The sequence below is a fragment of the Urocitellus parryii genome, chromosome 7 (genome assembly GCF_045843805.1).
Source record: "Urocitellus parryii isolate mUroPar1 chromosome 7, mUroPar1.hap1, whole genome shotgun sequence".
In the NCBI taxonomy this organism is placed as follows: domain Eukaryota; kingdom Metazoa; phylum Chordata; class Mammalia; order Rodentia; family Sciuridae; genus Urocitellus; species Urocitellus parryii.
This window is the reverse complement of record NC_135537.1, coordinates 181,001,119-181,068,325: the sequence shown is the minus strand read 5'-3', so window position 1 is coordinate 181,068,325 and position 67,207 is coordinate 181,001,119. Positions and strand designations below refer to the sequence as shown.

Genomic DNA, 67,207 nt, shown 5'->3' with positions numbered 1-67,207 from the left:
GCGTGAGTAGCGTGGCCCAGGGGTGCATGCGTGTGTGTGCGTGTGCCCCACTGTGGAGAGTGATGGTGTGAGCTCCGCACCGTCTCCGTGTGTCTCTGTGGGCCCAGGTGAACTCCAAGTGTGTGCAGGCAGCAGGTGTCTCTGTTGCTTGGTCCCACCTGAGTCTCAGGGGTGGCACTGCGTGCGGCAGGGCCTGGGGACCTGGGGGAGCTTGCAAGGTGCCCTCTGACCCATGGAGGCAGACACGCGCGGGTGTGGGCCCCTGTGCAGAGGCAGGACCTGTGGTGACAGCAGACCCCAGCGCTGTCTGTCCCCTGCCCTGGTTCATTTCCGGGACTCCTGGGCTATTCCCTGGTCACACCCACCATGTCCACGCAGGCTGAGGAACAAGGGGCCCTTGGGCAGCTTCGTCCCGCCCTCCTCTACCTGCTGGTCTTTCCTGAGCAACACCCTTGGCACCCGCAGGTCAGGTCTCGGCCCCCACCCCCACCTCCACAGAGAGCCCACTCTGCTCCCTGTGCCGGGCAGCTGTGGCGCCTGACTGTGTGGGGCCTTCAGACTCGCCGTGAGCATGTGAGAGCACACAGCAGGCGCTCAAGCAGTGTACACCCCACACGGTCCTTTCCTCTTGCCATCTGTACACGTGCCTGGGTCAGCTGGGCTCCGAGTGAGGACGGCCAGGCGTCTCGGCAGCCTGCAGACACAGGCGCGGGCCCCCCAGAGGATGCAGGCTGGGTGCTGGATAGGGACTTCCACTGCCCCCTCTCCAAGCCAGCCCCGCTGGGCCACCACTGGCTCCTGTGTGCCTACTCTCCCTGGGTGTCCCAGGAGAAGTGCTTATCCACAAGTGTCCCGTGGGCCACCCAGGGCCACTGCTGTAGGTGTATGGAGACTTCCACAAAGTGTCTACCTCAGACGCCGTGGTGCCCATCGCAGGAGCCCTGGAGAGGCCCTGTGGCCATCAGTGACGTGGCACAGCTAGTCCAGGACCCACAGTGGTCACATCAACGGTGCCCTGCCCGGGCGGGACTCCTGCTCAGTCCTGGGGTGTTGTATTCATCTGCTTCATTCCTCCTGCTCACCGCCATGGCTGGACATGCTTCCCAGGGCCCTCTTCTCCCCCCTTCTGGGCTGCTTGAGCTGGGCCTCTGGTTGGGGACACTTGGGTGTGGCTAAAAGCCATGACTGTGAGCTGGGAAGAGCTCTGCTGGCCTGGGCAGTGAGGGAGCACAAGGACGGGGAGGAGCCGTGTGCAGAGCCCGGGACCAGCCTGCCTGGGCCCTCGGGTCTTTCCACTCTCTCGTCCCCACTGCAGCCCGTGAGGTGGGCGCATGGTTATCTGGTTTTACAGGAGAGGAAACAGGTGTGGAGGGCACGGGTCCATGGACTGGTCTGCCACAGGCAGGACAGGCAGCTCCAACGTCAGGAATTCATTCCCCCGCGGTCCTGGAGGCGGGGAGCAGGTGTGGGTCGAGCGGGTTCCTCCTAGGCCTCCCTCCTTGGCTTGCAGACAGGCATCTCTTCCCTGGGTCATCACGTGGTTGTCCGTCTGAGTCCGCATCCTGAACGCCCTTCTCATAAGAGCACCGGTCAGACTAGACCGAGGCCACCCTAGTGACCTCAGTGTGCCCCAGTAGCCTCGGTGATGGGTCCATCTCCAAGCACAACTGCATCCCGAGGTGCGGCAGATTTGGGGCACAGCCGACCACGTGGCGGAGGCCGCACTCCTGCCGTCCAGCCCATCTGAGCCTGGACCGGCCTCTCCAGGCGTAGGAGTTTCACTAGAGCACCTCTGTCGGCTGCCTGGTCGCCGTGCTGCAGTGTGCCGCCCTGGGCAGAAGGCAGCTGCCTCCGCCTCCAGGGCCGTGGGAGTGGACGGTGGGCCCGGGCCTCCTCCGTGTCTGCCTCCTGTGTGGTGGTCTTCCACAGAGCCTCTCCTGGGCCGGCCCCTCTCAGCCTCCCTCACCCACCCAGTCCTCAAGCCACTGCACCAAACCCCTCAGGGATGACGTGGCCAGTTCTCGCTCTCAGAGTGGCCCAGGTGGGGCCAGAGCCCTCGGTGCCCACCCAGAAGCCCTGATGCGCTTCCTCGGGGAGGAGCGTCACAGTTAGGTTCATGGGAGAGGTGGGTGGAGGCTGGGCAGCACAGTGGCCTCTCAGAGCCTGGAAAAGGGGCAGGCGTGTGGCAGAGGGCATGGGTGGCCGTGGCAGAGCTCAGCCAGAAGGCTGTCAGCCAGGAGTGGGTCAGTGCGCACGCTGCAGGGGCCAGCTGCAGACTGGACAGTGCCCAGGTGCTGATGGTGCTGGGGCACGCAAGCCTGGGGAGGACACGGAAAGTGAGGACAGATGGGGGCAAGGGGCAGAGGAGAGCCTGAGACCCAGGCTGGAGGAGTGGGGGAGCAGAGGAGGCGTCCGTGCGCCATGCGGGGTCTCTCAGGTACCTGGGACACTCCAAGGGGCACCTGCCCTGGGGTCCCTGCCCCCCTCCCTGGCCCACGCTGGCAGAGGGAGAGGAGGACCTCACCCTTGGCAGGGAGGCTGCAGGCCAGACAGTGTGGCTCTGTGGTTTACAGGGATGAAACTCATTCTCGCCCAGTGACCACAGCACAGGCTGCACCGCCAGCCAAGGGCACGGAGTCCCTGCTCCCTCCACCTGCCCCGTTTTCCCTCCGTCTCCTGTAGCAGGGCCAGCTCCGGCGGCAGAAGCCGTGATGGCTCCAGCAAGTCCACATGCCCCGCTGCCTAGCTCAGGGGCCGGCACCCCTGGCCCTCAGGGGGACAGCCTCCAGCCCAGCTCCTCCAGCCCACTGTGGTGTCAGACACAGCCCGTGTCTTGAGCCAGTCCAGGATCCAGCAAAACTTTCCTCAGCCCAGCAAGCCAGGGGTCGGGTTTTCCCCACGGACCCTCGTTGACCTACTCCAGGTGGAGCTGACCGTGGGGACCCGAGGCCTGCCCAGCTCTAGAGGGTGGAGTGTGCTGTGGACACCTGGGCACCAGCCCTCGCAGCACAGGGCGGCGCTCCCCCGCTCCCAGCAGCACCAGGTGGGGCTGCCAGGCCTTGGGGACACTGTGCTCCGGAGGGGAGTCCCAGCCAGGGGTGCTTCCTCTGCTGTGGGACCCAGAGAGGCTGCTCCAGAAAAGCCAGGGTGGAGGTCTCGCAGGAGGCTGGAAATTCCCCAGAGGACTCCCATCTGCTGCATCAGCACCTGGCCTTGGCCTGAAACCCGAGCCCTGTGGCCCTCAGAGAGGAGCGGGTGGGCAGGCGGGTGGGCAGGCGGAACCGCTCTGCCCCTCCACTGCGGAAGGCAGGACCCTCTGGGCAAGAGCGCCGGGCTGCGTCTGGCCTGGTCCCCTCGCCACCTACCAGCCCTCACAGCCCCCCGGGGCTGGCCACCCCGCTCAGCATGCCCACTCTGCTGAGAGCCCTCCCCACTCCCTCCGTCTTCCCCCGAGGTGCCCGGCCCGGCCGGCCCGCTGTCTCGTCGTCTCTGTGGCACACATCATCATTTCATAATACTCTGAAATATACATGAAGCTGGCTGAACGCAGACAAAACTGCACCATTTACGGCATGAATATTTCATATGCTGGCTTCGCTCACAGGCTTCGGTCGGAGAGAGTGCAGCCCGCTGCCCTGGCCCGCCCTGCCCACTGGCTTCCTGCCCGACAGAGGGCAGTGCCCGGCGCTGCTGCTGGGCTGGGGCTGCCTGAGGGAGCGGGAGGAGACGGGTGTTGAGAGGTGTGAGCAGTCTTCGGGGCACCCTCGAGGTCGGGGTGGGATGGCCTCTGAGCCGCTCCCTGGCAGCCACACCCCGACCCTGTGGGCTGGGAATTCAGTGGGTCCAAGGCAGAGAGCCCGGGTGGGCGGGGGCAAGGCCCGGCTGGCTGCTTTCCCATAATGCCTGAGAGTGGCTGCAACTGGCTGGGGGTCTCCAGGACAGAGCTCAGGGTGCCCTGACAGGGAGGCTGCCGTGTCACCTCGGCCTGCTGCCACCTGCCTGTCTAGCCCTTGGGATGTCAGGCCACTGAATGCCTCCTCAGACCATGAGGCAGGCCACGGCCACTGAGGGCTGAGTTCTGGAAGAGGAGGACCCTGGGGCCTGTAGGGGACAGGAAGGGCAGACCGGGAGGCACTGCCCACTGCACATGTGTGCCGGGTGCACCCAATGTGGGTGCCACTAAAGGGCTCTTGCATCTCAGAGGGCCTGATACTGGGCCACCGCACAGTGTGAAGCCCTCACTCCCAAGGGTGGCCCCTGCCCACAGCCTCCCCTGCCTCATCGAAGCAAGAATAGGTGGACGGGATGTGTGCCAGCAGTTAGGGGCCCAGGCCCTCGGCGCAGCCATCTGACCCCATCCCGGTCTCCCGGCATGTGGCAGCCAGGCCGAGGGGCTCACTTGGGAGAGGCACGGGCCTCTGCCCTGCAGCAGCTGAGGCCCACCTACGGGGCCAGATCCTGCACCCTTGAGGCAGGCACTCGGCTTCCTCCGTCCACTGTGCCTCCCGCCGGCTGGCCGTTGCCCACCCGCTCGCTTGTTGAGCACCCACTTCGTGCCAGGCATCCTGAAGCAGTGGAGGACAAGAGAGGCACACTGCCTGCCCTGGTGTGCGCTGTCACCCGGGGCACAGAGACCAGTAGACTAAGGAAATACGAGTGGGTCTCAGTGCTGTGGAAACAGGACCTTGAGATGGCAGTGAAGGATGAGCCCAAGTCCAGGCAGGGTGACTGAGAAGGACATCTCTGACTTAAGCCGAAGGACTGGACGGACCTGGGCAGAAAGACGGAGGGGAACAGCATTGCAGGCTCAAGGAATGGCATGCATGGGAAGGCCCTGAGGCAAATGAGCTTGGTGTGTTAAGGACTTGAAAGCAGCTGGTGGCCAGGCCAGGCCAGGCGAGCTGGATGGTGTAGAGAACAAGGCAAGGGCATGACCAGCAGGGCCTGGCAGTCCAGGAGCAAGAGGGTGCTTGTTCTTCAACAACTGAGGCTTTAGGACGAGAAGGCTCAAGCCATCTCCCTGGCTGCTATAGGAGCCAGGGCCAGGCCTATCACTGGAGGAGGAATTGACCCTGGGGCCCAGAGGCCAGCAGCCTGGGGTCAGGCTGGGCAGGGACATTGCAGGAGAGGGCTGGGCTGCCTCTGCAGGTGCAGAATGCCACCACCTGGTCCCAGCAGGTGAAGTGCATAGGTCGTGGCAGGGTGGGGAGGTGGGAACAGGTGCCCAGGGAGGCTGTGGGGTGGTGGGAGCTGGTTTTCCTCGTGTCTCCCCTGTGTGTGACGTCTGTGACCTGGAAGGACACCGAGAAGGACCAGGGCGGGGACTGGGCAGTGTGGTGCTCCCAGTGCTGTGTGCCCTGGGGCAAGGCCTTTGCCTTTCTCAGGCACATGACTCACAGGGGCCGTGGGCTCAGCTGCAGCTGTCCCTCTGAAGCCCCCAGCGGGCCCTGGGGCTTGGTGGTCTCATCCCGCCGCTGTCCCACCAGCTCGCAAACTGGGCTTGTCCTGGAGCCACCACCCAATGGAGAGAGCTTGGAAATTCCTTCAGTTAGGCCTGAAGGTCCTTCAACATGTTCCAGAAGGCCAGCTGCCCCTGGCCACACTCTGTGCACGCGTCTGTCAGAAATGGGCTCGGGGAAGTGGAGTGACCATGGCGTCCAGCCCTCTGCTCGCCCCCGTGCCCAACACCCACCTCGCCAGGGGCCTGGGGTGGACACCTGGGGAGGGACCACAGGGCGGGGCAGGGCCAGACCCAGCCGGCCAGGGCCAGCAGGAGAGTGAGCTGTTCATAGCCCGTCAGGGGCGAGGCGGGGACGGGCGGGAAGGTCTGGGTGACAGGCACTGTACGCTTCTGGGGGCAGGCAGGTGGGTGTGTGACAGTTGTGCTCCGACCCCAGACCCCAGAGGCCACCCGCCCCCTCTGCAGGAGCTGCAGGGCAGAAAGCCAAATCCCGCTCCGTGGGGAAGGGACCTGATGTCCAGAAGGGGTCTGCCTCATGCTGCGGGGACAGTGGGAGCCCCAGGTGGGCCCACTCTCCTCCCGCCCCGTGTCCGTCTGTCCTGCCCCCCCCATGATACAGATCCTGTCCTCTGCGGGGCCCCTGTTCTGCCCTGTGCGAGGCCAGCACACTTCCCCCATTCCCTGCCCATGGGTTCCCTCTGCTGCGTCAGGCCCTGTCCCTCATGTGTGGCCTGCAGACTGGTCAGCAGGGGACCCAGGGTCCTAATGGGGCATAAACTGGGTGGGTGGGGGTGCTCACAGAATGAGCACCTCGGTGCCCCTTTGGGGTGGTCCCCGGCCACGCTGGGAAGTGCACCCCGCCATGGCTCCCCCAAGAAGGCGCTCCCACCCCCGCTGTTGGGGTGGCCGCTCCTGCCGCTGCCTCAGCCCTGGCTGCTCTCACTGGCCAGCCGCGGGTGCAGCGGCAGTTGATTTATCTGGAAGGCCGCGTCCACATTTGCTGAGCCCAATCAGCCACTTCTTAGTGCCACTGGGACCGACTCTGACATGGCTTCCGTCCCCGCAGAGACGGAGCTCTCCGGGGCACTCCCACCGCCTGCCCCCTGCATGCTCCAGACCCTGGGCCCAGCGTGGCTCTCGTCCATCAGGTATCCATGGTGGCTGCCCTGAATCCAGTCCTCCCGTCGCTGTGGTTCTGCAGGGTGGTGCCGTTGGAGCCCCTCCCAACGGGCGCCTCATCTCTTTCCAGGCCCAAGTCCTGTCTGCACGGGCCTCTGTCCAGAGCCTTCCATCCTCTCTTGGAGGACACCCTTGCCCTCCTCTCATGTCCCCAGTCCCCTCCCAGCATGTGGCTGGGTGGCAGCTGGGATCAGGTTACTTGGGGCCAGGGCAGTGTAAGAATCAAGTATCATCCATACCAAGGGTCCAGGTGCCCAGCTGGGCAAGGGACCCGTATACACTGAATATGCCCACTGTGGCCTAGGTGACCCTGCCCTGGGGAGAGCCCTGCAGTCCTGGGGGCCACTCTGACTGCCCAGCACTGGGCAGTGTAAGGGCTACTGTTCTCCCCACTGCCAGATGGGAGCACTGATCCTGGGCTGAAATCACGCACCTGCTCTGGAGGTGGCCAGGTGGCCCCCAACCCAGTGACAGCCTTGATGGCCCTGGGCCTCCCACTCCCTGCCCAGTGCTTAGGCGAGCTGACCTGCCCACCTGGGGGACGGTTCAGGGATTGGATGCTATGAAGCCACCAGCCGGCTGCCCGCGTGGACTGGGGCTGGCCGTGGGGAGGGGTGCAGAGGACTTGAGCTGGGGCTGGCCATGCAGGGAGCCAGTGGAGACAGGGAGGCTGAACCACCTGTCCTCCACCCCTCGTCCTCCTCCTCTGGGCCTCCCTCCCTCCTGGGCCTCTCCACCCTGCCCCGGGCTACAGCCTGCACCCATGGTGCCCAGTTGTGGGGAGGCAGTAGCCTCCTCTGCCCCTTGGCGCTACATGCCCTGCCCTGGGCACCAGCCAGAGCCTCCAGACCTCATGCCTCGGAGGCAGGTGTGGCCACCACTCCACACTGGCCAGCAGCCAGCCAGCATGCCTCACCCAGGCAGCGGACTCTCCTCCTGACCACACAGGCCACCTGGCTGCCCCTCTCCCCAGGGACCCGTGCTCCCAAGACCCCTGCTTGACTCCCCCACTAAGCGCAGCCCACCCCATGCCCACCTGACACAGCTCGACTCCTAACATGGCACTGTCTACCCCTCCTGTCCCCACTCCCCAGGAGGAGGGGACCGCCACCCACCTTGTTCCTCTCACCCTCGGTGCACCCTGACAGATGGCTGCCATCCTCCCCGTTGACCAGGAGCCACAGACCCCAGGGTAGGGGCTGGGTCAGGGGTCAGGGTCCCGCAGGGTGGGAGAAGGCCGAGCAGGCTAGGGTGAGTTCAGGCCACGCTGCTCCGGGTGGGTGAGCCCTCCTGGCCTGAGGGGGGAATTTTCCACAGACACCCCCAAGGCACGCTTCCCAGCGCCTCACACGCCTCGCTGCCCAGAGCGCCTCCAGGTAGCCAGCCCAAGTCTCTCCTGCTGCAGCCCCAGGCCCAGACCCAGCACCCAGACCCTCCTCCCCAGGACAAGGAGAGCCTCCAGGACCAGGGAGGGTCTCAGCAGGGCATGGGCTGGGCCCGGGTCCCCTCCCTGCTCCTTCCTCCCCCTCCTCCCTCCCCCTCCCCCAGCCAAGCATCCCGGCTCTGCAGCTGCGCGGTGCCAGGGAGGGGTCATGAGACGCTGCCTCCCACGCTCTACTAATCCCCAGATGGATGCCCGCGCCTTCCCCAGCGTGTGCTAATTTGGAAACAGCATCCCCATGTAACCACAGCAGTCATAACACAGCCGCACGTCTCCCTGCAGTCACAGGGCTCTGTCCCCAGGGGCTGAGGAACCCCCGGCCCTGAAGGGGGTCTTAAGCTCTTAAGGGTGCCCTGTCCTTGCCAGAGGATGGGTGTCTGGATCCCACCAGTCCACGGCCGGCTCAGCCCGGGTTCACTGTTGGAGTTTCTGCAATGACTGCTTCCCTGGCCCAAGAAGAGCCTCAGACGTCCCTGCCAGCCCCGGGGCCTGCAGCTCAGGAGCTGTCCGCACACCCACAGGCTCCCAGGCCTTTCCCGTCATCTGGGGAACTGGCCTGCACTGGACCCCAGCCAGGCCGGCAGAGGCCTTCAGAGGCTGCCGGAAGCATGGGAGGGGTGGGCTTCCTCTCTGAGCCCTCAGTCCCCAAGGACTGTACCCCCAGGAGTCTGCTGGACTCTCCCTTCCAGATGGTAAGCCTCATGCTCAGCCTCGTGACCAGATCCCGTCCTTCACCCTGGGCCACCCTGCGGGGACTCTGATACCAGCCTGGTTTTTGGCCCAGGAAGCAGAAGCCCAGAGAGGTCCAGGAGCCTATTGGGGTGGGGGCTTCCAGCAGGCGGGACTGGGCAGGATCTGGACCTGGGCTGTGGGGTTTGTGGTGTCTGCCCTGCCTCCCCTGCCCCTCCCCTGGGCCCCCGCAGTGGGGAGGGGGCAGCATGAGCTCAGGGCCACCTCGACTTGCACCCACCCAAGATCAGGAGGGCTTGCGTGAGCCTGTGGGAGGGAGCTGGGGATCTGGAGGGGCCTGGCTGGGGAACAGGACTCCACCGAGTCCCTCTGGAAGCTTGGAAGGTGCCAGATGGTGCGTCCAGGGAGGTCAGCCAGCACCATCCGAGGCTAGAGTGCCCTCTGGGTGCCTGTCTCTAGGCCCGGCCCGGGTTCCCACTGGGGGGAGCAGGCCCGTCCACAGCCTGCAGGACTGAGGGAGGTGCGGGCAGGCCAGCCTCAGGAGTGCGTTCGCTGGCCACGTCACCCCCCGGTGGCCCAGGTCCCCAGCTGCACAGGCCTCACCTGCCCGGCACCTGCGGGCCCTCTGCGTCCACCCTGCTCCCAGCCTGCGGCGGAGGCTGCTTGGTATGGATGGTGCGGCATTTGGGGTAATGAAATATTCACAGGTCAGTGATTCCCTGAGAAATGATGGGATCAGTCAATTCCTTCTCGGGGAGTGATTTTCTCCCCTTCACAGCCTCTGTTTCATGTTGACAGCCATTAGCACGAGAGCTGGATCCCAGGCGCTCGTCAGGGCCTCCACGAGCAGCTGCCTTCTCACAGGCGGCCCTGGCCAGGCCTGGGCACATGGGGCACGGACACCTGTGAGTGGCAGGCCCAGACCCGGGCGCGTGGACAGCCGCCAATTGGCCCCGGTGCCCTGCCCTCCTGGGTTTGCCGGCCACCTGCTCGGGGCCTTGGGGAGGCCCCAGGAGCCTCTCCTGAAAGGTGCGTCCCACCCTCTTCGAGTGAGCTCTGCCAGGTCTCAGGGCAGAAGGGACGCCCCCCAGGCTCTCCTGGGCCGGGCACCGAGGAGGCTCTGAGGGTCAGCGGGTGGGCGGAGGCAGCCTCTCTGCCTCCACAGCCTCTCCCAGGCCTTGGGCTCCAGCCCCAGCTGACGTTCCCGCCTATTTATCGTCTTTGCACCTCGGTCCTGGGCTTCACAGGCGGGCGTGGGTTGTACGTGCACCCGAGGCACCTGCAGAGGGACACTGAGGTGACGGAAGGCCACATGCCACCCTTCCCTGCAGCCAGACTCCAGTACAGGTACAGCCAGCCACTTCCCATGACCACAGCATCCCGCTATCTCCAGGGGGAATGTAGACAGCACAGGAAGAGGCCGGCTTAGGGTTGTGTCCAGATGGAGCAGAGTGGGCTGGGGACCAGGAGCGGCCGGTCCCAGAGGCATGCACGTGGGTTTTGTGTCTCGGTAAGATCAGAAGCCAGGGGTCTGGCTCCTGTGCCCACAAACCTGACTGCTTTGCTACAGCTGAAGGGACCCCTGCCCAGCGGTTACCCACCCACCCCACCCCTGCCATCTACTGGCACGGCCTTTGTGGGGTCTCCCAGCATGCGGCCCACCTGGCCAGCAAGTGCAGGTGCAGACCTACTGTGGACAGCTTTCTTGGACACCAGGGCTGCTCTGGAGGCTGGGGATGCAGGCCACCTCCAGGTCGAGTGAGACTCGGGGACAGCCGTGGCCCATGGTCCTGCCCATGCGCTGTACCAGACACACTCCACACAAACCAGCCCCTCAGTACCCCCAGCTGGACACACGGCCTGTCGGCTGCCCTGCAAGCCCCTGGGAACTGACTGACTGTGTCTTCTAGCCCAGAGGGTTCCCAGTCAGGAGGAGTGGAGGCCAAGCCCCCAGCCCAAGTCCTGCAGTGCCTGTTGAGGCCCTGGCCGCTCCCCCTCCCCACTCACTTAGCAGGCCTGACGGGGCCTGGGGGACCACTCTCACTGAGTGGCTTGCCCGTGGCTAGCAGGGAGCAGACGCAGCGTGAACCACCCAGCCTCCATACAGGTCAACGTGTCCGCACGGTAGGGCCTGAGCCACAGCGGGTGCTCAGCTGGGTGATTGTGCCCCAGGGCACGGTATGGGTTGTCACAGCTGGAAGTCAAGGGTGCCACTGCACCCCCTGTTGCACCCAAGCCAGTCCCACCACAGAGAATGGCCCCGTACCCCAGCCTGTCCGCAGAGCCCCAGGGGAGGGCAGTGGGAGGGCAGAGCTTCCCGGAAGGTGGGCTGCCCGAGCCACGGGGCCCAGCAGGCTTCCAGGGACCAGGAGCATCCAAGAGAAGCTGGGGAGGTGCAGGCAGAGCCTCCTGAGCCACTGAGAGGACCTGGCCCAGGGCCTGGACCCACCAGGGATGCAGGGCTCCTGCAAGGCAGGGTGCAGGGCTGGGCAGGGTGCCCTCTCCAGCAGCCGCTGGGCCCTGCCGAGTTCAGAATCACCCGGGCCCTGGCTTTTCCCCAGACCCAGGACGTCAGTCCTTCTGGGGCAGGATCCAGGCACCTGGAGCTTTTGAATCTTCCCAGGAGACTTCAGTGTGGTCACACTTGAGAGCCATCGTCATGGAGGGGTCCCTGGGAGCCTGTTTGAATGCAGACACCCAGCCGGCCCAGGCAGCTGGATCAGAATCTCCTCCAGGGTCTGTGGGGCAGACCCTGTCCTGGGTGTGGGCTCCCGTGGGCTGCAGCAAGAGCCCACACCCAGGACAGGGTCTGCCCCACAGGTTGGGGCTCCAGGCCCCCGACAGCATCCTCCGCCCTGCTGTTCCCTGGGCTGTGGTGTTGATGGTGCTCACTGAGGGCGCCAGAGGCCGTTAGCGCAGGTCCTCGGCACCTGGCCTCAGCTGGGCGGGCACAGCTCCAGGAGATGCCGATGGCTCTGCTCCTCTGACCTGGGTCCTGGTGACAACTGGGAAGTGGGCGGACCGCGCTCGCCTGCCCAGACTCAGCGGTCCTGGAGCCAGCCGTAGGCTCCCAGGCTCCGCCTTCCAAAGACAGGTAGAAGGGACCCTGAGGCTCCAGGGCCTGGGAAGGCAGCTCCACCCGCCCACCCGCCCCGCCTTCCTGTAATAGCTGCCGTTTTAAAGAAAGGGCAGGGACAGAGGGGGCCATTCTCAGGCCGTCACGGGCCTGTCTTCAGGGCAGACCCTTCTCTACACACTGACCTGACTGGGCTGGGCCGGTCAACAGGCAGGGGAGGGTGGGCCGCAGCCTACTGCCGGCTCCGTGTCCCTCCGCCAGTGTCACCCCAGGGAGACCTCTGGGCCCCTGGCAGCCAGCACCTGGCCCACTCTGAGGTTGCTCCTCTGCAGGGTGAGACTGGAAGACCTGGTGCAGAGCCCCTGCTGAGTGGCCAGCGTCCCCTGGGGCCATCCTTGAGCTGTGGGTGGTGGACAGTTAATAGGGATGGTGGGCCAAGAGGAGCCCCTCGGGTCAGGGTCCTCACAGTAAAGGTGGGGTCTTCATAGGTTAGTGCTTCCTGCAGGAGGGGCTCCAGGGTGCTGTCCTCCTTCACTGGAAACAAGCCCAGCCCTCAGGTGCACAGTGGCATCCCAAGGAGAGTGTGTGGATGGGCACCCACCCTGGAGAGCCCCCCTGAGTGGTGTGGAGCCAGTGTTTGGGCTAAGAGAGTCCCCTGTGGCCAAGGTCCTGCCTGCATGGGGCCAGGGCTCTGCATGGGGGAGTGTGGCATTGAACCTGTGGAGAGCCCCCGCTATAGGGGGCCAGCCCAGGAGCTGGCGGCAGTGGACAGTGGAGAAAACAGACCAGACGTGGATGCCGCAAACTGCCCGGCCCCGGGCCGGCTGAGTCCCGCTCCTGCTGCCGAGCACTGCCTGCGGCACCCCTGCTGAGCGATCCCCTGCTGAGCTGTCAGTGCACACGGGCTTGCAATCTTGCAACCCGGTTGGGCACAAAAACACAAGCCAGTCAAACTGAGACAAAGTTTTATTTAGAGAGAGGCCGTGTGCGTCCCCTAACAGGTGGGTCCACCACGTGTGTGTTCTACTTGAGCCGGGCGGTTTCCCCTTCCCCCGGAACACCCTCCTACCATCCTTTCCCAACCAATGGGAACTCTCCCATTACAAGAGTGACATGAGTAACCTGAGTCCTGAAAATGGGCCCAGCTAGACAGCATGAGTCCAATTACCATATGAATGTGAATTGCTGGCTGGCAGTCAATAAAATCCAAAGGTGCCTGTATCAATATTTTTGCTGTGGCTCCTAACACGTGGAGGCCTGGGAGATGGGCAGAGTCACCCGAGACCGACATGTGATGTGTAGGATTGGCCTCTGGCCACAGCACAGGTGCCACACCACGCGCCCGCACCCTGAGTTACCCAGGAAGGGGCTTGGAGCTCCCAGGAGGCCTGTGCGGGCAGGAGGCCTGGTGAGCAGAGGGGGGGAGCCGCCCGCAGACACCCAGGGTGCCTCGCCCCCAGATGTGCTGTCGGGATGGCACAGGGACCCACAGGTGGGGGCCGGCCTCCAGGGGAGGTGCTCCCCTGAGGAGATGGAGCGTGAAGGGGTCCATGGCTGCCATCAGCCCAGGCCAGGACAGGCTGGACTCACTTCCTGGGGACGGGCTGCGGGTGCCAGGAGATGAGGCCAGCTCCTCTCCCCTCTGCAGCCCTGGCTCCAGGAGCCCCTCCCCAGGGGCCCTTCCCTCTCGTCTTCGAGTCCTGGAGCCTGGATCCTGGGACGCCAGGAGGGGCCACATGAGAGACGGCAGGGAGTGGGTAGCTCAGCAGGCCCACCCATCCAGCGACCCGGCCAGTGCATGCTGGGAAGCCAGCTGTCCGCCAGCCTGTCCCCTGCCCACCTGCGCACTGACTGGTGGTCTCAGCCATCTTGCCCCATAGCCCACCACTGACTTCTGTGGCAGCCTCAGGAGGCAGTGATCAGCCACCTGGTCAGTGCTGCTGGGGTCAGCGGGGTAGGGAGGGTCCTGCAGGAGCAGGGGCAGCTCAGATGGAAATTCCATTAGTGTTCAGCCGTGGGCAGCGGGGGCTGTTCAGAGAGTACATCCAATTAAAGATTGATTTCTCAGTTTTATCTCAACCATCATGAGCCACATTCAGACCCCGTCTGCCTCCCTGGACAGTGCCACGCTGGCCCACTGGCCAGCCCTGGGCCACCCAGCCAGCTCCCCGCCCTGGCAGGGATGATGTGGTGAGGGGCGGCGGCCCCTCCCTCACCGCGTTTGGGAATAATTACAAACGAGCCACACAGGGGGCTCTGTTAAATGAAAGTGTCACCGTGGTAAATCGTATTTTTATTTACTGCGAGGGTGCGTTTTCGGTGTAGCTCCCTTTAAAAGCTGCAGTGTTTAATTTCCCTTGATCCAGACGGTATTTCAAAACGTCACCCAGTGAGACGGGCTCCCACGTCACCCTCCCTCACCCACAGACTCCAAGGCTTCCGGAGGCGCCCGGCCGGGCCCCTCAGCGGGGCCCCTCAACCTGGCCCTGGCTCCCAGGGGCTCTGTGCCCCTCTCCCTCTCCCTGTGGGGTCTCTGAGCCGCCTGGGGTGTCTGGGCCGCGGGATCGTTACAAACATGCCCATTCCCAGCATGGCTCACAGTTTGGGTGCTGTGGGCCAGCCCTGGGCCCCTGCTCACCTGTGTCCACTCCTCCAGTCCTCGCACAGCCCAGGTGGACAGTTATGACCCTGCTTCACATGTGAGAAGACCACTCCGGGAGGTAAGGGTCTCACCGAGGGACCCCCGACTTCTCAGGACTCAGACTCAAGCCATCCTGACCCAGGCACAGAGGCTGTAGCTATTTGTGACAATTTGGACATCAGAATGTTCAACCCCATCCCAACCCCTTACCTGCTGATTTTCTGTGTGGCCTCAGGCCCTCTACTCACCCTCTCTGATCATTTGTAGAAAGAGGGCTCTAACCCTGGCTTCTCTGTGATATAACTTCTCATGATATAACTTCAGGATCAGATGCACAGGAGAGACCCCTCCCAGACCCCAGGTGGGTCCTCTGTCTTCTGCCCTTGCCGCTCCGTGGCCCCTCCTGTCCTTCTGGTAAGCCTGGGGGCTCTGGCAGGCCTCCAGCACCTGCACCTGTGTGTTCAAAACCACTGCGGCTCCTGGTTTTACCTGACCCTGGTTGCAGGAGTCAGAGACTCCTCCTTCCTGCTTACTAGAGCAGGGCTGGACGGAGGCCCCTCCCCAGGCCTGCAGGGGCCGCCTCTCTGGGGGCTCTCAGATGCACCCTCTGGCCTCAAGCCTGCACCTCTGTCTGGTGGAGGCGCCGTGAGCCCCTGTGTGTCCTATTTACCTGGCCCCTGCTGGACACACCCTCCAGGTACAGAGCTTTGTCCCCAGCGGGTCCTCGGGACAGGGTCGCCGCATTCAGTGCTCAGGACCCGCCCTGGGGAGCCAGCACCCACCGAGGCCCCTTCTCTAGCTTCGCCCCTCCTGTGCCCCTCAGCTTCTGGGGGAGGCACCCCCCAGGCCGGCCTTTCCTCCTCTGGCAGAGGCCCTCAGTGGCCTGCGAGGGGTGGGGGCGCAATGTGGGGTTGTGCACATCACCAGCCGAGAGCAGTGGCCAGCGGCTCTTCAAGGACTCGACCCCAATCGAGCTCTTTCCCAGAGACCTCCGTGTCTCATGGGCCTTTGGCAAAACTCCAGCTCCAGGCCAGAGCCGGGTGCGAGAGGCAGACTGGGCGCCGTGAGGCCCGGCTCTTGGTGGCAGTACTTCTAGGGCCTTTTCTAGGGACACCAGGTGGCAGTTCCCCGGGAAGTGTGTCCATGGGTAATTTTCTAGAACATTCCAGACGGGTGGAGCTCCGTGGCACACACTTTGGGAAGCGCCAGTCCAGGGGAAAGCTGGAGTGGACTGCGCCTCCCTCGCCGAGTCCGTGAGGGTGGGGCCGTAGCACAGTCCCTTCCCTTTCTTTGAGTCTGTTTCCCTGTCTGCAGAACTGAGGACGGTCGTCCTCCCTGAGCTACGGTGCACTCTGCAGCTCGGGCAGGCGACAGTGCAGCATGCAGTAGGAGCTCGGCACTTGTTGATTGTGTCGGATTCACACATGGCACCTGGAGACACAGGTGCCCGGCAGGCAGGTGGCCACCTGGCCTGAGGCGACCTGGAGCTGCCCTGGCAGGGCTCAGCGTGGCATTATTTGGGCTCAGAGAAGGAAAATAGCCTGGGCCCAGAGTCGGGCTCCGATCTTCCCCGTGAGCTGCCGGCGAGCGCCTTGGCCTCCGTGACCCTCCTGTACGGTGCAGCCGGAGCAGGTGCCTGTCAGGTATGCCGAGGAGTCTGTGACCACGCCGGGCCCAGGCTCTGTAAGGGACGTGTGGCCGAGGAGGCCCAGGTGGAGCAGCCTGGTGGGAGGTGGAGTGAGGGGTGAGGGCTGGGGGGCAGCAGGGCTGTGCTCAGAGGCTGGCCCCGCCACTTGCAGCTTGCCATGGACTGGGGATGGCGAGGCTCCCTGGCCCGATGAGTGTGTGGAGAGGGCAGGACGGCCTCTCGGAGACCCCGCTGCTCGCCTGGTGCCTATAGTGGGCACACCCACCTGCTGCCGTCTTCCCGGCCGACTTCTGCAGTCAGGGCCCATGTTGGCCTTGTGGGCTCCACTGCCGTCCCTGGTCCTAAAGAGTTGTCCTGTCCCGTCCACCCCCGCCGTCCAGCACAGTGTGTGCCCCCTGCCTCAGAGTTGCCCTCCCTGGCCTCACGGTTGTGAGGCCAGCCCCGTGGGGAGGGACCCCAGATCCTCGTCAGCCAGAGAAGATGAACGCTTTTAATCCAGGGAGCTCTTTGCCACCAACCAAGGAGTACGCCATCCCCCCAGACTGGAGCCCAGAGCTGCCCCTGAGGAGCAGCCCTGTGGACAACAGTGGGCCTGGCATATGGTCACCTGGTGTGTTGAATGTCCACAGTGAGCTCTGCTTCCACTGGGCGTCGGGGCTGCCCTGCCTAATTGGGTCATTTGTGTCCTCCAGGCTTGGGGTGGTGCTGTATATGGGTGTGGGGTGCCTGTCTGTCGGTGTGTGAGCTGCATGTGGGTGTGCAGTGGGGGTGAGCACACGAGGCAGGACTGAGCCTGTGCTCTGTGCCAATGCCAGGAGTGGGGGTGCACGTGACTGGACACGGGTGCGGTGTGGTGTATGTGTCTGTGTGCACTTGCATGAGCAGCGTGTGTGTGTGTGTGTGTGTGGATGCAGAGTGCAGGTGCACATGTCACCGGCACGTGGTGTGGCACGGTGTGCGTGTGCATGAGCTCCGGAGTGAGCGTGAGCACTGACAGCGGGCACTGTGTGTGTGGATGACATGGGCATGTGGGTGGTCACACCAGGAGTGAATGTGCGTCGTGTGAGCGCGTGCGATGTGCATGCACACGGGCAGTGCAGGGTGTGTCTGCTTGCATGGCCTGAGGGTGATGCATTGCACATGTGTGCTGGGTGCAAATGTGCCCGGGTGTTGCACACACACATGCTGCAAGCGAGTGTGCAGGTGCCCACACGTGTGCTCCATCAGGAGCAAGCCTTGCACACTAGCGAGAGCAGGCGCTGGGCATGTCCCTGTCCGGGTGAGTGTGAGCGTGCGTGTGACCCAGGCGGTGCACGTGTGGGGTGCCTGGGACCCAGCCCGCTGGTGTGTGCAAGCACGCATGTGCGCATGGCTTCTGGAGAAGAAAATGTTTAAAAATGGAGTTGTCAGCCCCGGGTTGACAGGCGCAATCGGCAAAGTGCAGCGTCGGCAGGATCGCGGCGGCTCCTCAATTACCCGGGAGGAAATGGCCCGCTTTGTGCTGAGGAGGCAGTGTGGCTGGAATGAAGCAAGTGGAGCAGACCCAAAACTTCATTAATTAAAGAAACTCATTAATGAGGGACATTTAATCAGCTGAAGATTGGATCCACACTCGCCTCTTCCCGAGCCAGGCGCCTGGCTGGAAAGAAGGGCGCCTCCCCCACGCCTCGCAGTAGCCAGGCATGGCCTTGCTGGGGGAGGGAGGGAGGGGCTGCCTGGCGGGCCCTCAGGGTGGGCGGGAAATGTGCAGGTGTGTGGGTGACAGGTGCCTGGCCAGGAGGCACGTCTGCAAAGGGTGTGAGGGGCACCCGGGTTGGCGGTTCCTCGGGGCCACCCGTCCCCGTCTGGGACAATCAGCAGTGTGTGCAGACACTCCTGGGTTGTCACAGTGCCAGGGCGGGGGCAGGGCTACTGGCATCTGGTGTGTGCATGAGGAATGCCCATGTGGGAGCCTGTGTGTGCGTCTGTGATAAAGGCACCCTGTGGCCCTTGTTCAGAACCCAGCTCAGGGCGCCTGTGGTGGGCTGAGCAAAAGGGCCTCCAAGGGGCACGAGAACTGGAGGCCCACAGACCTGGGCTGGCCAGGATCACAGGGTCAGAGGCGTGTGGTGAGTGTGCAGAGCCCCAGGCCGCACGGGTGTCCCTGAGTCCCTGGGAAGACCTTGTTTCTCCGTGTGTGTGTTAGTTTTCTCTCACTATGACAAAATGCCTGAGGTCAACATCTCAGAAGGAAGGAGGGTTTATTTTGGCTCGGTTCCAGAGGTTTGGCCGTGGCTGCTTGGTTCTATGGTGTTGGGCAGTGGCACGAGGCAGCAGGGGCCTGTGATGGAGCAAGCCCTTACCTCATTGTGGCAGGAAGCAGAGAGGGAGAGGGGCGGGTCCCAGCACCCCTCTGAGGGCCGCCCCCAACAACCTAACTTCCTCCCTCAGGCCCCACTTCCTGGAGCCTCCACGTCTCCGGCAGCACCACGGGCTGGGCCAGGCCCCTGGGGGACATTCCAGGCCTAAACCATAGCAGAGTGCAGAGAAGTGGCCACTCGGGTTTAAGGCTGTGAGCTGCAGCCCTGCCCAGCTGTCTCCTGGGAAATGTCCAACCTAGGAAGAGCTGGCTCCTGATTCACAGGGCTGCCACAGGTCTCTGGGACAGGCTGTGTGGGGACACAGACATGGGGTGGCAGCCACCACATCTGTGGGGGCCAGCTGACAGCGCCTTTCCCAGCCAGGCGTGGGGTTTCCCTGAGCCTGACTGTCCTCTGTCTCCCACCACCCAGGGCACTGAGCCCTGGAACAGAACACAGCGAGAGGGGCCCAAGGCCCACGTGCCTGGACAGGTCAGCAGCAGGGCAGGGAGGCCACCATCTCTGCCAGACAGTGGTCCGGCGTGGGCCCAGGGCATCTTCTTGACAGGGGCCCAGCCCCAGCCCACATCAGGCCCCAGTGTTCCAGCCATGGCCACTCCTGGCACCAGATGGACAGCCGGCATGGCCAACCCCTGGGCCCACCTCCCAGGCCCGCCTCCAGCGACCTCCCAGCCTGGGCATGGGCTGGCCCTCCTCCCACTGCAGGAGACCCTCCCTTCCTAGTAGGAGGGGCCTGGGGGAGGGCAGCCCTGCCGGGGGAGGGCTGGGGGAGGGAGGGTGGCAGTGTGTATGCTGCAGGGACCACCAGGTCCCAGCTGGGGAGAACCAGGTCCCAGTCGGGGCTCTGGGGAGGGTGGGCCTGCAGGTGTCCCTGGGGTGGGCCGCCCCTGGCTGTAGACCCTCTGGAAGGAAGGCCCAAGCCTCCACCTTGGGGCAAGAGGAAATGCTCCGCCCGCAGCAGCAGGGTCTTGGTTTTGACCCGGGGAACTGTGGCCCCACCAGCACGAGGCCAGGGCTGTGTGCCGTCTGCAGGCCGACAGCCCTGGGGGGGTCATGGTGCTGTCCCCTCTGGAGGCAGAGGACGGGCTCCACCTGGTAGGTTCCAGCCCAGGTGCTCCATCTCTAAAGCTTCCGCTTGGTCCTGGGAGGGCAGCGGGGACTCTGGGACATCAAGCCACTCAAGGTGGTGGGGACATGGGAGGACCAAGCCCTAGAAAGGGTGGCAGTTATGGCCAATGGCAGACCTGGACAGGGGAGGGACATAACATGGACCCTCCCCAACTCCCCCCCGCCGTGGGGACTGCTCCTGCTGTTGGGGAGGGGTCCTCTGTAAGTGTGGGGCTCGGGCCTCCCAGGAGCTTCTCCTGTGCCCAGACTGACCGCCTCCCTCCAAAAGAGAGCCCTGGACCTCATGGGGGCTGCTTGAGGCAGGGCGTCCCTGCTGGAGGAAAGGTGGCCTGAGACGGTGCCCACGTGGCCTGGTCCTTCCTGCCTTCTCATACTCTCCACCCTCTGCCTGTCCCTGCCCCAAGCTGGACACCCCTGTGCACCACCTCGGAGCCGGCTCAGTCTGCCCTGTGGCATTCAGGTACAAACGGGTCAAGGAACAGAGCCCGCAGCCCCCTGCCAGGGGCTTGGATCCTAGACCCGGTGGCACTACAAGGCAGTGGCCTCTCTTCCTCCTGTGGGCCTGCCCAGTGCCCCAAACCTCACAGCCTGCAGCATCAGACAGGCCACCTCGGTTATCCCCCGAGGAGGTGACTCAGAGTCCCTCCAGCATCAGGGACTTCAGGGACCTTCAAGCTCCGCCTGACCCTGGGGGTGCCAGGATTCCACTGCAGCCTCAGAAGCAGCCTGTGTTCCTCCCCTGGACCCCTCTTCGAGGCCCCCCCCCCTCTGGCACTGCTGATGGAAATGCTGTGCCCGCCATGCCCACAGTCACCTGGTGCTGCTGATCGAGTGTCCCCAGCCCAGGCCCTGGTCCTGTGCGCGAGCTCCTGCCCGCCCCGAAGTTGTCGGTCCACAGCACCAGTGGCCTCAGCTGGGCCTGGGGTCCCCAGGGTCCAGGCCCCGCCCCTGGGCATCTGTGACGTGCGAGCCTAGTTCTTGGGGGCCACAGGCTGTGTTGGCAGGTCAGGTTGTGGTTGGAGAGTCGTGGTTTTGACAGTGCGGGGGGTGGGACGCTGTTGGTCCTGGGGCTGCCCTCTGAGGAGAAGCAGCTGAGCCCACCACGTGACAGGACCTTCCTGTGTCCCAGCCCAGTGCTGAGAAGCCTGGATACTGCTGTGGAGATACTTGTGACAGGGCGTGAAGGTCCTCCCAGAGACACCCCGGGGCCACCAACTGCAGCAGGTCCCTGTGAGAAAAGGGACCTTCAGGGCTTTGTCCCGGAGCCCGACTCCAGCGGTGGCTGCTGGCGTGGGATGCGTTATGTAACCTTTGCTGCCAGGAAGTTTACCTTCCTGATCGCATTTTGCAATTCTCCTGTGAGGGTGTCTTCCCAGAGCTCACTGTCACCAGGAGGTGGCTGCGGGAAGCCTGAGGGCACCACGGAGGGAGAGGGAACGGTCTGGGCCTTTGGGGCGGCGGGGCGCAAACCGTGGGCTACACCAGGACCGGTCCTTTCTGCCCTGGTCACCCCACCCACCCGCCGTGTCCACCCGCTCGCCCACCTCATGTCCTGGGCACCGTGCTTAATATCCTGTTCCATTTGCTAAATGAAGAGCACGGGCCATTAATAATGCTGATATTGCTTAATGCGTGTGCCGTGGCAGCTGGGATGCCACTGTGGCTGGCAGAGGGCTCATCCTGGGGTACAGAATGAAAGAGGGGCCCAGGGGCCAAGTGGGTTCTCTGAGTGGGCCCCCTGGACAGCTGACCCTCAGCCTTGGGCTCACAAGGCCACCCTGAAGGGAGCTGTGGCCCAGATGACATTCTCCCTGACCCTCAGTAGACCAGGTGTCTGCTGGTCATCCCCCCAGACCCTCTGCGGGATGCCGTGTGTGCATGAGCCAGCTGCCCTATGGGTCAGGGTGGCACCTCGAAGGAGGAGGGAGAGGACAGAGTGGAGTTCACAGCTGGGGTGAGACGGCGTGGGGCAGCGGGAGCAGGAGGGAGGCCTGGGTCCCTGCGGGGGACCTGCAGAGCCTGGCCAGGGCATGGCACCGCAGCGGGGGTTTCACCGTGGTGTGGGGCCGCAGGCAGTTCTCAACAGCACGAGCAGACGCGGGACAGCATTGTCACGCCGAGCGGCTGGGGTGCCAGTGGCTGGCTGGTTGAGACTGGGCCTGGGGCTGGGCCCTCGTAGGGGACCCTGCCCTCTGGCTTCTCGTCCCTCTCCTCAAATGCTACTGCCACCTCTGGCTTCTCTCACAGACCTACCACTGGTGGCCCACAGGTGCCAGAACACTGACCACCCACAGGTGCCAGAACACTGACTCGCCGTCCCTGGCCTGGCACAGGGCGCGGCTTCCAGTGGCTGGTGGCAGAGGGCCCCGGGGGTGGGAGGCCTTTGGTTACCCATGCACTGGGGTCTGTGGACCCCCGAACCTGGGCTGCCCACCCTCCCAGCAGGGCTCAGGCCAGGTGTTGAGCCCGGAGCTTCCCTGGGCAGGGGGGCAGGCCCCATCACGAGAGCCACCATGGCCGGCACCTCACGTCCGCCGTGGTGAAGAGGGCGGTGCCCAGGCACTTCCTGGTGCTGGGGATCCTCCCTTCCGTGTTCCCAGACCCCTTCCTTCCCTCCTGTGGCACCTCTTTGCAAGCTTTATGTGCCCCCAGAGAGAAGGACAGTGAGCAGCCATGGTGCTGGCCCTGCCTGGGGAAGGGTGGACACAACCCTCACCCCCAGTTCTTCCCCCAACAGCTCTGACGTTCCTGGCCATCTCACCGGTCAGACCAGCAACGGGCACCGTGTCTGCTGACCAGGCCCCACCTGTCCCCAGAGAGGAGCTGACCCGTGCCTGGAACTGACTGCATGTGGTGCCTGCACATGTACAGAGCCTCAGATTCAGACCTGGGCTGAGCCCAAGGGACAGGCATGGAATAGGGTCACAGGTCACAGGGCCAGGGACTGGCCCAGCTCTCTTGCCACCCTCACTGACCCTGTCAGCCCCCTGTCTGCCTTCCCCAGGGACCCCACCCGTGTCCGTGTCTGTGCCAGCCCCAGTCCTAGCTGGCCCAGCCCAGGTCACATGGGTGTGGTCAGGTGGGACCTGCCGATGGCGTTCCATCAGCTTGGGTGACAGTGGGGGTGAACCCCATTCTCAGGAGGTGACAGCTCCTTGCTCGCTTCCCCAGCGGAATGGAGCGTGGGGGTGGAGGTGAGGCTGGTGGAAGACGGTTTATGGAACCCCGTTATTTATGACTGGTCTGCAGTGAGCTTAGAAGGAATTACTGCTTAATCGTGTGAAAATCCGCCAGCTCGCCTGGGGCTTTCCAGCTGAGAGCCGAGCCCAGCCTGAACAGGACGGGGCTGAGTCTGGGCTCAGGGCTGGGGGGCTGTGGACGGGTGGCAGGCTCCATTCCGGGTGTCTTTCGGTCACTAGAAGGGGGAGGTTCCTGGGGGTCTGTGGGTCCAGTTTGCACCTGGTCTTGTGCCTTGAACCCCTAGCTGCTGGTGAAGCAAGGACCCTTTCTCTGAATAACAGTCTTAAAAGCACAAGATAAAGGACCTGGGATGTGCAGGAAACCAGCAATACCGAAACTCAATCACCAAGGGAATTGACCACCCAGCTGTGTGACGTCACAGGCTGCAGTTCTCAACTAACTCAACTAGCACAGGAGTCTCCAGGCCTGGGGCTGGTCTGGCCGTGTCCAGGCGTGGCGGTGGGTGATGTGAAAGTTGGTAGGAAACGCAGTGGCAGAGTGGCCGCGGCAAGCTGGGAAGACGCCGAGGTCTCTGCTGCGGTCAGGGTCGGGTCCTGCTCTCACCCAGGGCTTGCAGCCACACGTGGGTGCAGATGGAGCACGGTCATCCTGAGTTCTCCCCAAGAGTCCACGGAGCACAGCATGCAAAGTGCACGGACACCCTGTGCTCCTTGGGCCACCCCGTTCTGGCGTGGTGGCCGACCTGGGTCGCCGCTATCGGCCTTCACCCTGCAGGTGAGGAAACTGAACCAGGAGCCAAAAGGTTTGAAGCAGCCCCACCTCTGGGCACAGAGGCTAGAGCTGGGGGTGGTGACCCCACCCCACGCCAAGCCTGGGCTGAGGGCAGGGCAGCTGACACTGTCCAGGGAGCAGGGCCCGGGGTCTAGCCCAGTGTTGGCTCAGGGGGAACCCAGGCTGGTCCCCTGGGGTGGCCGACAGGCTCCACACTCAGGCCTCACATTTGCCAGGGCCCCGTGGCCCACCCCGTGGCCTCCACACTGCCGTGGGCCTCCTGCCTCTGTGGAGAGCCCTGGGGCCCCAGGCCCTCCTGGAAGGCTGGGCAGCTGTGGAGCAGAGGAAGAGAGGAGCTGGGAGAGGCGAGGCTCTGCGCAGCGGGATGGCCGCGACCCAGGACCCAGCTCGCACCTGCTCCTCGTTGCCAGCAGCTCGTGCAGAGCGTGGGGCTCGAGGCAGGTGGACTTGCTGAGTGGCCCTGGGCTTCAGACCTGCTCACTTATGTTGGGCCCGGCCGAGGTCAGCCCTGAAGGGCCTGTAGGTCCGAGGGGTACGAGAAGACTCTCATCCCGCCCAGGCCCTCTGGGATGTCCGGACAGCCGGGGTGCCAGGCGCTCACGGGAAGGTGGGAGGGAGAGAGGAGAGGGGCCCAAGAGCCGGTGGCTGCGGAGCACGGAGACCTAATGGTCCCTGAATGAAGTAACATGCGGTGTGACGGGCCATCCGACAGCCCTAATTAATAGGAGATATTAGAGTGGCTGTCGGACAGGACGGATTAGAGGGGGCGGGAGGAGCCAGTCACTCAGGTGGATTCCTGCCCCAGCCGTGCAGCCCCATGAGCCCAGCTTCAGCGGGCAGCACTGGCCAGCTGCCCTCTCCTGGCCCCCAGCCCTACTCTCCCACCTCTGAGGCAGCAGTGCCCTGGCCTCCCACAGAGGCCCAGTCTTGCTACGGCCCCAGGTCCAGGTCCCCGTACCTCCTCTGGTGGGGCTGAGGAAGGTGCCCTGGGCCCCTGAAGCAGGTCCTCCCCACCCCTGGGTGCTGGGGTCCTGGGTACCAGCCCCGATTCTGCATCTCTCCCTGGCTGCAGCCGCGGGGACTTCAGGCCAGCAGCTTGAAACTGGCGCTGCCGGGAGTGTTGACACCAAGGAAATGGCCATGCTGCAGAGCGGGCTCTCCCCTAGACCTCCCGGGTGGAGGCCAGGGAGGGACTGGTCAGCCCACACAGAGGCGGGGGCATCCTGTGCTCACTGGGAAGTGCCCCGCACAGGTGAGGACCTGACCAGGGACTTGGGGAACCCAGTCAGTCAGGTGCTGAGCCTGAGGTACCACTGCGGCAGGCAGTCCCTCCCTCCGGCCTGGGGAGAAGGGCACGCCCTGTTAACCCTCGCTGGACATCAGCCCACTCCTGTGGGGCAGCATCAGGAGGGCCAGAGTGGTCAGGCCTGGCTCCACTCTGTGATTGGCCGGTCCTGGCTGTGTGTCCTTGGGCTCAGTTTGTATCCTGGTGTGGAGGTGACAGTTCAGTGGGTTGTTTGATGATTAACAGAAACAAAGTGTTTTTATTGCTTGAGCCAGAGGGGGGCACTTGGAAGCCCTCGGCCAACGGTGTCACCACAGTCATCACCAGCATCACTTAACATGTCCGGAGCACCTGCCGTGTGTCTGAGCCAGGTCAGTCTGTGATGGCTGGTGGTAGAGGCTCAAGCCTTGTGCTCAGGGTCTCCTTGTCCAGAGTTCTGGAATGTTCTGCTGGGGTCCCTGCACCTGGACGCAGCCTTGCGGCGCTGAGCCGTTGGAGCCAGCACCCCCTACTTAGACAGGGCCACTGCCGAGTCTCTGGCCTCAAAGCACTGACCTGCAGGAGCAGTGCTTCCAGATGCCCCTGAAGAAGTCTTGGAAAGGAGGCACATTTTGTCCTGCAGTAGCCATTTGTCCTGGAGTAGGGACTTTCCACAGCTCACCCCCTGGAGCTGCTGGCTTCGAGGGACACAGAGGGGCCTCCAATGCAGAGGGTGTGGCCCTGCCTTCTGAGCCTCAGCAACTTGGCTTTCTAGGGGTGCCCGGGCTGGCTGGGCGCTCTGTTCACCCTCCCTGTCCCTCCTGAACCCTGAAGTTGGGGCTCAGGAGCCCATGAGCTGTGAAGATGGCCCGCTCCTGGGCTCAGGAAGCAACTGAGTCAGGGCAGCAGGCTGGAGAGGGAGAGCGAGCTGTGGCCAGACAGGGCCCTACCTCCCCTCCCGCTGGCTGCTCCAGCCTGGGGTGGCCCCAGCTGGACCCTGGACCCACAGAGCGCTGGGGAGCCCACCTCTAGCTCCTCGGCAGGTCCTCCACACTGTCCTGTGGTGGTTAGTTCTGTGCCCATGCACCTAGGAAATCAGCCCCCCTTCTGCGTGCCAGGCCTCTGTGAGTCACGGAGCTGCGCTTGATGCTAAGGCCAGAGCATCCCTCTGCCAGTGGGCCACCCAGGAAGGCCAGATGTTACCCAGACTCCGGCATGACAGGCTCACCGGCTGGCCCTGGACACCCGTGGGATCCTGCCGTAGTTAATGCTGGTGAGGCCTCTGCCAAGGTGACCACTCCCCAAGGACAGGCACTTGGCACCTATTTGGTGAGCAAGCCCATGCACACCGCTGCTCGATCTCCAGCGCAGACACAGAGGACACAGGCCCTGCAGCACTCCCTGGCAGAGTGACCGAGAGTCGCTCCAGCTGCCCCTTCCTCTCCACGAAGTCCACAGAAGGTGCTCTAAGCCCTTCCAGCTCGCGCCTGCTGGAACGGGTGGCCACAGCTCCGAGAAGGGCCACCTCCACTCTCCACCCTCTGTGGATACTCAGATGGCCCTGCTCACCCTGGCGGGTGCCAGTGATCCTGCAGGGTGTCTCCCCCAGGGGTGGCAGCCTCTGACTCTCCTGATGGGAGACCACGACTGACCGCCGGTGGATATCAGGCCTCTTCCTAAACGCCGTTTCCCAGCCTGATCTCCACTCCCAGCACCTCGCTCTCCTGGGATGTGCACGTGGGGAAGAGATGGGGACGTCACCTCCAGGAAAACCCAACCCAGTGTGTTCCCTGAGACCGTCTGCCCCTCCCCCTGTGCCCCCACCTGCTCCCCTCTCCTTCACCTCCTGGACATGGATTCTCCTCTCCTTGATCCTGTTCACACGCTGCCCCTGGGCAGCCGTCTTGCTCCCTGGAATTACCTCCATCTGCTCTTCAACCGGCCACCTGGGCAGCCTGGCCCAGAGCCATGCTCTCTGCAGGTGGGCATCAGGAAGACTCTCAGCCCTGGGGAAGGGACTATGCCAGAGTGCAGGCACACGCCGCCACCGTCTAGTGACGGTGGTGCCAATTCTGGAGGCCTGCCCGGGCTCAGACCCACCGAGCCTCTGACCTGCGAGTCTTCCCCTGTCAGTGGGGGCTGGGCGGGCATGGCCTACACTTCCTGGACTGGAAGAGCCAGAACCGTGAAGCCTTGTGGATCCTCTGTATCCTTGGAGAGTCCGCCTGCCGAGGACCTGCCCAGGGACCACACGTAGAGTTGGGTATCTGGTGGAGGTTTCCAGAAGGCAGGTTTCGTCTCCACGAGTGGCACAGCTTTCTGGCAGAGCTCTTCTGAGACCAACCAGAGGAGCCTCCTCCTTGGTCATGACAGAGGGTACCTGTCGGGGACAGCATGGCAGGCTGGGTTGTCCCCTGCCCTCACCTCTGTTCTAGGACTTGGGAACTGAAGGAGGATTTGGTTTGCTTCAACTTCAGCCAGTTGTGGCTGCAGAGTCCCCAGACCCAGAGAGACAGGCCCAGCCCCACACATGCCACCCCCAGGTGGGGGGCAGGGGAAGGACCATCCTGTCCCCAGGTTGGGGAGATCAGAGCACTGAGGTCACCTTAGTCATGGGGTCCTGGGGACTGAGCCCAGACTTCCAGGCTACCGTCCGTTATCCCCCAGGACAGCCAACCTCTCCCAGACACTGGCCTCTATAGAGGGTCAGGGAGGACCACCAGATGGACCAGGGAGGCTTGGAGCAGGCACCTCCCATTCTGCAGGGATGGCTGCCTGCTACAGGGCTCTGGCCCGGCTCTGCCTGAGGCTCCGGAAGTTGACCTGCAGCCGTCCTATCCAGGTCCCCCCCACGGGCAGGTGTGACTGACAGCCTGAGGATCCAGGCCAAGCCCCTCCTCCATCCGTCATCCTTTCACATCCGAGTACCAACCACACCCACGTGACAAGAGGGCAGGATGGAGGCAGGAAGACTTTGGAGACCTCGGACTTGGGGCTGGGGCTGGGGAGCTTTCCTGCCCACTGACCCAGGAGGCCCTGGCCTCGGTGTCCACCTCCAAAGGTCGGGGGAGACAGATGGGTGGGGGTGGCTGTGGGGGTGAGGTCCACTCCTGGGCAGGCTCAGATGCGGGTAGGTGGACTGCCTCTCAGGACAGACACAGGCTGTCCACACCACCGTACCCGGGGCTCCCACCCCTGCTCCTTTCTCACTCCTGCCTCGAAGCCAGCTCTGCCCAGAGGTGGGGAGAAATGGCCCAGTGCCCGGCTTCCCACTGCAGCCTGGCCTGCAGACCTCAGGCACGCAGCGCCCTCTCTCCAGGGGTGAGGAGTCGGAGAGCAATTAGCTTAATTGGCCTGGAGGGCCTAGGAGTGGACGGCGCCAGGAAGGGACTGTGCAGAGGGAGGGAGGCCAGGCCGTGCAGGGAGGGCTCTGGCCGCTGCCAGGCTTCCAGAGCACTGTGTTCTGTCCAGCACCGCACACAGGCTGCAGGACACAGGCCGGACCAGGAGGCACCCGGCCAGCAGTGTGAGCAGAAGCCCTTCCCTCAGGCCTAGGTCTTGGGGATGATGGGCCCTGCCACCCAGCCTCTGCCTGCAGGTGGACAGCTCCCGGTCCCCATTCCACAGACTGGGTTGCTGAGGTCCAATAGGTGAAGGCCATGCCCAGGTTCACTCAGCCATGGTAATGGTAGGCCAGTGCTTGGGGTCCAGGGACCAAGGGCAGTTCCACCCCAAGTGCAGGAGCCAAGGCCAGGCCAACTAGGCCATCCGCTGCAGGGCCCTGCCTGTCTCAGAGCCACACTGCCCACTTCTCAGGCCAGAGGAGCCCTTTCATCCAGCATCGGGACGTCAGGACCCAGCAGGCAGCAGGTGGCTGGTCTAGAATGATTTGAGGCAAGTTTGCTTCAAGACTATTTACAGAAGTGTCCAGAGGGCAGGTGGAGGGATCACCAGGGACAGCCCAGGAGCCTAGAGCTGGTGGCAATGAAGATGTGCCCAGAACCAGTGATGGAGGGGAGTCAGAGTAGGGCCTCATTACAGGAGGCCAGGCCCCCCTGGGTCCAGGATGGAGCTAGCCTGAGACGGCCTCGCACCCCAGATCATGCTTCCCTCCAGCCCCAGGAAGCCGGAGAGCATGGAGTCCAGTCTCAGCCTCTCAGAACAGGGGCAGGGTGAGAGGTGGACAGAAGCCTGCTGGGCAGCTGCCAGACGCAGGCAGTCTCCTGGAGCACCGGGCCCAGCCTCAGGGCCGGCACAGACGCCTCCCTCACCGACTTCCTTGCGCCACACCTGAGCTGGTTCCAGATCTCTGTTCATGGCCCGGGTCCCCCTGCCAGGACGAACACCACCCTCCCGGGAGCTCGCTGCCTGCCAGCCACCATGCTGCCACCCAGGAGCAGCCCCACCAGACCAGAGCCTGCTCCTGGACACAGACTGCCCCGGTCCCCTTCCTGCACACTCAAGGTCTCTGTGAATACCGCCGGAACCACACTCAGTTTCCAAATTGAGCTTGTGGCAGACCACCGTGGTCAGTGCCCCTCGTCTGCCCCAACAGGCCTGGGTCAGCCCAGGGGACAGCGGGGGTGTGCTCTGAAGGACCAGGCAGCAGGTGCTAGCAAATGTGACCCTCTCCTGGGACTGATCCAGGCCTGAGTGCCACCTTCACTGACTGCTGTGGGGTCACTGACCTGGAGCGGCAGGAGAAGCTGGCACGTGCCCTCACCGACCCATCCCCTTCCTCTCCAGCCCCCTGGGGACACAGGCAGAAAGTGCATGCAGGGGGTCAGTCCTGTGGGCCTCAGGGCTCTGGGCTCACCTGCTCTGTGAGCCTGGCCGGGCACTGTAGCGCCTCAGTAGAACTGGGACTCAGTGGCAGAGCGCTTGCCTAGCGTGAGTGAGGCACTGCATTCAATCCTCAGCACCTCACGAAAATCAACAAATAAAAAAGGAATTCTGTCCATCTACAACGACAAAAAAAGGTTGATCACGATCCCTCCCACGTGGGGAATGGGGTGGACAAACATGAGACCAGGAGGCAGAGGGCAGCACAGGGCAGGCCAGCGCAGCGGGGTTCCAGAGAGACCTGCTCAGTCTGAATCCCCCACCCCAGGGTGTTGGCCGACCTCCCTGGCCACAGGGCAGGAGCAGGGGGACTCGGTCCTGAGCCTCCTGTTCCTGCCTGCAGAGCAGAGTGACACCCAGCCTGCCTTACTGGCATGGTGTGGGGACTCAGTGAGATGGCGTGTAGAGCTCAGTCGGTGACCGTGTCCACAGAAGCGGCCCTCTTTCTTCACGTGCAGCCGTTCATCCACGGGGACGTGTTTGTCACGTTCCTGCTGCACAGCACACTGCCTGGTGCCTCTGTCCTGGCAGGTCCCCAGGACTGTGCTCTTCAGCTCTGGGCTCAGCCCTGCAGGGACACCACAGTAGGCTTGATTGGCAGCTATCACACAGTCCCCAATGCAACCCAGGGAGGGGCCCTGGGGGGGAGAGAGGGATGGGTGGGGCGCCCATCCTTCCTCTGGCCTTGGAGGGGGGGGAGCGGGGGAGATGGTGTAAGTTAGTGAAGGCGCTAATCAAATATTCATCAGTGAATCAATCTCCCCAGTGTCTGCCAAGGCCCACTGGCAGGCCCGCGCCCTCCCAGCCCTGCGCCCTCCACGCTCCCTGCTTCCTGTCCACCCTTTGGCCTTGCCCCTCCCCCTGGGCCATCCCAAGTGCTGGGTCCTCTCCCACTGCGCTGGACACTCCCTTGCCCCCACCTCCCTGTCCTAGGTCCCCACTTCCCAGGCTGGATGCCCATGTGCCAGCCAGCAGTGGGTGGCGTGGCCTCCCAGCCGCTTTGTAGCAGTAGGCAGGACCCTCCAGGCGCAGTGTTGAGTGAGTGCGTGCCTGTGTCCGGCTGTCCTTCCCTGAGAGGGCCGGTGCTGCCCCAGTTCCTAGTGTCTGTGCAGGGAGGGAGGGCCCAGGTGGCTTTGCTATGGAGAAAGAAGGGGAGAGGATTTCTGGCTGAAGCCCTCGATTGGTGTGTCCTAGGGTGCAAAGCCCAGCAGAGGTGACAGTGGGCACTGTGGGGAGCAGGGCAGGGCCGACTGTCCACCCTGCCCCCTCCCAGCTGGTGACCAGGCAGACGTGGGTGGGCCAGCACTGGGGAGCAGGGCCCAGCCGCGGGCCCTGGCCTCGTCCACCAGGGCCCCAGGGGCAGCCAGGCTCCTCGGGGTGCTCGGTAGTGTCACAGCTAATGTGGCATCAGGGCAGCTGTGGTGTGAGTTCCCTTCCTGCTGGACGAGCTGAGCCCGGTTCAGCTCTGACACCCCCGATGCTGGAGAATCAGCGTGGGGGGACGAGTGGTCACCTAGCGAGGGACATGACGGAGAACAAGGCCCGGCCACTCTCTGCAGGACCCCCATCCTGAGGTGAAGACAGACGAGACATTAAAGCACGTAGGGTGGGCCTGGGGGGGGGGCACGGGGCACATGAGGGGTCCCCCTTGGCAGGCGAAGGCACTTGGCCTGCCACCTTGAGGCTGTGGCGGAGGGAGGTGGGTGAGAGGACGGTGAAGAGCCAGGCCCAGGGACCACGGGGAGCCCAGCCCTGCCGGCACCCAGTGGGTGCACACTGACCTCAGCAGGGGAGCAGCGGGTGCGAGGTGCGGGTGGCAGCTGCCCCACTGCACAGCCCTCCCCTCCAGCAAAGCCAGCGCAGCAGGGACTGCACTCGCGCCTGGTCCCTCGGGAGCTGGGCCAGTCAAACTGCCCTCGGCCACGTGCAGCCCTTCCCGTTGGGCTGGTCCAGCAGGAGATGGACCTCCCACCGCGCACGCCCCGGGCCCCGGGCCTCTCTGCTCAGGGCGAGTCTGCAGTGGGGAGGAAGCAAAGCAGAGGCCCCTCTCCCGCTCCACTGCCCCTCACTCTGAGCGCTTGAAGGCCCAAGCCCTTCTCTGGGGCGGGCTCCGCCAGGCTTCCTATAGGCCTCATTCAGGGGTCCTCACAAGCAGGAGCCTGGGTGGGGCCAAGGATCTGCTCCTGGGGGAACTGCTGCGCCGCAGGCCCGGCCCGCCACTCTGAGGGCCTGTCCTCCCCCTCTGCCGGTGCTGGCCTAGGGCTACTAGAAGCCCCCACGAGGGGCTAGGGCTGGCATTCAGGGAGCGCACGTCCCCTCCCCGGGCAGCAGGCCTTTGCAAGGGCAGGGAGGGGTCTTCGGGGCCTCCCTGAGGACCTGGAGATGGAGGCAGAAGGTTCTGGTTGGTGAGGCTCCCGCGTGATGGCCACCTCTGGGACTTGGGCTGGCTCTGCCTCCAGGGATCCAGGCTGGACGGGAAGCTCTGAGGCTGGGAAAGCAGGGCTCAGCCCTGCAGGGAGGCCAGGCACATGCGCCAGCCAGAGGACAGGAAGGGTCCTCGTGCTGCGGGGACATTGCACATCTTGACCAAATCAATGGTATCTTAGTGGTGTTGGTCTCGCAGGCCATTGCTACTGGGGACATGGGGTCAAGAGCGCACGGCGTCACTCTGATCCTTACCACTGCATGTGAGTCTGTGGTCATCTCAACCTAAAATGGTCTTTTTAAATTAGGAGGGTTGTAAAGGGGGGAAAGCACCTGAAGTGCGTTCTGAGGACTCCAAGCTGCCCGTGCTCAGGGGTGTCTCGTCCTGCACCTGGACTCCCGGTGCCCCCCAGTCCAGCACCACCTCCTGCTCTCAGCTGGGCCCCTGCTGGGGGACCAGGAAAATGCATCTGAAAGTACTATGTGGCTACCACCAGGGCTTCCGGAAAATCTCTGCTCAGCTGAAAGTCACCATCCCCATCCCCGAGGGCTCTGGGACAGGATAAGACTGAGCAGGCCTTCTCTCTCCTTCTGCAGGGTAATCAGGACGCCACGGCTCCGCCTGAAGCGATGGCCCAGCCCTACCCCCCTGCCCAGTACCCTCCTCCGCCGCAGAATGGTATCCCCGCTGAGTACGCCCCACCCCCACCGCACCCCACGCAGGACTACTCGGGCCAGACCCCGGTGCCCCCAGAGCATGGCATGACCCTGTACACACCAGCACAGACCCACCCAGAGCAGCCGGGCACAGAGGCCAGCACACAGCCCATCGCTGGGACCCAGACAGTGCCGGTAAGTGTCCTTCGCCACCCCGGGGCCCCGCCCAGGAGTAGCAGGAGGGGTGAGGGTGGCTCAGGAGGGCCTGAGGCAAACGGTGGGGGGTCTAGGAGGGGACGCTTGTCCAGGCCCTGGTCCAGGGGTCCTCATCCCAGCCTGGACTTCACAGTCATCAGCTGGCACCAGGAGACAGGTGGTGAGCATGGAGGGACAGTGGCCCCCTGCCCACCTCCAGCTGTCTCTGGCTTCCACGAACCTCTCAGCTCACCTGGGAGGTGGGAAGCCCCTCCTCTGCTACCAGAGACCTGTTCATGGAAAGCGAGGGAGACGGCGGGGGCCAGAGGCCTGGCCGCGGGGTCTCAGGGGCACACCAGCGTGGGTGAGGGGAGGCGGCGGGGCTGTCTGGCGCGCAGGCCCCTCCTATCATTTCTAATCACTTGTAATCTACCTGCTTGGCCGCCCGCCAATCAGATAGCTTCAATTATGTGGTTGTAATGCAGCTGGAGCAAAAGTGCTGATCCCAGCACTTCTCAGATTTCCTGATGGAGCAGGAGCTGGTGAGGAGCAGTCCCACCCCGTGGGCTCCCTGTCCAGGCAGCCCCTCCCGGAGGCCAGGCCCCCCAGGCCCCGCCTGCTCCATCCTTCGCTGGCCTCTGGACAGCATTCTGCTCAGGGCTGTGGGTTCACCCAACGGCCCCTGCTGGCTCCCTCCCAGCAGCTGGCCCTGTGAGCTGGCAGGGCCTGGCCAGAGCAGGGCGGCACCGCCCTGGCGCCTCCGAGGGCCCCCAGCTGCACTCCCCGGCCCTTCCCCCTCCTGGGCTGGCTCCCAGGATGCTGTGCACATCCAGTGTCACCCTCTCCTGCCCGAGATGGCCTCCAGTGTCACCCAAGCTCTCTGTGGAGAGAGCCCACGCAGCTGCCCCCTGGGCTGTCAGGCCTTTCTGTGCCCCCCTGGCCGGCGGGTGCCAGATCCTCCCCAGAGTTCCTCCAGCTGTCAGCCACAGACAGAGAAGGCCAGACCCCTGGGCTCCTAGAACTGGGAGCCAGACCATACCTCCTGGGACACCCTGGCCTGGTCCATCCAACCCACCACCTCCGTGTGCTCAGAGAGGTGGCCCCCGAGCCAGAGAGGCCCACCACGAGCAGGTCATGGCCAGCTGGCCCAGCTTTCTTCCGATGGACCCGCAGACAAGGCCCACCTGGCTGAATCGCCACTCCTCCCTATGAACAAACGGGAGCCGCTCGTGCTGAGCCTCAGCTTCGCCTGGAAGAAGGCAGGGGCTGAGACAGGCGGGGTTCCAGGTGACACCAAGTGGGGACTGACGGCTCACAGCTGAGAACGGTCAGAGCCCTGCAGCCTCGGGGCCACCACAGACGCCACCAGGACCTACGGAAAGGCCCCTGTCACTGCTCATTCACCCAGACATTGGCTGAGCGCCACTGTATGCCAGTCTCTGAATTAACTCTGGGGTACAGAGAAAAAATGACCAGCCCTGTCCTCTGGCCACCACCAGTCAAGGACAAAAACATCAGAAAGGGGCCTGGCTGCATGGGAGGCCCCCAGCGCCAGCCACGATGGCCCACAAGGACCCTACTACATCCAGAGTGGAAGTCCCGCCCAGAAAGGCCAGCCTCGCTGCTCAGGGGTTGGGGTGCCTCCTGAGGAGCACACCTGGGCCAGAGAGGACAGGAGCCCAGATGAGCGGGCAGCCTTGGCCTTCCTCCCTGGGGCTGGGTCCCTTCGGGTCCTACAGAGGGGTCAGGGTGGAGGTGCACGGGTCTTTCATGCTGGGATGCAAAGGAGAGAGTTATGCTGTGACCTGGGGCCAAATGCAGGCCGCAGGTGGGAGGGACTGGACCACCCTAGGAAGGACTTCTTGGAGACATCAGGGATACCCCACGAAGACAGGGAGCCTCTGGGGGCCTGAGCCCTGGACCTTGGAGCACTCACGCAGGAGAAGCCTGCCACCTTGGGAGGGAGCCTGAGCGGTGGCAGATGCCGTCTCTGCTGGCCCAGGGTTCAAGGAGCCGGCTCCCTCCCAGGGAAGCTGCCTGGTGCTGGCATCTGCCTGCATCCTGTCCTTACAGATGTGGGGACACTCTTTCACTCATCTGAGCCTCCTCTTGGCTTCCCCAAGCCTGGTTTTAGGGTGCAGGGCGACAGGGCTGGCCGCAGGGGCGGGTGCCAAACCTTGGCCTGAACCTCATTTCTCCCCCCAGGTCCCGCTTCCCTTGAGCTCCTGGGATGGGGCCACCCTGAGCCCTGGTCTCTTCTTTCCCTCCACTCAGTGCTCCCCGGGTCCCCTCTTAGGTGCCTGCTCTCGGTGCCAGGTCAGGACACTCAGCCCTGGCCCTGCCACGAGCCCAGATGTGGCAAAGGCACCAGGGCCTCCCTGCCCTGCCCTGGAGGGATGTCCTTCTGCTGGTGAGAGAGAGCACCTGGCCTTGGGCTGTCCAGGGCCAGGAGGGAGGCGCATTCTGAAGGGCTTCCAGGTACCCGGCAGTCAGCCACCCAGAGCCCCTGAAAAGTGGCCTCTGGAAGTCCGGACCTGCCCAGACCCAGGGTGACGCAGGAGGCCTGTTGTGGCCCGGGACCCATGGGCGTGTGGGTACAGGGCTCTCTCAGGGTGCAGTTCCTCTCCTGCCGCTCCCCACGCCAGCACCCAGGGTGCCACAGGGCTGAGGCTCAGGGAAGGCTTTCCCAGGGTTTCTGGCCCCACCAGGCTCCTCCTCCTCCTCTCTCAGAAGGCTTCCTGCTGGGAATTGGGGGGTCCATGTTCCAGCCAACTCAAGGCCCTCCGGACACCTCCACCACCCAGGAGAGAGGCAGGAAGACCCCAGTCTAATCCCATGGAGGGGGCAGAGGCCAGGAACCCCATCGATGACCCGTTGTGATGGCCAGCAGCCTTGGCTCCAAGGGTCCCCGGGGCAGAGCTTGTGCTGATTTCCCAAGTCTCAGTGGGCCCAACAGGTCCTTCCCTGTGACAGCTCCTCTTGTCTGCAAGGGGACCTCCGCCAAGGGACCTCCGCTCTGGCAGAGCCCCTCTTCTTCCTATGGAGAAGGCCGTCTGTCTGGAAGTCCTGCACCCGGAGCTCCTGCACCTGGGTCTGCATCTCACACTGTTGTCACCAGGACACCGCGGCACTCTGTGGACAGAGGGCAGCCCGGGGTGCAGAGGGGTGCTGCAGGGGGACCTGGGGACCTTACATTACTACTCCGCAGCACCCTAAGATGGCAGATGCCCCCAGGATTCACTCCTTCATTCACTCAAGGTCATGTGAGTGTGGCAGCGCAGGGGGACCTAGAGGGGTCCCCCGTCTTTGTGCTTAAGGGCACCTTAGCATGTCAGAGAAACTGATGTGCAGATAGAACATGCCGGAAGAGTGCGCCTGCACCAGAGGCCGGGGTTCGCCGGGTGGAGGCAGGTGGAGGCAGGTGGAGGAAGGTGGACGATGGGCCGCTCCTCCAGGAGCTGCAGCCTCGGGTCCCTGCCTTCTCCACTCCCAGGGCAGGGGTGGACGTTGGCAGGAGGGTGGTTGAGAATGGCCGGAGGGAAGAGGAGTCGGCCCCACACCGCCCCACGGTCGCTCAGCCACGAAGCCACTCTCCAGGCTGGAGCGGGTGGGGGTGGGCGATGCGGCCACCAACCCGATGCCACAAGTGCAGAGGCCAGCAGCGGCGCTGGGAAGAGGTGGTCGTTCAAAGGCCAAGCAGGAGCCCCGGGCGCTGCCAGAGGAGGGGCGGCCCAGCTCCCCGGGCTGAAGAAGGCGCTCCTGGCTGGCGGCTGGAGGCCACGTGCAGAGGCCCCTCCTCCTCAGCGACTGGGGCCCACAGGGAGAGCCAGGCCGTCCACCGGAGCCGAGCTGATGCCAGGGTTGTTGACAAGGGCCCAGGAGGTCCCTGGGGGAACAGGGTGACAGAGATGGGGCTGCTGAGGAAACTCTCCACAGGTTCATCCTGTGCCACATCAGCAGAGCTTGGCTCTGTCCCCATGTAGGGCCGGAGTCCTGTGGGGTCCTGCAGGGTCCTGCCCAGGGCCTTCTTCCTCTGTCTGCCTCTCTCTGCTGAGCTCAGTGAGGCCCAGGCCAAGGGGGTGCAGGCTCCTCGGAGTGTGGGAGACGCACTGCACGGCGCCCAGACCCCGCCCCAGCCGACAGGAGCTGACTCCTGGCCTCCAGTGGGTGGAGGCCGGAGGGGGAGGCTCCGTAATTGCTGGGACGGGACCCAGTAATGAGGCGACGCTGAAGCAAAGCCACCACACTCCCGGGGGCAGGGGACACTGCTGTAGTCTCCGGTCTCCCTACGTTGGAGAATGGAAGCACATATTGCTTTAAAAACAAGTGGTGGAGCCTCAGAAAGCCGCGGGGAGGAGGCGCCTGAGCCGCTGTGATGGACGGTGGGCAGGCCTCCATCCTGCGCAGGGGCAGGGGCGGCGTGCAGTGAGGCCCGGGCTTCTCAGCACCCCTTACAGGTTACAGCCCCTGCGCCCATCCATCTGCCTGTCCACGGCTTAGCTAAGGGCGGGGCAGGCGGGGGGCTCTTCCTGAGCCCTGACCCCTCGCGGCTCACACCATGTGCCTGCCCCTCACCCCTTTTCTCCTGACCTGTGCCCCTTTAGAGCCTTTGAGGTGGGGTGGTCCAGTCACCCCAACTTCATCAGCACCAGCCCCAGGCCCCCTCCCCGCTGGCCTTCTCTGGGGAGGGCTTCCTCCATCCTCCTGGTAGCACATGGCTGCGCTGACCCATGCCCTCTGGTGGTCCAAAGCCAGCACTGCATGTCCCTATCCAGGCTGGATGCCCAAATCCAGGACACAGGTACCAAGAGCTGCTGTGGAAGACACGGGTGCATGGAGTGCACGGGGAGGGGCGCTCTCCATGACAGGCCCCTGTACAGCACCTGCCGTGGCCACACAGTGAGACTAGACCTATGCCAGGCCCTGGCATGCTTGGGCAGTGCTGCTTCCTGGGCAAGGCCCGCGACGGCGGGGGCAGCAGCACCGGAAGCTGGGTGTGGGCCTTCCAGGCCTTCAGGAGGAGCCCGTGTGCCCTCAGAGCCCAAGTCTGCTGCCCTGCATTGCCCCACAGAGTGGGGCTGTCACGCAGGCCGGGCTGGCAGTCTCCAGAGGCTTGTCCCCCCCCCCCCACCAACTCTTCCTACCACGAAGCTGTCCACCCCACGTGCAGCCCCCACGGATGAGCTCCTGGGTTGAACTTTGGCCCAACTTGCCAAAGCCCAAGGCCCTGCCCACTCCAAGAACCTGGCCACTCAGCCCCTCAGAGGCAGCAGTCCAGGTGACAGGAGACCAGGGTATAAGCTGATGGCACTGGGCTGGGGGCGCCTGGCTGCAGCCGCCCTGACCTGTGTGTGCCGTGTGCTCATCTGCCAGCGCAGGAAGGCATGGTGTGCAGGGGACAGTGTGTCCCTACCCTGCAGGCTCCCACCTCCTGCTGGGCACCAGGGCCCTCTGCAGCTGAGGAGGTGCAGACTTCCGGTCACCTAAGGCCTCCAGCTGCCCTGAAGCCTGGTCAGAGGCCTCCTGTTGAGCTCAGGAGTGTGAGCGAGTGGCCCAACCTACCAGAAAGGGGACAGAGAAAGCCAGACAGCCACCGGAGTCCATTGCCCCTTAGCTGCCCTGTGGCCTGAGGGGGCCCTACCTCCTGGGCTCCCTTTCCCTGACTGCGCGTAAGGCCTCAGCCCCACTCACCGTCCACTCCAGGCGACAGCCCTGAGCAAACCAGGCGCTTCCTGGGGACCCTCTCTGGGTGTCTCTGGCCAGCTTTTCCCCTGCTCTGCCAGGCTGGCTGCCTCTGCTCCTAGGGCCACCCGGGAGACCATGGCCACCAGCACCTCCACTTGTTCCAACTGCAGCACAGGCCTCCTGGCACCCTCTGTCTGTGCCCACAGAGGCCCAGGGTGGCTGGAGCCAGATACCCCCACCCCAGTGCCATCAGCTGGTACCTGTCCCAGAAGCAAGTCAGAGATCCAAGTGCAAGCCATGTGTCTGGAGGGGGTCCCTCAAAATCGCAATGACCAGTAGGGAGTTGAGGCAGGAAGGGAACTGAGCCGACGAAGGCAGCTCCTCAGCCTGCTGTCCCCATGGCTGGGTGCCCACGCCCGACATTGCCCACCACTGTGGACACTCCGCTGCAGTGCTGCCCACCACCTGAGCAGAGCAAGGTGCAAGGCTGGCTGGCTCTCTGTGGCCTGGGGTGTGAGTGTGACTGGCAGGTGAGGCCTCAGGCCTGGTGTCCAGGACCGGAGCTCACTATCTGCCCTGGCTTTTATGGGTGCATCTGCACTGAGCCAGGTTGGAGGCCAGCCTCGTGGTGAGCTCGTGGCCTGTCCACCAGATGCAGGCAAGGCTTCTTTCATGCTGCCTCAGGATGCCTGGGCTTCTAACTGGGAACTGTGAGGGGAGGGCTGGCGCATGGGCAGCTTGTTTTCTGAAACTCAGTCCCTTCAGAGCCCCTGTGCTGGCCAGCATTTGGACCTACATGAGGACCAACTGTCTGGGACAGACTTTGCTGTCAGGCTTTCAGATGGGTTCCTAGAGGGCCCCCAGGGTCCTGAGTGGCAGTAGCAGGGCTAGAATAAGAAGGAACCTCTGCAGGAGCTCGCCATGAGAGGCATTTACAGATACCTGTGCCCAGAGGCCTGGTTCTGAAGTCTATCTGGCCGAGACAACAGAAGGGTCTCTACACCCCCAAAACATCCTTGAGAGCAACAGTGCTCACTGGGACTGAGTGGCCATCGAGGTTTCACCTCTGTGGTCAGGCCTGAGCAGGTGAGCTCACAGCAGACGGCCAAGGAGGCCTGGCACTGGGATGGCAGGAGGGAGCTGGCCTGTGCCTCTGGGCAAAGTCTCAGAGGTGGGTTTTCGGACGTGGAGATGCCGAAGTGTGGGAACTCGGCCCAGATCCTCGGTCTGGGCCCAGGCACGGGGCAGCCTGCTGCAGACAGGGTGAGCAGGCCTCTCCACAGCCAGGTCCTCTCCCCGCAGCAGGCAGATGAGGCGGCACAGACGGACAGCCAGCCACTCCACCCCTCCGACCCCACAGAGAAGCAGCAGCCCAAGCGGCTACACGTCTCCAACATCCCCTTCCGGTTCAGGGACCCCGACCTGCGGCAAATGTTCGGGGTGAGTGTGCCAGGGCCCATCTGTCCCTGCCAGCCTGCACTCAGCCCGGGTGCCAAAGCAGCTTCCCGGTGCGGGTGGAGAGGTTCCAAGAGTCCTTCCTGCCGAGGTCCAGCTGGCTGGACCTGTGGGGCAGGGCAGGAAGAGGGTCTTTTGTGACTACCCCTGTCCCCCACTGTCCCCACTCCTCACCAGAAGTCCGCCTTCCACCCATACCACCTGTCTTCAGGGACTTGTGGAGCCCCGTGGTTTGGTCATACTCTGCCATCTAACTCCTGTCCCCTAGCACCTGGCACCTGCAGGCCAGCCCGGCCTCTGGCCTCACACAGAGCAGCAGCCCCAAGCAAGACCTCCTCTGGGTGCCTGGGGACAGGGCGCACCCTCTCTCCGAGCCTGTCAGGCAAACAGGAGGTGCCTCCCAGCTGCCCAGAGATGGTCAAACCCCAGTCCCCAGCCCAAGGTGACCATGGAAGTCCACTCCCTGCCTCCTTGACTTGGACCCAGACTTGCTGAGGGCTAAAATGATTCAGAATTGGGGGTGTGAGCACCCTGCATCCTCCCGACCTCGGGGCCTCGGGCTCTTCTCCGAGCCTGGGCCTGGGTACGGCCACTGATAGTGCTGAGCTCTCCCCAGCCCAGGCCCTCGGCGGCGTCTTCTTGCTGGGTCCCTTTAGTGCAGAGACAATGTCCTGCACTTTTCAGAACCTGAGAGATGGGGGCCTGAGAGATGGCTCGCTGGGCCTCCAAGGCTCTTGTCCGGCCCCTGGGGCTGCTCAAGGGGAAGGGGACCCTGTCAGTTGCCGGCATGGGTGACAGGTTGAGCCCCCGAGGACCTGGTGGGTGTTCAGGGACCTGGCTCACAGGCCATGGCCTCACATACCAGTGAGACAGGCGCCCACAGGGACTTCAGCTGGTGATGGTACAGGAAGGGGCAGCCAGAGTGTCCTGGCTGACTGCAGTGTGTCCTACACAGGGGCCTGGGCTCTGGTCCCCGCTGCTGTGCTCCTGACGTAGCCTGGCCCACCCAGCGCAGGCAGTGCAGGGTCCTGCAAGGCCCCAGCGTGAGGCCCTGGACCCCCTCCCTGGTCCCTCTGCCCTCCTCTCCCCTCCTCTTCCCCTCCTCAGCCTCCGCCTCCTCCCACCACCCCTCCTCTCCTCCTCCCCATCTCAGGGAAGCCTGGGGGTCCCTTTCCCACCCAGGGTCCTGATGCTGTCACCTCACCCCCTCCCCATCCCACCTGTGGAGAGGGGCCCCAGTGACCTTTATTACCAGTGAGGGACTGCCGTGATGCCTTGGGCGTCCCTCCCCACATGGCCATGTCCCAGAGGGCCCTGGTGATACAGCACCCCCCCTCCCCAGTCCAGCCTGCAGCGGGCCAGTATCCTGCACTGCCTCTCAAGAGGAAGACCCAGGCCTCCGGGAGAGGGTGGGCGTCCCTGCCAGCCCCACCGTGGAGGGGGAGGGGCCCTGAGGCTCTGGTTTCGCAGCCTGGGGGCGTCTCTGGAGTGGAGTGGACGGGTCCTGTCCTAACCCTCTCTCCTGTCCCTGCCCTCCCCTCTGCTTCTATCTCTGCAGCAATTCGGGAAAATTCTAGACGTGGAGATCATTTTTAATGAGCGGGGCTCCAAGGTGGGTGCCACGCAGAGGCCGCCACCATTACCGTGCCAGCTGTAGGTCCTGCCAGGCTAACTGTGAAATGTGCGTTTCCTTCTGGAGAGCTTCGCGCCCGAGGACCCCGGGCGACACGGGTGCTTGTCTCCCCGCGCTCCCACCCGCCCCCAGCTGTCTGTGTTGTTGCTGCCGCTGCTTTTTCTCTCTGAGCTGCCAGGACCCTCGCCTGCACCCCAGCGCCCCACCCCGGGCCTGGGTCCCCCCACCCCCCACTCACCCCCAGGGCCGCAGACCTGCCCTGGGAGATGGCCTGGAGGCTGGGGGAAGGGGCTGCAGGGTGGGCCGCCCGGGAGGGTGCCCGGCAAAGACAAGCCCTGTCGCCCCTCCAGAAGGCGAGACCCCCACCCCAGGCTCCTAGGGCAGGGGTGGGTGGGGCTGCTTCCCCGTGTGTCCTGAAGCCCAGCCCTGGCCCCCGCCTGAGGAGGGGTTGGGGTGCAGACCTGGCCCCTGGCCAGGTCAGCATCTCTTGTAGCTCTGGCCTCTCCCCTTGGAGGGGCAGGCCATCAGCTCCAGTCGGGCTCAGGCCGGGCAGCAGCTGCCCCCGCTCAGGGCCCACCGCCCCGTGCATCCCGCGGTGGCACCAGGACAGACCTCTGGGCTGCCCGAGGCTCTCCGACTCTCCTGACTCAGCCCTCTCTCCCCCTCCCCCTCGCCCTCCCCCGTGCCCCCTCCCCACTCCTCTCTTCCCCCTTTTCTCATCCTGTCTTCTCTCCGTGTCTGTCCTCCTCTGCTCACAGGGTTTTGGGTTTGTAACTTTTGAAACTAGCTCAGATGCTGACCGAGCCCGGGAGAAGCTGAATGGGACGATCGTAGAGGGACGAAAAATTGAGGTGCTCAGATAAGTGTGCTGCGCCAGGGAGGTCGCTCTGGGGCCCCGCCAGCCCGCCGCTGGCCGCCCAGCAGAACCCCGCCAGGGTCCTCTGCGGCAGGAGCAAGGGCCACACTGAGGCCAGAGCCCCATGGCTGGCCTCTGGCTGAGCCCACTGCCTGGGCTTCAGGCTCCCCAAGGTCCCTCCCCTCCCCCTCCTTCCACTTCCCAGGAGAGCCCTGTCCCCAGCCAGACTTCAGGAAGCCCCAGAAACTTTGTTTGAGGCTTAGCAACTTGAAGCAGAGTGGCTGCCTGTCTGTCCCCATTGGCAGGCGGCCGACTCCACCCAGGAGCTGACTCCAGGCCCTTCTCAGCAGGGAGCAGAGCTGCCCCTGCCCACCCCCACATAGGCCCTGTACTGTGCCCCTGGGTCCCTCGGCCTTCACTCCCAGCTCTTGCTGGATACAGGCAGAGGCAGCAGCAAGTGACCCGAAGGGCACTCCCCACCCCACCCCTTGCTGCCCACTTCCCCTGCCTCAGTGGCTCTGGTGGTCCCCAGCTGGGTTCCAGACAGGCAGGGCCTCCAGGAGAGGCTGGAGGCCAGAGGCAGCTAAGGAGGAGCCCTCGGGCAAGGGGATTGAGGTTTCAGAAGCCAAAGGTGTTCCCTGGGCTCTGAACCAGCAGTGCCCATGGGCTCCAGGGGACACACCCAGGCCCTGTGGGCTCACACCAAGGATGTGGGAGCAGGCCGTGTGGCCCGAATCCTTCCATGGGCACCACCTGCCCTTTCCCCTGCTCCCTTCCACGCTGGCTCCTGTTCACTGTGTCCCCCTGGGCAGTCTGACAGGCCCCTGGGTGCCCTCCTGTCCAGAGCTCCCACCCGCCTTGCCCGCCCCGTGCACACAGACCCCAGTGGAAAACTCTGGGTGCCCAGACCTGTTGAGGACCCTGACCTGCGGGGGAGGGGTGATCCTTCTGGGGGCAGGGAGTGGCCACTGTACCTAGGAGGGCCTCAGCAGCTACCAGGGAGAAAAGGTCTTGGAGGCCACCGGGGGCTGCTCCGGGGGCACTTGGGGAGCTGGCGGCGAGCTTCTCCTGCAGTCCTGGGCTGCCAGAGAGGCCGGGCTCCTTATTGGAATAGCCCACCAAGAGCAGGAGGTGCAGGTCTGGACCAGGGGCCTTGGGCCAGGCCAGGTGGCAGCCTGGGCGCCCTGGGGCCTCCCTCCAGCTCCCAGCCCCCTCCCCGGAAACCATGGGGAGGCAGGAGCAGCCTGGGCAGGACTGGGGTGGACAGAGGGCCTGCGCGGAGGCCAACGCTCCCTTCCCTCCTCTCTCCCTCTCTGGCAGGTCAATAATGCCACAGCCCGAGTCATGACTAACAAGAAGACCGGGAATCCCTACACCAATGGTAAGGGGCACAGGGCCCCCGCAGGCTGCAGGGGCCAGGCAGAGGCCCTAGGACTCTTGGCCCTAGGGAGCCAAGACTGCTGCAGGCCAGCCCTCCTAGGTGCTGTCCTCCACTGCTGGTGACCCAGCTCTCCTGCTTCTGTCCAGCTAGAAGGGGTAATCAACTGAGGCAAGAGTTCTGGGGTGACCACCTCCACCCATGCATCAGAACGGAGCCCCTGGTACCCCAGAGGCCATGTGCATAGTCTTTGGGCACCGTGGAATCGCCATGGCCTCCCGGGTGCCGGCAGAGGTTCACCCAGGGGCTCACGTTGGAAGGGTTCTTGGTCAGACCTGCTGCCCTGACACAGTATGCCCACGCTCAGGAAGAACTCGAGGCATGCTGGGTGATCCTGGACAAGCTTTTAGACCTCTCTGAGCTGCACTCTCCTCATCTGCAAAGCAGGAAGAGTGATATCCATTGCCCCGGGCTGTTAAAGGGCAAATCATGCTCTAAGTGCAGCCTAGGGTCCAGAGGCAGAAATGCTCGGGATCAAGTGTGACGCTATGGAAGGAGCGTGCCACTTGGGCTTTAGTAGTGCTGACGATGCTGTGAGCACCAGGTTGACCCCGTGGTCCCTGAGTTAACTGCCTGGTCACATGTGTGCACCTGACTGCAGCAGGGTGCAGGGTTTCCTTTAAGCACCTTTCCTTTGAACATCAGCCGATGTTAAGAGCTGGCCCTGGAAACCCTTGGAGGGATGGCTGGTGGCCTCTGCACGCCTTCGTTCCACAAGGCCAGGGGGCTGCTTCAAACACTGCAGCCACATGCCAAGGCCTTTTCTAGATCCTGCTGCCCATAGTCAGGACAGGTCTCTCTGCAAGCCACCTACCCCTGCACAGGGACAGGGTGCACCACATCACACCAGCCACTCCTGTGTGATCTGCCCCACATGGAGTCAGGTGACCAACCAGCACAGAAGCCTGCCCCGGGGCTTGGGCCAATCTGATGCACGTGTCCGTGTCGGGTCCTAGAGGAGGAGAGGGGCTCTGGCCAGGCCCAGTTAGAGTTGAATATTGTGTTCTAACTCCCAGATTTTTTGAAGACGCAAATTTCAAGTTCTTTCTAAAAACTGGCAGCACCCCAGCTTTGCAAGTGTCCCCAGTCCATTATGGCTGAGACTTCTGTGATCTGGTGCTAGGCAGGAGAAGTAAAAGTGGATAGACAGGAAGTAGGACTTACTCGTGGGCCTGATGAGTGGGCAGCATAGTAGAAGCCCTCGTGAGTGCAAGGACCCACATCTGTGTAGGGGCCCATGACTAGGGGTGCATCTGACCCCACAGCCACCTGGGACAAGTTGCTTCTCAGTCACTACATTTCCAAATTCATCCACTTTAAACCTGGTAAAGCCCCACTTCATTGCAATGTGGAGATCAAAGACCTTGAGAGGATTTGAACTTGGCCCTGCATAGGGTGTCAATCACATGCTCCTTGTTCTGCAGTTGGTGCAGGTGGACATGGCCATGGGCCAATGTCAGAGCTAGACACTTGCCTCAGGGCTTCCCAAAAGCACCCCAAATAACTGACTGAAGCTCAAACTGGGAGCACAGGGCAGAGTCAAGGGCATGCAGTGCTAATTCTGCCTCCAAGGTCCCTTAGGCCAGCCATCCAAGCAGCAGCTGCATATATGACCAAGGAGGCTGCTGTTTGTAGCCATTGCAAACACTGGGCCCCCACAAGGAAAGGAGCCCCATTGACTCAATGGGCTGCAGAGAACGTAGACATGTCCACAGGGTTAGGCTGATCAGCAGGGTACCGTGACACTACTGGAACACTGCCCACCCTTCACTCAAGAGCCTGCCACTGCTCTCTGGGCAGCACCCGAATGCTGACGGTGAGGAATGTCAATTGTGCAGTTCCTAAGGGTCTGTCACCAGTGCTGGCCAGATGTTGGGAAATGGAGAGTGGCAGAACCTTTGTGTACCTGGCTGCAAGAGCAGTCTCACTGAAATGCCTTCACAGAGCTGGGCAAGAATCACAGGCTGCAGGGGGGTGCCTAGACCCCGGCAGGCTGGCCCAGAGCAGTCTGAGCATGCTCATCACTCTGAGCACGCTGAACACGCTGAACTTCAGGAGAGGGCAGAAGTTCCCTCCGCAGACGACAAACACACCAGCTTGACCGGGTGTTCCTATTTACAATAGAAACAGGGGCCACCCCGCGGGTCTCAGGATGCCTCTGTGAGCTGTGGGGCTCCAGACTAAAGTGGGGCCAGCAGGGAGAGGTGGAGGTACTGGACAGCCAGAACTGACAGGGGCACCCAGGAAGCCAGAGTCAAGGTCCCAGGGCCTCAGAGTCTCCCTCCTCTAGGGGGGCGCCTGGGATAGCCTCAGGGCTCACTCCATCACGGGGGTTTCACTAAGAACAGCCCCTCTCCCTTTCTAAACTTTGGTTTTTGGAAGACTCCAGAGTCCCAGCCCTGGCATCCAGTCTAGGTGGAGAGATGGTGGACTGGGCGTGGCAGGCAGCTCAGTCTCCTGGAGGGGCTGGAGGGGGTCCCCGGATGGCTCTCATCTATCTGCCCTGCTGTTAGAATCTGGGTGAGGGGCTGTCACATGCAGTCCATGTGGAGAAGAGCTACCCTCTCCAGGATGTATCTCACCAGCTGGCTGGTAGGTTTAGGTCCCTCCTGTCCCTCCTCACAGCGCTGAGGTTGGGCCTGGCCCTCTCCAGTGCCTGGCTGGTGCTACTCAGAGCCAACTGATCTCCACTCTCAGAGGCTCCGGGTGGAGTCAGGCCTTTGTGCCTTGGTCAGAGGACGGGCCCACCTGGGAAGGGGAGGACTGGCATGCAGATTCCAGCTGGGGATCCTGGGAGAGGCCTCACACCTCCTTCATGGCCAGTCTTCCTGCACTTCCTTAAACCTCCATATCTTCTACCAAGTGGGAAGGGCGCGCCATCCACCTCGTTGGTGGTAAGGACCTCGTGAGCACCAGACATGGCTGGGATTGCAGACGTTATCACCCTTGGTCTGCAGCCAGTGGCCCTTCCTCTCCCTCCTTCAGGGGTCCTGCTGTGGACAGGAGGATAAGGGGCAGAGCCCAAGACTTGGCACTGGGAAAGGGAGCTCCGGAGCAGAAGGGAGATTTGGGGACAGGAGGTGGGGAAAGAGCCCCAAGACAGAATCCCTCCTTGCAGCCGAGGCTGCGCTCCACTCTCCCTTGAACCGGAAACTGCTGGGGCTGGTGTCCTGGGCGCGGGTGTGCAATGTGGGAAAAACGTCCGGAGGGAAGTGGCCCCGCTGTTCCCACGGCCTGTGGGTGCAGGGTCGGCAGAGCGGCACTGGGGGGTGTGGGGACTCCTCCGCCCACCCTCGGGCAGAGCGAGGGACCCGGCCAGCCCTGGGACGTCCCCGCGACTCTGTCCTAAGGTGAGGCGGGACGGGCATGGGAAGACACTGACTGGGCCCTGTCTCTGTTCTAGGCTGGAAGCTCAACCCCGTGGTAGGTGCAGTCTACGGACCCGAATTCTATGCAGGTAAAGAAGGGGAAGGGGCGGGGCCGGGAGGCCTGGCGCGGGTGGGCGGAGCCGGGCGCAGGTGCGCCTTCCCGCGGCCACTCTTGTCTCGCGCCCCTTTCCTGCAGTGACCGGCTTCCCCTACCCCACCACGGGCACGGCCGTTGCCTACCGGGGCGCGCACCTACGGGGCCGGGGCCGGGCCGTGTATAACACGTTTCGGGCCGCGCCGCCTCCGCCCCCGATCCCGACTTACGGAGCGTGAGTACCCGGAGCGGGAGGCCGGGGGACGGCGGGGGCGGCCTGTGCAGCGGGTGGGGGTCTCCGCAGCCTTTACAGAACTGGGGATGCGGGGTGGCGGGAGCCCCAGAGGGTAGCGCTGCCACCGCCCGCATCCCCACTACCCCACCTCCCCCACGGGGATACCGCCAAGGGTCACTGGCATTTAGGGGACGCTTAGCGCCGGAACCTGGTCCGGACGCTTTCAAGGGGGGAGTTGTGAGCCCTTGGGTCCAGCGAGGCACTTCTTCGAGCCCTCTCTGGCCCTTCCCCGTGGTCCAGTGTCCTCCCCGCTGAAGGACTGCCTGGGGGAGGGGGGGAGGGCAAGCCTGACTGGGCCGATGGGCCCCTGGGTTTTTGGGAGAAAGGAGCTGACCAGCAAGGGTGTTACTCTATTGTTATACCAAACAGGGCACTGGAGCAAACGCTTGTTAAAATGCCAGTCCCGTGGGCGGGGCTGGCACCGTGCCCCCTCCCTCCTCAGCAGACACCGGAGCCGGCCTACCCCACCTCTCCAGCGTTCCCACCACTCTCTTGTCCGTTTGCTTCCAGGGTCGTGTATCAGGATGGATTTTATGGTGCTGAGATTTATGTAAGTGCAGCCCTGGAAGGGGAGGGTGGTGTCGGCTGTTCTGTTTGTCTCTGTGAGCAGTGTGTCCCCTCTAGTGGCCCCACTCCTCCTGGCCCCCTCGCATCCTTGAGAGGGCCAGGGCACTGATCTGCACAACCTGGCACCCCTGGGGAGTCCAGCCAGGCCCAGTCTGGGTTGTCAGTATGCATCGAGGGAGTGGTATTGGGTCTCCCAGCAGCCCTATAAGCTAAAGGCAATTTGTCTGTTTGGCAAGGACTGTGATGGGGTAGTAGCAGCTCTTCCACTTCTAAGCACACTGTGGTCAGGGGGTGAGCCCCCAGGAACACCCCAGTCCAGTGTGGAGGCCCCAAAGAGGCCAGGAAGCAGGGCCACAAGTTGCCTGTCTTCTTGAGCCTATATCCCCTGGGGTCCTATGGCTTCTCTCTCCCTTCTTGGGGCTGCACGTACTGCTTCCTCTGGCTTGGAGCCCTCTCATCTGGCCCTGGCCCTGCCCCTGCCCTGAGCAGTCGTCCATTATTGTGTTACCTGCTCATCTGAGCCCAAGACATCTCTGAATTAATGCCTTCTTGAACCCTTTGCCCTTGTCCATTCCTAGTGTCCAGGTTAGCATCCAGAGCTCCCCAGGGTTCTCTTGTCTGCACCCAAGTCAGGAGGTGGCCTGTGGGCAGATCTATGGACACCTGAGGTGTGCCATAGGCCAGCACACGGCCAGAGGCAGGTACCCACTAGTGTACTGAAGGCACTACCAGGTGTGAGAATGGATGGATGAATGGCATGAACAGATAGCCCTGCTTCATCTGGAACCATCCACTTGACAGTCCTCAGATCTCCATTAGACCAGAAGCCAGGTGCCCAGGCCAGGCACCACCTGTGCTACCCCAGGCCAAGGTGGAACTTGAAAGGCCGGGGACTGAGGAGGTCCATAGCCCCACCCTAGGGCCCAGCCCCACAGGGTGTGTGTCTGCCCCAGGAAAGGCCCTGGCTGGGCCTTTCCCTGGGTGAGCCTCACTAAGTGCCTCTGCCATCTCTTCCTCCTTCCTCCCCGCAGGGAGGCTACGCAGCCTACAGATATGCTCAGCCAGCAGCAGCAGCAGCAGCCTACAGTGACAGGTGAGGCATGGGCAGACGACAGTACAGGGTCCCGGAAGGCTGGGCCCAGACACACAGGAAGCCTTGGTGCCACTCAGGGGCTGGGGTACTTGTGCCTCATGGGTGCAGGAGAGCAGGGGAGCAGGTCCCAGTGTGGCTCAGAGACCCTGGAGCCAGTGAGCCCTTGACTTGAGTCGCTTCCTATTTGTACCCTGGGGAAATGGTGGAAACCCCAGTTCTTAGGCAGCAGTTACCACCTCAGTAGCAGATTCCCATCCCTGAGGTCTGACACCTCCTGCAGCTCTCCAGGCCCCAGTGAAGATAATGTGGAGCCTCAGATTGGCCCCTGGAGACAGCTCTGGTCTTCATTAGCACTTCCAGGGCTGAAACCTCTAGCTCAGAGAAGGGAAGGTGCCCAGCCCCTCCCCCGCGGAATGGGATGAGACCAGGTAGGCAGTGTGCACCCTCTGGGAGCAGCCAGCCCCCCACCCCTCAGTGAGCAGGCCCAGGGAGAAGGCTCTAGATGCCAGGCTTTGTTTCAGGGGGCAGGGCCTCGAGTACTTCCCCCGTGGAGTGGCTGTGCCCAGGGCCTCTTCCCTTGGTCACTGGGCCTGGTGGACACAGAGTTCCTGTTGGGGCCGGGCAGGAGCACTTCATCAAGGGCTGCTGTGGCTCTGGTCCACACACCCACGCTCACCTGGGGCGGCCTGGCCCTCCTGGCATCATGGCAGGCAGGGCCCCGTGGCCCAGCCTGTCCTGAAAGAAGCTAAGAGGTCACTACAGATAAATGGGGTGAAGGAAGGTCATCTGGGGACACACTGCCACCTCCTTGGTGGCGGTGACTGGTGGCCCCAGGTCCCTCTCTCCTCTGGAACCTTTTCCCAGCACTTGGTTCCTCTTCTTTGGGGGAGTGAAGTCTATTTTCCTTCCAGACAAGCTTAGTGAGGACTCTTTTCCCCGCTCCAGGTAGCGCTACGTAGGGGACACGTTGCCTGTTGTCAGGTCAGCGTACCCTGGGCGTATTGAAAGGGTGTCCTGTTGGGTTCCAGAAACTTCCTTCCAAACAGGGAGGAGGGATGAACCTTGAGGGCCTTGTGGAGAGGTGGGGGCCTGTGGCTGGGACCCACAGAAGGAGGTTCATTCGGTAACTGGTTTGGAGGCTATGGGAGGCCTGCTGCCCCTCACCTGCCCCCCCTGCCCCCCCCCCCGCGGTGCCTTCCCCTAGTTACGGCAGAGTCTACGCGGCTGCTGACCCCTACCATCACACCATCGGCCCTGCGGCGACCTACAGCATCGGAACCATGGTAAGAAGTCTGGGTCCACCTGGCCCCTGGCACCAGTCATGGCAAGGAGGCCACATCGGTGTGGCCAGGCGGGTGGGGAAGGGCCCTTCAGAGAGGCCAAGACCTCCAGCCAGTGCCTCATCCTGTGACCTTGGAAGGACCGCAGCCTGGACTCGAGTTGGGGTGGGCGAGGGCTTGCCCCTTGCACCCTGTCCCCGTGGAGGGAGGCAGGTCTGACCAGAAGGGAAGCACCCCACTGGACCTGCTTTCCTGAGCCCATAACCAGAGTCCTGTCAGGGCCCTGAGTTTCCCACCACCAGGAAAGCCAGACACCTGTCCACAGCCCCTGCCCTTCCCAGAGGTTCCAGAGCTGGGGCTGCTTGCTGCTGGGGGGCAGACTGGCTTCCCCTGGGGGGTGTTTGAGCCCAGCCCCTCCTCCAGCTCATAGGGGAGGGACCAGACCACCCACTGTCCCTCACCAGGCCCCTCCTCCTGGACTTTCCAGGGCTGCAGGGCTTCTGAGGAAATGGCATCCGCTTCCCAGTGGCCTCATCCCTGAGGGGTGGAGAGGGCAGTGCAGGGTGGACACCTCTGCTACCAGAGGCGTGTGGCCAGTGTGTCTGTGTGTGTGTGTGTGTGTGTGGCCAGCTGTCCACGTGTGGTCCAGCTCCCTCTGTGCCCCAAATCTGCTTCCAGTGCACACCCACCTCCTGTGCCCCGGCCCCGGCAGGGTGCTGACGTGTCTGTAGCCAGCCTGGCCACCTGCATCAAAGATGAAAACATCCTGGGGAGTCGAGGGAGGCGTCCAGGGGAAGGAGAGCTGGGCACCCCTCCCTGGTTTTGATCACTCCCTCCCAGTTTTTGTTTTGCCTTTTTTTAATTTTAACAAACCTCGGACATCGGAGCAGCTGTGAGCAGCCAGGGAGGGCAGGCTCTGGAGAGGCTGCCATGGCCCCTGGACGAGGCCCTGACCGTGGTTGCAGCCCTGGGCTTCCGGCACAGGGGCCCTCAACACAGCTAAAAGTGTTCCTTGATTCTCAGAGGGTTCCTCTTGTATTTTCACTTTTTACTTCTGAGATTTTTCTATTCCCCCCCCCCCAGTTTTTCTTCTCTGGTATTTGCCATTTTCTTCCCTTTTCTGGCAAAACTGGTGGGGGTGGGGAGGCCCAGGAGAGCAAAGGCAGGAGCCCCAGAGACCAGAGCTCCCTGGCAGGACACAGCGCAGCCCAGCAAGGCCCCCACACCATGACCTTGCCAGTCCCCAGAGAGGCCCCCTGAAGCTGGGCCATCAGGAAACCCCGTCAGGAGCCGAGAAAGTGGGGCTCTCCTTGGGACCTCCCTCTGCCGGAGGACAAGGGGGTGGTTCAGAAGCCTGTGAGTCAGGAGTGCCCCTCCCGGCCCCAGCCACTCCACATAAGGACCAGGCCCCTGCCCCCTGTTGCCATGACAACATGACACCCACTCTTCCCAAGGACAACTAAAAAGGGGAAAGCAAACGGGATTTAGCAATTTCTCTTTTTGTTTTTCCTTATTTTTTTTCTTTTTGCTTTTTCTCCCCTTACCCAAGGACGGTACTGATTGGCTGTTCTCCATCTTTGATGTTGCAGGCTAGCCTCTGCCGAGGAGGGTACAGCCGCTTCACCCCCTACTAGCAAGAGACCCGCCCCTAACAGCATTCACACTACTGCCTATTCCAAACCAAACCCTACAGCCCAAACACCAGGCACAGCCACCAGGAGGACAGTGCGCCCCTCCCGGTCAGCGACTGCGCCGCTGGCCCTCCGCGACTCTAAAGCCCATAGATTTTACCTCCAGCCAGCTGGGCTCCCCACCCCGCCCATGACGGTGTGTGTGTCTTTGACCTGGTTTTCCGTATGTCTGAACCTTGGTTCCTATCTTGACTTTGTTGATGTTGTGCTGCCCAAGCCACTGCAGGTACAGTATGCACACGGTGGGGGCCAGCTGGGAGCACAGGCAGCCCCCACCACTAGCAGTAGCACCCAGAGGACGGCCTGCTCCACACAGCTCCAGAAACACTGGGTCAGGCCTCTCTCACAGCTGCCACAGCCAGCCCCCTGCATAGCCGGCCTCCCCCAGGGTCCACCTGGCTCCGCTACACCCTCCCTGTCCCCACTCAGTTGAGGCTGATGTTTCTAATTAAATTTTTAATGATGACATGGTCACAAGCACATTGCTCTGTGTGTAGGCTACCGACGCCACACCACTCCCCGGGACTCCTCGGTGCTGCCGTGAGGAAAGGAGATGTAGAGAGTACCCCAGGCCCAGGGCCACCTTCCCTGCTGAGCCCTGGGCCTCCCCGGGACCCATGTCTGACATGGGGCAGATCCCCCCCTGCTCCATAGGTGGCGCTTTAGCACTGCAGTGGGCCCTGTCAGCCTGCCTCCGGGTGTTTGTCCCTGAGCTGCAGCACCATCCTACTGTCCCCAGGGTCCATCCCGAAGGGGAAAGTCCTCCACCAGAGGCAGGCGAGGAGCACAGGGTGCCCTTCCCCAGGTCTCCCATGGCCACTCCAGCCTCACGTGGACTGTGTGCCGGCTTCGTGGCCTGCAGGGACCTGCCTTGCCCCACTGCGGGCAGTCCTGGGGATGCAGGCTGGGCCTGAGGTCAGCAGGGAGCCTAGGGAGCCGCCCAGGCAGGAAGGGCTGTTCCAGGTGCTGGCCCCAGGGCACATGTCTGCACCTCCCCAGGTGGAAGGGCGCCTCCCTCTGGACTGCAGGGCTGCAGGGCTGTAGGGCGCACCTGCCCCACCCCTCCTCCCACTCTGCCTTCTCACCCAGGCCCCCTGCTCAGCCTGTGCTGCCACCTCCCTCTCACGCCCTGGCCTCCGCTTTCCCCATCCCAGCTCCCAGGCAGCTCCTTCCAGCCAGGCTCTGCCCTCCCACAGCCCTGTCCTGACCCGCACACCCACCAGCAGCCTGACTGGCCCCAGGAGACAGGTCTGCTGAGGTCTAGCGTGCAGGAGGGTGGGGGCCGGCGGCCAGGGGCAGGGGCAGGTGCTGGGACCCCTAGCCTGGCTGCTCCTGAGAAACTGCAAGTGCCGCCTTTCTGTTTCTGTTGTAGTGAAACCTTCCACCGTTTCCTTCTCGGACCATGAAGGGCAAAAACAAAAAACAAAAAAAATCACAAAACAAAAAACAAAACAAAAAAAAAAGATGTTAAGATCCAAGCAACAAAAAAACCAACCAACCCAGAGGCATCCAACCGAGTCCAAGTCCGCGTCTGTCGCACACCGAACCGAGGAGCACGGCCCGCAGGGCACGTGGAGAGCGGCCCTGCCCAGCTGGCGGCGCTGTGGGGACGTGTCCTTCCCAGCGGGCGCAGTGGGAGAGTTGGAGGGGAAGGGCCTGATGGCTGCCAGCAGGGGCTCTAGCCAGTCTGCCTTCCCGGGTTCCTGCTCCAGGCGTGGCCTGAGCCAGAAGAGCAGCCAGCAGGACACAATCTGCTGCCGCTGTGCCCTGGAGGGGCTGGGTGTGGGTGCAGGGAGGGCCGGTGGCTTGTCATCCCTGGGGCTGCAGCATGGCCCCATCACCTACGTTGCTCCCCGCAGGCCCTGCGGTGCCGTCCGTGTCCTTAGCTGTCCGACCAGCAGCCCTGGGGTCCAACTCCAACGCAAGGGCTGATGTGGCTCCAGAACTCTGGGTGCCCCTCGCCCTCCGCCCCATGTGAGAGTGCCCAGCGGCAGAGCAGAGCAGAGCAGACGAAACCTAGCCAGCGGGGGCCACTCCCGCCCAGGAGGGTGGACTGGTGGGCCCTGAGGCAGAGCACTTGCACCTAGTGGCCATCTCTGTCCCTTCTTGGAGGAGCCCTGGGCCCAGCCTAAGGAACTGAGGCCAACCTGTTGGAACCCAGCCCTCCCCACCCCTCCCCTGCCAGGGAGCTGAGGGGCCAGGGCGGGCCAGCACCCAGCTGTGTTGCCAGGTGGGGAGTCACGGTGCTAGGGTACAGAGAACAAGCCAGGGCAGGGCCCACAGAAGAGGGAGGGAGGCGGGAGGCCTGAGCTGGCCCCGCACAGGGAGGCCAGCTGGGCCACACCCCTCCACACTCCTGGCAGGTGTGGGAAGTGGGACGGAGGCCGGTGGTGCAGAGAGCAGGTGGCGGTGGCGGCGAGGAGCCCCGGCAAGGCAGGGATAGCTGGAGTAGGGAAGCAGCAAAACACCACACACAGGCTCCCCACACAGCTCCACTGTCTCATGAAACTTCAAAAATAAAGGACACCTCACTTTCTATTCAGCGTCAGTACGAAGCTCTGGGAGACCCTCCTTTTCTATCCCCTTGTGCACAGCCCGCCCTCGGCTCCGCCCTCCGCAGAGCCCCTGCCCTCGGCTGCTCTGGACCCTTTTCTCGCAGCAGCTCAGACCCCTCGCCCCGGACCCCCCACCCAGGACTGCAGCCGAGCCCCAGGCTTCCTTTCTTACCATTCTGTATGCTTCCAAGGTGTGACCATTCAAATTAACAGTATTATTATTATTAAGATTATTAATAAAGATTTCTTTCTGCAAGCCAGGACAGCTCTTTCTGATTTAGCAGCTCTGGGCACCGGGGGACACACAGGACTGGGGTGCAGGCTGCACCCAGAACAGGCACCTTTTCCCCACCAGGAGGCAATGGGGAGCGGAAAGACCCTCTGGGCAGGAGATTTTAAAGTCCCAACCCTCTTCTCCAGGCTGGCCTTCTGCACCCTAATCGGGGACAGACTGAACCGGCAGGGGAGGAGTGGCATGGCCTCCTCTCCCGGGCAGCGCCACCTCACTGGGGCAGAAGGCAGCCTAGAGATGGGAGGGTCAGCCTGGGCACAGCCACAGCTGTGCTGGTCAGCTGATGCAGAGAGGGCACAGAGCTGGGGTGGACACGGCACATCTGCGGCTGACGACCCTCCAGGACTCCCAAAGACTCGGCCTCTCTGGCGTGGTCAGCCCTGAACTGTGACCCATGAGGAGCTGCCACGCTTCTCCCACCTCCAGGTTCTGAGCCCTCGCTCCTGCAAGGGTGGACAGGGCCAGAGCAGAGCTGGGAGAGTGGCCAGAGGCAAGTGAGGATGGAGAATGGGAGGGGAAGCAGCAGAATCCAAACCAAGAGCTTAAGCGCCGTGGGCTGGGGCCAGGGAAGGAGCCAGATCTCTCACCAAGACACGAGCTCTCATTCTTCATCACATTGGATAATTTATTTCAGAGTGATTACACCCACCAGAGGGGCCCGGGCTTAAATGCCGGCAGATTAATTTTCTTGCATAGAAGTTTGTATGGCTGGGACTGGGGACCGTGCTCCTGGGGAGCGGGGTTGCATGGCTCTGTCACATGCCATGCTCCACTAAGCCCCCTCACTTCTAATTGCTTGCTCACCAGACTGTGAGAAAATAATTGCCACTATAAATTTTCCCTTCTTCTCTACATAAAATATTTGCACTTAAATAAATAACTAAAGCCAGGCCTCAGGAAACGGGGCAAACGGGACACTGAGGCGGCTGTTGGGCATCTGGCAGCCAGGGCCCCAAGGCCAGGTGGGCAGCCCGGCCAGCCCTGCACCCCAACGCCTCCTCTGGGCACCCGGGCTGAGCGCACTCCAGGTGCCCCGGGGAATGGCAAACTGGAGATCCAAATCAGAGAAAGCGGTGAGCAGAGCACACAGCAGGCCGGCAGGAGCGGCCATGGTCTCCCGGTCCCAGAACTGCCCATCCAAGCTGTCTAGAACGCAGGAGGGCCAGCACTGGTGGCCTCAGTTTTGGATTAGCCAGAGAGACATGGCTGGCTGGCACCGTGTCATACCCCCAGCTGGGAAGACATGGCCCTGCCCAGTGCCCTGGGTCCTCACTTGTCCACCTGAGGGCTGGGTGGCCCTTGGGAGACATGGAAGAACATTCAGTCAGGAAGGAGCATGGAACTCCACTCCAGAGAGGACCAGGGAACACAGGAAGGGAGGGGGCAGAGCTGAGCCCCTGCCCTCTAGGCTCCTGGCCTGGTCCAGCTGGTCAGCCCCCTACACTGGCCACCTGGTAACCTCTTCCCTTACCACAGATCCCGCCCCAGGTAAGACCTCCAGCATAGAAAGAGGATAGGGGCAGAGAAGGTGAACCCCAACAGTGGCCCTGTGTGGCCTGGGGGCGACACCCCTGCGAACCTCTGACCCTGTCCATCATCACAGCAGACTCCACACAGGCACTCGAAGGAGAGCAGGGGCCAGGCTGCACCACCGAGGCCTAAAGACAGTGTCAGCGGGCCAAAGCCGCCAGGGAGGGGGAAGGCAGAGAGCAGAGGGAAAGGGGCGGCAGGCGACCCGGGCCACACTGCCTGAGTGGAAGCTCGCTGTGAGCCTGTCACCTGGAGGAGACGCAGCGGAGGCCAAGGCCTGCTGGCTCCCGCAGTGGTCTGGTCAGTGGCAGCCCGCCTTCTCCAGCTGGGGGCAGGACACACGCAGTGCCAGCCAGCCCTGAGCTCCATCCCCCAAGACACCGTCTCTGCCGCCCTGCCCTGCAGACAGCCCTCGTTCCTGCCCACCACCCTGAGGGCCACCTCAGAAGACCTCCGATGGGCCCTGGCTCTGCCCCAGAGCCTCCCTGCCACCATTTCAGTTGGGTCTTCAGGAACAAAAGGTCACTGTTCTCAGCATCAAAGCCTTTCAGCCTGTTAGGGAACATCCTTTATGTAATTCTCCAGACAAAACCTCCCCAGATCCTCTCCTTTTACCCTGGGAACCACGCACTGTGGAGAGGGGTCCCACAACAGCAGAACCATCAGTCAGCAATCTGCTTCCTACAACCAACGCCCCACCAGAGGCCACAGCGGAGCTGGGGGGCAACCCTCTAAGGACCTGACCTCCTGAGTGGGACCTAGGGCAGCTTGCGGCAGCCACCAAGAAACCTTGAGTCTTGGGTGAGGAGAGTCTGCCTGGGGTTGGCTTACCGTGGGGAGGAATAGAGCAGGGCCGCCCTGCCCCACTCCGCCTGAGGCACCAGGAAGCCCTCCCTGGGGACAGGCTCCACCAGGAACTCCACACGGCCATCCTGGCGGGGTCCAGGAGCCTCCACCACCAAGTCCACCACCCGGTACTGGTTGGCAAAAGCCAGGCCCAGGAATGTGGGCTTCTCTGGCCCTGGAGGCTCTCTGCTGGGAGAGTCACTTCTAGTCCCCTCCCAGCAGTGGACTCGGAAGCACCGCACCTGGAGGAGGAGGTAGGACCAGTGCAGCAGGCAGCTGAGCCTGAGCCGGACCGGTCGGCCCTCCAGTACAGGGGCGGGCTGCTGCCAGCGGACCTGGGAGACAGTGACGTCCTGCACCTGGTGCAGAGGGGCCAGCAGGCTGTCAGCATCCACCACCTGGCAGGAGAGAAGGCTCAGCCAGCGGGGCCCGGGGAAGGAGAGGCTGCCTGCCCACCTCCCTGCAGGACCAGGGAGAGCCCCAGGCAGCCCTCCCCAGGGCAGGAGACAGACACCTCGGCTGGCCCCTCCCGGATGTGCACCTGGATCTCGCCAAGGCGGCATGCGAAGCTCTCCTTCTTCCGGCTTCCCGGAGGCCGTGAGAAGTTCACGAAGAGGTCCTGCAGGAGGCACCCACGTAGGCTCACCTCGTAGCAGCTGGGGGAGGTGCACGGGCTGGTCAGGCTGGCTCAGCGCAGCGCTCCCAGGCCAGCTGGGCAGAGGCTCCAGCCACAAGGGGGAGAGGCACACTGGTGTACTCCAGGTTGTGGGGACCCCAGGTCTATGGCAGGTCCCTGCCGTGACCTTGAGCAAGTGTCCTGGGTTTTATCTTGGAGCTGGCCCAGACCCAGAGGGACAGTCCAAGGTCTCTACACCAAAGTCCTGGGTATTCTCATTGGGGACTGTGACTCCACAAGTCCCCCAATGTGCAGCCACCCCTCCTGTGGTCTTGCACAAAACAGAGGGACTTACCGCTGGATCCAGCCCCCGCTGAGCGGCTGGCCACAGTGGCCTGCCCATCTGGCCAGCTTGGTGGGGGGTACCTGGAGGGGTTGGAGGCTCTGCCTGGAACCTGTCTCTGCTGGAGAAGGAGGCATAGGCTTGAGAAAGAAGAATCCCTCCCAAATAATACAGGGTAGGGGAGACCAGAGGGAGTAAGATGTCCACTGGCAGGGGCCTTATCTCCCATAGGCCAGATAAGACCCCTGGAGGTGCAGGCACTGGGGGACCACCAGGAAGGACTTTGGAAAAGAACAAATGGGATGCATGTCTGGGCTTGGCCAGTGTCGCCCATGCCAGCTTCTCCCAATGTGCCATCTCCCTGTCCCACTGACAGGCCCCTCTCAGTGCCTCAGCCAGCAGGGGGCCCAAGTCCACCCAGCCAGGAATCTGCTGCTGCTAACCAAGGTTCAGGTTATGGCTAGGAAGTGAGTCCTCCCTGTCCCAGCTGCCCTCACCACAGGGAAGGCAGGACTTGCCAACACCGTCCACCCCAGCTGCTCCCCACAGCCGTGGCCTTTCCAGATGCCCGCCTCCTGGGATCTCCCCAGCAACTCACCATTCAGCACTGAGATGCTGCCAATGTGACAGCCGCCAGCATCCCCTGTAGTGAGCTCCAAAGCGACCCCGACATCTGAGGGCCCTTCGAGCTTATACACCAAGGACAGAAATATTCTGGGCGGCACGGGGATCTGCAGGGAAAACAACCTGAGAGAGGACGACCCTGTGAGAGGTGGCAGGGCGTTCTGTGGGGAGCGGGGCGGTCCCACGGCATCCACCAGGAAGAGGGAGGTCCGTCAGCAGGAGCCCTACACTCCGGTCCTGCCGCCACTAGGGGACAGTCTTCCCCGTGGCCAGATTCTCTTGTGGGCTGAAAAGTCCTGGTTCTGAAATACGCTGACTCCACTGGCATGAGCTCAGGAGTCGCACACACAGGGGCAGAAAGAAGGGTGGCTTCCAGGGCTGCAGGGGGTGTGGGAGCCCCGCGGGGTGCTTCTGCAAGGTGGCAAAGCTTGGAGATCTCTTGCATGACAACGTGCACGCAGCTTAAGGGAACGGCTGAAGTGGTTTCCCGCCATGCTCTCTGAACTGCAATTTGTGTGTGTGTGGTACTAGGGCTAAACACAGAGTGCTCTCCACTGAGCTACTTCCCCAGGCCTTTTCATTTTTTATTTTGAGGCAGGGCCTCGCTAAGTTGTTGAGACGAGCCTGAATTTGCAGCCTCCTGCCTCAGCCTCCTGAGTTGCTGGGATCATATATGTGCACCATCACACCCAGCTCAACTTTCATTTTGAGACAGATGCTCACCAAGTTGCCAAGGCAGCCTCACACCTGCAGTCTTCCTTCCTTAGCCTCCCAAATGACCCCAATTTTTTAAAAAAATAAACTAGGCCTGTCCACCATCCTCATTCTGGCCTCCGCTGCCCCACTATCATTTATTAGTCAACACAGAGAATGAAGCCGATGGCCACTCGCCTCACCCATCACTCACCCACCTCACAGCCACATTGCCAACTTCAGGCGGGATCACCCCCTGGAGCAGCAGGGAGCTGCCCCCGTGCCAGGCATCCGCCAGGCAGCAGTGCATCTTCACCCAGCCCCCGCCGTCCCCGGGCAGCTTGTGTTCCCCAAACAGGGGCTGTGTCTCCTGGGCACTCGGGTGGTACCAGGGCCCCACGGCCTGCTCCTGCATGAAGGGCACACAGAGAAAGGGAGAGGCGTGCACTCCTCCTCGCACAAGCAGGAGGGCGCAGGTGCCGCAGGCCGCCGTCTCCACGCCCACCACCGCTCCCTCCTGCCCAGCTGAGCCAGGAGGCGGGGAGGAGGGCCCCTTCCCCACAGTGTCCACCCAGCACATGGCCCACGTACCTGGCCATAGCAGACTCTCCGTGTCCCCATGCCCAGGCAGAAAGACGTGACGAAGGGCAAGGAGCAGATGCTATGTGTGGGCAGGAAGCGTTGCAGCAAACTCCAGAACCTACAGAAACACAGGGAGGGACAGCGCGGTCCACTGAAAATGACCCTGCAACATCCCTGGGCCCGTGGTCAAGCCTCGGGGTTCTCCCGCAAACTCCAAGACAGGCCTTCGAGAGCAACTGCCGCCCCCAGCTAAGGACAGGCCAGAGGGGCGCAGCTGCAGGAAGTGGCCACTCAGGCTCCCCAGTCTTTGGTCCTCCAGCCCAGCTGGTCCGAGCCCTCCAGGAGACAGCAAGGTTGTCCCCTTGTCCTCCTGTAGCCACCCCAGAGCAGGACACCTGGAGAACACCTGGATGCCTCCCCCGCCAGCCCATGAGAAGCCCTGGGAGAGGGCTCACTTGTCCTGGTTCTGGAAGAAGTCCGCCTTCTCCAGACACTCATACACCCAGCCAGGGGCAAACAGCGCTGCGGAGAAGCCATGCTTTCGGATCAGCTCCAGCGACTGAGGGGACAGAAGTCAGAGACGGGATCTGAGAATGCAAATACACCTGCTGGGCACAGGTCACAGGGACAGTTCTCTAAGGCCACAGCCCTCCAACGCTGCCTGGGGGCTCTGGGCCTCATCCTGTGGGTCCACAGGCTGGCCAGGCGAGAGGAAGGTACAGAGGGTGCCTCTGGGGCACTGTAGCTCAGTGCGCTGCCTCCTCCCTCCCACTCACACGGGTGGCCCTGAGACTAGAGCACACAGGCAGACTCTAGCTATGGGTCGGTTCCCTTCAAGCTCACCTAACACCTGAGCATCCTATGGCCAGGAAGGGGCAGGACCGACAGGCGAAGGCCCCAGTGCCGGTCCCCTTGCTAGGAAATCACGCTCTTTTACACAGCTGTTCCCCAACCGAGGCGCTCTGCCGCAGTCCTGGACCCCTGAGCTGTCGTGGGAAGCCTGCAGCCCTCCGTGACCCTAAGTCTACCTGGGGAGGGGGTGGCTGGAGCAACGCTCCTCAGAGCATGCGATCCGGAAAGGACGTCAGAGCTGGTGAGAGCCCAGACAAGCTTGGGACAGGAGGCTTCTGCTCACTGACACCGGAAACCAGGGACTGCTCCAGTTGGGACAGTTCAGTCCCAGGGAAGGCTGCTGCCATTCCTCAGGGTCCAGTTGCCCCCACTCTGGGGAGAATCAGCTGCCACTGTGCTTTCCCTTGAAGTACAGCTGGGGCCTGAAGGTCCACAGCAAAAGGAGGCCCAGGAAGGGCCTGCAGGCCTCCGGCCCTCTGGCCCAAAGGCCACCACCCACCTTGTCCGTGTCAAATCGGCCTCCGACCACATTCCCGCGGGCAAACACGTCCACACCCACGTACACATCGGCCAGGCGCTCCCCCGCCTGGCCCAGCATCCGCTCCAGGTGTTCTTCCCGCCAGTTGTAGTTGGTGAAGAAGCCGTCACAAGAATCAAAGAAGACCCTGGGGGTGGCAGGGACCTTCTGAGGCCCAGGCCTAAGGGACAGGCCTGTCGCACTCAGCCTGCGCTATACTGGTGGCCGCTCCTGGCTCACGGGCTCTCTATCCAGGTTGCCCTGGACAGAGTCTGCTCCCAAACAGCAGAGCCCAGCTACAGGTTGCCACCCGCAGCCCTCGCACAGCACCAGGGTAGCTGTGCACTGATTCTGCCTGCTGAGCATCAGGGCAATGCAGGACCCGGGCCCTCCCACTCTGTCTGCCCACGCAGACCTATGTGGGATGCCCCATGGACAGGCCCGCAGCCTGCTCCCTCTGGGCACTGCCCACGGCTCACCTGTTGTGCTCATTGAGCTCATCCTGCCATTTGAGGCTCCCACTTTGCAGCACACTGTCGTACCAGAGCACCAGGCCCCCTGGGACCTGATGGTGCAGCTGAGTGGTCAGGTACCGCAGGAAAAGAGGCGTGTTCCTCACAGCGGCCAGCTGGGGAGACAGAGGGCAGACCCTTGGGCAGGCCAGGTGTGTTGGTCAGGAAAAGAACGCATGCCAGGGCAGACAGGAGCACAGAGGAGCAAAGATCATGCAAAAGAGGCAGGGTCCTGGGGCATGGTGGGGCAGGCCTCTGATCCCCACTACCAGGAGGCTGAGGCAGGAGGACCACAAGTCAAGACCAGACACGGGCAGCTTAGCAAGACCCTGTCTGCAAATAGAAAACAAAGAGGGCTGGGGATATCGCTCAGTGGTAAAGGTCCACTGAGTCCAGATGGCGGGACCAGGAAGAGAAAAGAAAAAAAGCCACCGTCCCCAAATCCCCTCAACCTCACAGAAGGAAAGAGAAGGATCAGCCAGATGTTCGACTCCTTTCTTGCTGGACAGGAAGGATATGGGTCAGAACTCAGGAAAAGACCAACACAGAGGAAGGGGAGGACAGCCATGGAAGGGAAGCTCCACCCAGCCCACGGCAGAGCAGGGCAGAGGCAGGCCTGGCCACCCTGGGGGAGCGAGAGGGTGCAGCCAGCACACTCAAGGCTCCTGGGGAAGACCCATCCTGGTCCACGGTCACACAGATGGCACAGGTGGCAGAGCCAGCTCTGCCTCACAAAAAATGGCTTCTGCTGCTGTGACTGGGGTGAGAGGGGTGGCAACACATGGGGCTGGTGGCAGAGGCCCAGGCCCAGGCCGTACTCACACTCAGAGAGTTTTCTATGTTGATCAGCCAGCCATCGAAATGAAAAAACTGAGCAATCTGGACCAGCTGGTCGGCCACCGCCTGGTAGGAGCGCTCCTCCCCCGCCAGGAAGGCTTCGCAGAGCCGGGCCCCCTCATTCCACTCCGTGATAAAAGTCCCTGTGGGAAAGCAGAGGAACGAGTCAGGCCTTACCTTCCACCGGGGGGCTGCAACATGCTAGCATAAGCAGCACTCGAAAACCTGCTGGACCGTCAAATTCAGCTAGTGCCGGAGACGCCCGGTGGGCCCAGCAGTGTGGTTGCGTGCACACCAGTACCTGGCTTCGGCTCCAACCTGGAGAGGAACTGCCTCACCAGGAGAGTCAGCCACCCCGAGCTTGCGAGCAAGGCAGCATCGGCCTGTTTGCCCATCTGTGTGTACAGCGGCTTTCATGCTAGCCACTAGCATTGACCAACTGCCCAGTGGAAACAGTGACTGTCTGGTCGTCTCCAGAAGGGTGCAAATACCTGACCTGGCCACTGAGCCAGCCCCTATCAGGAAGCAAAGCCCCACCTCTAGTGGCTGGGTCACCCAGCGTTGTGCCAATGAGCCTGGCTCTTACCCAGCACACAGACCCCGTGCCTGTGGGCAGCATTGGTCCAGCCCACGGGGGGGATGGTGACCGTGTGATGGCTGAAGTACACAAAGATGTCAATGTACTGCCAGTGGTAGAAGGAGTAGGGATTCTGCACCGCTGAGCCCTGAATAAACCTGGTGAAGAAACAGAACAAACTCAGGTCCCAGGAGACAGAATGAGGACACAGCGAGCTCAGGGGAACAGAGGTAGCCCTGAGCAAGGTCTCTCCTAGGTTCCCCTCGGTCAGCACTGGCAGACAGCCTGCTGTGGGCAGCCCACGCAGGGAGAGCCAGAAGCAGGAACAGGCTGCACTCCTGCTGTCAAGGCGGCCAGGAGAGAAGGGTCTCTGCGGGGTGTTTGGCACCTGCCACTCCATCTGTGTGGACTGGGCACTTCTGGCTGCTGTGAGCCGATGGAACAAAAGAGGAAACAGGCTCTCCATGGCTGTGACCTCCTCTCTGCAGAGGTCAGCAGTGCCCTGGACAGTCTCCCTGGTGTGAAGGTGAGGCTTCGTGGCCTGCCTGTCAGGGTACAGGCTAGCTCTACTCAAGCCTCCTTCCAATCACCACATCCAAGACTGTTTTATGGACAGATCAGATCTCGCCCGAATGGGATGGGCATAGCTGCACACCAGAAGCCACAGCCAACAGACCCAGACCAGTACAGGGTGTGGGGAAGAGCTACAAAGACAAACCAAGTGGCCAGGCAGACAGAGGGGCATCCCTACTGTGTCCCCTCAAGTCCACCAGGTTTTAAGGAACCAGATGACTCCGGAGCCGAAGAGAGGAGATCACCCAACCACACCTTCTCACAGATGAAGGCCCCCTCCCCGGCCGGTCCAGAGCCCACCTCCGACTGCAGTCCAGGGCGTCTTCTGTTTACGGCATGATATTCTCCCTCCTGCGGCCCACCAGAGGATGACCAGCAGTAGGTCAACTCGAGCTCGTCCTCACCTGTCGTCCAGGTACCCGCCCATCATGTCATGGCACAGAAGGGTCCGGGGCCTACGGCTGCTCAGTGGGGGCTGACGACACCCCAAGGGCTCCAGGGCCACATTGAAGCCATCTTCCATGCGGGGCGTCCAGGCCAGGAGTTCCTCCAGCGAAGAAAAGTAAAAGCTGATGGGTTCTGTGGTGTCCTTGTCATAATATCTAACTGGTCCGAGGAGGAAGCAGTGAGGAATCAATGGAAAATTCTGGTTAGTGGAAATGTTTTCATGATGACTGGGAGAACCTAAGAGGGTGGGGAGCCACCCTCCCAGAGTAATGCAGAAGATTATTCAGAGCCCAGATCCTCTTACCTGGCAAAGGATCCGGAGTGAAACTGACCACTTCTCGAAAGACTGCTGCTGCTTCTTGGTCCTCTTTGATTCTAGGCAAAGAGAAAGTTTAAAAAATTTTTTTAATAAAAGGGTAAAAAAAAAATGCTTGGAAGTAAATGGTAGGTATTTAACACAAGCTATGGAAACAGGTGCTGAACCAGAGGAGTTAAGGAGCTCTGTCTGATCTTCCAGGTGCCTGTGTTAGCCACAGGACGGGCTTCCGCTTGGACACAGATGCCAAAAATCACTCCTGTGAATAAACACCTCACCCACCAGAACAGCTAGACACACGCCAAAGACCAAAGACAGTCTTCACAGGTCCACAGGGACGAGGGGTAAGGGCTACTCAAGGTACCAACAAAGTACTGTCTTAAGAGAGCAAGGGCCAGGCTTCCTGGCCTATCCCCTCCTATCCTCCTTCCCCTAAGTGTATTCCACAGCACTAACTCTTCAGCCTTCATGGACCGATAACACAAGAAACAGTGCCTTTGGTACATTAAGATGGAAAGCTCTGATTCAATATAAATATATATATATATATATATATATATATATATATATATATATACACACCTACACTTAAAAATATAAACTCATATGCTTAAAATATATATCATATTAAAAATATGATCATGTGTGTGTGTGTGTGTATATATGTATATATATATATATATATATATATATATATATATATATATATATGATTTTAAGAATAGATACTACAGCAGCCATTTAGGACCATGGGAATCAGTGTCTGAATTCTCTAAATCTTTCAATGCCTGAGGCTGCCCCTCTGTCCACTGGGGTGTCACCTGCCAGCACTCCACTTCAGGGCAAAGGCCTATTGTCACTACTCCCTCTGCAGGACCCTGAGGCAGAGTACCTCTGGGAACTGCAAAAGTGTCTGAGGTGAAAGTGGAGGTGCCAAGGAAAATGCTTCTTTTCAAGTTTCATTCCCCAGGTTCCTCTTCCAGTGCCCCCTTCTGGAATGATCTGTCCACCCTTCAGCTGCTCCCTGAAGGGCCTCTCGGGACATTGCTGCCTTTGTCACCTTTTTTCCTCCAACTTTCCTCCTATCCAAAAAGCTTTCCCACCAGCCAACAGCCATTGGCTGCCCACCTCCAGTCCATGCTCACCCGCCTCATTACTTCGGGCTTGAAAACCAAGCGGGGTCTGCCACCGCGTGGTCCTAACTGACCAGGGGCTTCCAGGTGGGCAAATGGCCCCTAGAGGGGGCCCTTTTTCTGACCTTTGACCATTGTGCTGCTCCCTAAAGCCTCAGTTCAAGTGTCACCCCTTCAGAAAGCCAACCCCTTCCACCAGCTGCAACTGCTGGGCCATTGCAAATGCCTCGCGGGATGTGGGTAGTGGCCGTGGCACCCAGCTCTGAGGAGGGGACGGGCCCTGCGGCTCGCTTGGGGGTCTGCCCCTCGCAGCGGCGGGCCGGGCGGTGGGACGCACCCGCAGCCCTGGTGATCCGTGGGGACCTGGGCCCAGGTGCCGCCGCCCCTCCGCCGGACCCCGCCGTGCCCACCTACGCCCCGGCCGCCGCTGCCGCCTGGGCAACCGATCCGGCTCCTTCCGCGCCATCGCCTCCGGGGCCGCCGGTCCCTGCCGCCGCCGCCGCACGGTGGCCCGGGTCAGCACCGTAGAAGGCTCCATGATCTGGCGCTCTGGCCGCCGCGACACCGGCTCCGAGAGCCAATCGCAGGCCCGGGCCCGCCCCCGCCCCCGCCCTCAGCCAATGGGAAGTACGTAGCGCGGGAGCGCGCGGCGATTGGGCTCCGCGGGACTCCGCGCGCTGGGGCTCTAGGCCGCGGGGCAGGCGGGGAATAAGTAGTCCGAGAAGGGCTGGGGGCGGGGCCTGGTAGTGGGCGGGGCCTTGGGCGGGGCCTAGGAGGGTTCTGAGCCCCCTTGCAGGAGATTTGGAGGTTTCTCTGCGTCTTCGCGCTCTGTGTGCAAACCGAGGCTTTTCTGAGATAAATGGAATCTACCAGAAGTCACAGGGTCAGCAAATGGTAGAAACGGGATT

At 62.7% G+C, this 67,207-nt stretch overlaps 2 protein-coding genes and 1 non-coding gene across 9 annotated transcripts; 1 reads left to right on the top strand and 2 right to left on the bottom strand.

The window, feature by feature from the left end:
* The first annotated feature begins 32,738 nt into the window (after window positions 1–32,738).
* On the top strand, window positions 32,739–52,397 carry Rbfox3 (RNA binding fox-1 homolog 3). Of its 5 annotated transcripts, none has more exons than XM_026408421.2 (11): window positions 32,739–32,993; window positions 39,987–40,124; window positions 41,698–41,751; window positions 42,531–42,623; window positions 43,949–44,009; window positions 47,470–47,540; window positions 47,585–47,763; window positions 48,334–48,373; window positions 49,422–49,483; window positions 50,688–50,766; window positions 52,353–52,397. In XM_026408421.2, exons 1-11 carry the CDS (start codon window positions 32,778–32,780, stop codon window positions 52,395–52,397), a joined length of 1,038 nt encoding a protein of 345 aa, XP_026264206.1. In that variant the 5' UTR covers window positions 32,739–32,777. The 5 variants fall into 5 exon arrangements, with proteins under 5 accessions (XP_026264206.1, XP_026264205.1, XP_077657541.1 ...); XM_026408420.1 differs by having other exon boundaries at window positions 32,778–32,999; window positions 39,990–40,124; window positions 47,470–47,523; window positions 47,631–47,763; XM_077801415.1 differs by having other exon boundaries at window positions 32,778–32,999; window positions 39,990–40,124; window positions 47,470–47,523; window positions 47,631–47,763; window positions 48,193–48,373.
* Window positions 45,626–45,760, bottom strand: LOC113196499 (small nucleolar RNA SNORA70). The gene has a single exon (XR_003302557.1). It is a non-coding gene; the product is annotated as a small nucleolar RNA SNORA70 (small nucleolar RNA).
* A 3,529-nt stretch (window positions 52,398–55,926) lies between the features above and the next one.
* Engase (endo-beta-N-acetylglucosaminidase) lies at window positions 55,927–66,913 on the bottom strand. 3 transcript variants are annotated; one of them, XM_026408434.2, is made up of 15 exons: window positions 66,710–66,913; window positions 65,155–65,225; window positions 64,808–65,009; window positions 63,840–63,988; window positions 63,239–63,396; window positions 62,384–62,532; window positions 61,887–62,052; window positions 60,991–61,094; window positions 60,545–60,653; window positions 60,172–60,362; window positions 59,235–59,383; window positions 58,649–58,757; window positions 58,219–58,333; window positions 58,013–58,075; window positions 55,927–57,919 (listed from the first exon to the last, which is right to left on the bottom strand). In XM_026408434.2, exons 1-15 carry the CDS (start codon window positions 66,835–66,837, stop codon window positions 57,659–57,661), a joined length of 2,124 nt encoding a protein of 707 aa, XP_026264219.2. In that variant the 5' UTR covers window positions 66,838–66,913; the 3' UTR covers window positions 55,927–57,658. The 3 variants fall into 3 exon arrangements, with proteins under 3 accessions (XP_026264219.2, XP_026264218.2, XP_026264220.2); XM_026408433.2 differs by having other exon boundaries at window positions 55,927–58,075; XM_026408435.2 differs by lacking the exon at window positions 66,710–66,913 and having other exon boundaries at window positions 55,927–58,075; window positions 64,808–65,005.
* Between the last annotated feature and the right edge of the window lie 294 nt (window positions 66,914–67,207).

Bases quoted from the DNA above. Each gene is read 5' to 3' on its own strand.
- Rbfox3 (XM_026408418.1), top strand. From the start codon at position 32,778: ATGGCCCAGCCCTACCCCCCTGCCCAGTACCCTCCTCCGCCGCAGAAT. The intron at 41,752-42,530 runs GTGGGTGCCACG...CTCTGCTCACAG, and splicing joins TTAATGAGCGGGGCTCCAAG to GGTTTTGGGTTTGTAACTTT. The intron at 42,624-43,948 runs GTGCTCAGATAA...CCTCTCTGGCAG, and splicing joins TAGAGGGACGAAAAATTGAG to GTCAATAATGCCACAGCCCG.
- Engase (XM_026408433.2), bottom strand. From the start codon at position 66,837: ATGGAGCCTTCTACGGTGCTGACCCGGGCCACCGTGCGGCGGCGGCGG. The intron at 63,989-64,807 runs GTGAGGACGAGC...TTTCTTCACCAG, and splicing joins GGCGGGTACCTGGACGACAG to GTTTATTCAGGGCTCAGCGG. The intron at 58,758-59,234 runs GTGAGTTGCTGG...CTCCTTCTCCAG, and splicing joins CAGCATCTCAGTGCTGAATG to CAGAGACAGGTTCCAGGCAG.